The 72,089-nt window shown below is 38.0% G+C and overlaps 2 protein-coding genes and 4 long non-coding RNA genes across 8 annotated transcripts; 3 read left to right on the top strand and 3 right to left on the bottom strand.

Moving 5' to 3' along the window:
• Window positions 1–14,863: 14,863 nt before the first annotated feature.
• Window positions 14,864–15,728, bottom strand: LOC131006907 (uncharacterized). The gene is made up of 2 exons (XR_009095815.1): window positions 15,606–15,728; window positions 14,864–15,100 (listed from the first exon to the last, which is right to left on the bottom strand). It is a non-coding gene; the product is annotated as an uncharacterized LOC131006907 (long non-coding RNA).
• A 9,951-nt stretch (window positions 15,729–25,679) lies between these two features.
• LOC131006906 (uncharacterized) lies at window positions 25,680–26,544 on the bottom strand. Its single transcript, XR_009095814.1, has 2 exons — window positions 26,422–26,544; window positions 25,680–25,916 (listed from the first exon to the last, which is right to left on the bottom strand). It is a non-coding gene; the product is annotated as an uncharacterized LOC131006906 (long non-coding RNA).
• Window positions 26,545–33,232: 6,688 nt separating this feature from the next.
• On the bottom strand, window positions 33,233–42,236 carry LOC131006902 (uncharacterized). Of its 3 annotated transcripts, XR_009095809.1 has the most exons (5): window positions 41,864–42,236; window positions 39,942–40,006; window positions 36,024–37,550; window positions 34,103–34,167; window positions 33,233–33,464 (listed from the first exon to the last, which is right to left on the bottom strand). It is a non-coding gene; the product is annotated as an uncharacterized LOC131006902 (long non-coding RNA). The 3 variants fall into 3 exon arrangements; XR_009095810.1 differs by lacking the exons at window positions 39,942–40,006; window positions 41,864–42,236 and adding an exon at window positions 38,036–38,852; XR_009095808.1 differs by lacking the exons at window positions 33,233–33,464; window positions 34,103–34,167; window positions 36,024–37,550 and adding an exon at window positions 39,072–39,303 and having other exon boundaries at window positions 41,864–42,234.
• Window positions 42,237–43,802: 1,566 nt separating this feature from the next.
• LOC131006883 (uncharacterized) lies at window positions 43,803–46,439 on the top strand. The gene is made up of 3 exons (XR_009095804.1): window positions 43,803–43,865; window positions 45,818–45,879; window positions 46,399–46,439. It is a non-coding gene; the product is annotated as an uncharacterized LOC131006883 (long non-coding RNA).
• Window positions 46,440–47,437: 998 nt separating this feature from the next.
• On the top strand, window positions 47,438–49,556 carry LOC131006882 (stress-response A/B barrel domain-containing protein HS1-like). Its single transcript, XM_057934030.1, has 2 exons — window positions 47,438–47,730; window positions 49,294–49,556. Exons 1-2 carry the CDS (start codon window positions 47,591–47,593, stop codon window positions 49,481–49,483), a joined length of 330 nt encoding a protein of 109 aa, XP_057790013.1. The 5' UTR covers window positions 47,438–47,590; the 3' UTR covers window positions 49,484–49,556.
• A 136-nt stretch (window positions 49,557–49,692) lies between these two features.
• LOC131006881 (uncharacterized) lies at window positions 49,693–51,645 on the top strand. Its single transcript, XM_057934029.1, has 2 exons — window positions 49,693–50,770; window positions 50,922–51,645. The coding sequence occupies exons 1-2, from the start codon at window positions 50,483–50,485 to the stop codon at window positions 51,081–51,083; spliced, it is 450 nt and encodes a 149-aa protein (XP_057790012.1). The 5' UTR covers window positions 49,693–50,482; the 3' UTR covers window positions 51,084–51,645.
• The last annotated feature ends 20,444 nt before the right edge of the window (window positions 51,646–72,089 follow it).

The raw sequence follows: 72,089 nt of genomic DNA, 5'->3' as shown, positions 1-72,089 counted from the left end.
ACAGATTTTCTATTCGAGATGGCTAAAACTACCATGAAGAAGACTGACAACGAGAAGGAAGCTTCAATAGAGAAAGAAGTCAGATATGAACAGACGGTGCATAAGGAATCCTTTGAAAAGAAGCCGGAATATACAAAGGTCTCAGAAATTCTTCACCGGAACGGATGGATGAAGTTTGTCACAAGTGAACCAAAGTACCTACTCGACGACGCTGTCAGAGAATTTTACGAGAATCTCAGATTCAACAACTCCGAAGAACTAATCTCAAAGGTCAGCATCATCGACGGAGCAAAATGCACTGAAGAGACTCTCAACGTCTCCGAAATTGTCAGGGAATTGTTCAATCTCCCAAACAGCGGATATCTCCTCTCCAAATTGACTGATGAAGAAGCAAATGAAACTCTCAAGACTGCACTGAAGGATAAATCTGAATCAACGAAGAGTCAAGTCACTCTTTCTCATCTTCATCCAGAGTTTGCCATGTTGGGCAAAATTATCCAGAAGTGCTGGATAGGTGCTACAGGGACTCCCGACAAAGCTTCTCAACCGCAGAAGAATGTCATGGCTGCTCTTATGAAGAAAGAATGTTACAACTGGGAAGAAGCTTACCTGAAGCTTCTTTACAATGAAGCTCACAACACAAGGCCGGCGACGATGGTCCGACAAGGGAACAGGGTCTCCCAGATCATCATCGAGGGGACAAAGAAGCACAAATATGTGCAATGGCCTAAGATAATCGAATTCACAGACAGCCTACGTCTCTTCAAACTGGCCAGAAGAGATCCCAAACCTTCCTCGAAGGCGAAGGTAATTGACATCTCTTCTCCTCCATCATCTGATTCTGAAGCCCCTGATTCACCTCCTTCAAATCCTCGCACGAATGTGCCACGTCGTGTTCGTACCATTCTCCCCAAGAAACCATCTATACCAACTGAGATGCCTTGGAAACTCTCTCAAAAATCCAAAGGCAAAGCAGTTGTGGAAACTGTACCAGAACCAGCTTCCACCTTTATTTTCAAAGGTACTCAAGAAGCTGTTGAACTTCAGTCTGAAGCTCAACAAATTGCCACCAATCGCCTCCGACGCATAATTGGTGATGTTGATACGTCTTTAGGAGTCTACCGGGACCTTCATAGACTCCTCATGTATACTCTTCTGAAGACAGCGCCATGCCCAAGAATCAACAGTCTTCACTGCCCTAAAGCTCAAGACTCGTTTGAAATGGAAGAGGCTTCCCTGATCATCCTCTTTCAAATTGAACACGTTTGGGATGTAATTCATGATTTTGACAATTTTGCCATGAATTACTTGTCCTCCTCCAAACAATTCAGACGTCTCATGTCACTCAACGACGATGCTGGGACATCAAAGGTGTTTGACGAGCCTCTCATCATAGAGGAAGGTACTGAGGCTCACAGCTCTCCAGTTGATGACACTGCACAACCGGCGGAAGCTGCTGCTGACCCTGCCGCCGATGTACAACCAATGACTGATTCAATCAGTCAACCGGAGTTACCTTCTTCTTATCCGACAATTCCAGCTGAAACAGACCAGGCTAGCATCACTGAAGTTGATGTTCCACTTTCAGCAGAAGAAGAGAGATCAGCTGACAATGCTGATCGTCCATTATCTGAAGAACGAGTTGACGACATCCTCAAGTCTCCTCCGCCTTCATCAACACTCTTGTCGCAGCCCGATTCCCAACGCTAGTGATAGCGGGGTACGAGTATCGATACGACTAATATAATTGAATAAAGAACAATAGAACTAAACTGAACATCGGGCGGAAGCTTACATCAGAACATACTAAGGCAAAGCATTATCATTCGGCTCAAAGGTATATACGTCAACATCGTTATAACTTCTTGAATATTAGAAATTTCAAGAAGAAAAGCAAAGTGGGTACAGCTTATTTTTCATAAGGAAACATAATATCAAGAGTACCACAGCAAAAGGCGTAACAATTATATGTATGAAGACATATAACCGCGAGTATATTGCTTGATTAGAAAGGAATAAGATATCATTTCACTAAGGTTTTATCAACATTAGAAGGAAAGCAAGGTACATCATCCTTAAGACTCTAACATCAAAGGAAAACAACAAAGAAACTTCTTCAACGAAACAGTCCCCACCAGCAGCAGTCCAATCTCGCTCCAAAGCTTAGCCTGCACATTTAGAAATATATGCAGGGCGTGAGTAAAAATACTCAGTGGGCAAACGCTGGAAAAACATCAAAGGCGCTCTTAGAGCTATATGCTTGAAGCTTGCCATAACATCAGCAATACACAGAAATAAGTTTAGCATCAAAGAATCTGTGCATGCAGTTTTCATAATCATAACATCATAAAGAAACGACTGCAGTCAAAATATTCATCATGTATGTACCACGTCTACAGCATCATCATTTTTATCGGTACTGAGAAGTAGGCCTCCCTCTCAAGTACCGTGACCGGCCGACCCAAAGACGGCTCACAGTCACCTCTGTGCACAAAATCCCGCTTGTGGCAGGACCGAATTCGTCTCATCAGTAGAGGATAACATACAAGGTCAACATCAAAATTGGCAAGTCAAACAGTTCTTAAACATCATTTAGCTCAATATTTGATAAACTTATAAATTTCATCATCAATCATTTTAGAAATCTCATACGATAAACGTATACTCAAAATATTGCCCACCTGTAGTCCTTCGCTTAAGCTCGGATAGGAATAGATGACTTGCTTCTTCGTCTCGCTCGGATATTCATAAATCATCAACATCATCACGAAGGTTCATGTGATAAAACAACCTCAGTTAGTACTCAATACTGAAATCCAAACTCGTCTCAACAATAACTTCTCACTCAACGTCTATTTACCCAGTAAAACTAAATCCCTAGGCATACTCGTCTTCTAAGGATTTCCATGACTTACTCTCGATTTAACTCTCAACTCAGACCATACTCATAGCAGTCAAGCACATAGGCATGCATAATCACGTAAGCATACAACTGCACAAATAAACATATCACAAACAAGTAAACAAAGCTTGACTCGGAGACCAGAGCAGAGAAATGCTCGGTGTTCAGGGTGGGAAAACTTGATAAACATGCATTTTTACCTCTTGGTGTGTCATATTTGATGGTTAGTTATGAGGTTTTTGTGTGTTTGATGGTTTATTTTGAGCTTATATTGGTTTTTGGTCAAGAACTTGTCACTCGCTTGTGTTTGAACGTATTTTCAGAAATAAAGAAGCAGAATTTGGAAGATTTGGCTGAAATACAAGTTGTAGTTCATCTCGAGAGGAGTTCGTGAGCGCAAACGGTTCGTCAATCGGAGTTCGAACGAGGGAGAACGAGCCAAAACAAAATCACTGCGCAAGGCCGCGCGAGGTCGCGCGGTCCAGGCGCGCGGCCGCGCGACGAAGACAGAACTGCTGGACAGCGCGCGCGGGCTCGGCGCGCGACCCGGCCGCGCGAGACGCCGTTTTTCCGCCCAAAATTTGTTTTTTTAGTGATTTTGGGTATTTTTAAGAGCTACAAGACCTAGGGCATATAAATACTCCCCAAGAACTTATTCTCTGCAACCTTTTATCAGCTCATATCATATTTTACTTTTCCTGAGAGCTGAGAGAGACAGAGAACGGAACCAGAGCAAGAACTGAAGACTCTCGAATTCTACTACGGTTTCATTGTTGAATGTTTATTTGTGTATTTGAGATTTTGATTTCTAGTCATATGTCTATGTGTGACTAGAATCCCTTTTTCCCAGGTTTTAGGGAGTAAACATGGTTTGAATTTCTGACTGTTTGATTCAATTAATTGGATTGTTATTCATTTCTATGTTCTTATTTTAATTGTTTACTTTATTGATTGGCCACCAATTTAGCATAATCATAGGTTTTAATTTGATATCGGGAGATGATAATTATTACCTGAACTAAGAACATAGAACACATAATTTAATTCTAAAGGGAATTGATATTTGTGAGGGCGTTAATCCTATGAGCTTTTAGGAGTTGCATGTTAGAAGTGCGATCCGGGGACGGTAGCCTTACATGTAATCAACGGTTTGTATGCCACGGGAGTGGGTATGAACTAGCTTAGAGATTGCCTTAGGAATCGTCTTATTAATTGAATTGAACATGTTAATTAGGAGAATCTGTTGAAACCTTTGCCTTGGGAAACTCTCTTTCTTCTGTTACTTCGCATTTTCACAGCTTGATTTCTTTTAGTGTTTCTTTATTTTAATTTAATTTTGTTTTCAAAAATCAAATCTTGAAAATTCATTTTTCCAGATAGAGTAAAGTGATTAAGAATAGGCATTGATAACCATTAGTCCCTGTGGATTCGACCTTGTCACTGCTATACACAGTTGCACCCGTACACTTGCGGCGTGTTAAAGAAAATAGCGAACAAGTTTTTGGCGACGTTGCCGAGGACTGATTTTTATCAGTACTATCTGCAGATTGTTTGAGACTAATCTGGATTTTTTTTTGTTATTTTTATTTATGTTCTTTATTTTTCTTTTGGTTTTTATTTTTGGTTCTGGAGTTTTTCCAGGTAGTGCATGAGCAACTATGGAGATTTTTGACAGCATGGGCACTACATGTTATCAATGGCCAGCCGAGAGGGTATATTTGGAGAATGTTGCTGCCACCACAAATTTTGATTCAGTTACTTTGCTAGCCACTCAAATCGCTGCATTGTCTTCTAAGATAAATGCTTTGAGTATTACTAAGATGGAGTCAGCTGTGAAAAATCCGATGATGATGGAAGAGGCAAATTTTGTCAGCAATTGGAATTTCAGGAATTTTCAGCAGGGTGGATTTCAAAGAGTACAACAGGGAAACAATCAGAGTTGGCAACAGTTCTATCATGGAGGGTGCCCGAATAACGCACTTCAGGCTCCACCAGGCTTCTCTGTCACCAATGGAGTCATCAATGAGGAGAAGAAGCCTAATTTGGAAGAGCTGCTGATGAAATTTATCTCCAAGTCAGATGAGAGGATGGAGAAGCTTGAGTCTACCACTGCTGCTTTAGGGACTCAGATGAAGGTGTTTGAGACTCAGATGGCTCAAATAGTCACTGCTATTAGCAATCTAGATCAGTCGCGCCAATTCTCAAGCAATACCGTGGTGAATCCAAAAGAGCAGTGTATGACCAATGAGCTTGAATGTGATACATCATATGAAGAGCCTCAAGCGATAGAAGAAGAGCAAGAAGTTCGGAAAGTTGAGATGAGCTTGAAGGATGAAAATTTTAAAAGTGTTGAAGAGCGCAATGTCCTAAATGTAGTCGACACTTGCATCGACCAAGGAAAATCATTGAAGGCTTGTCTCTTTAGCTTTTATCTAACTCCATCTTTTGATTTTAATTTTGATTCATCTGATGAACACTTTTTGGAGTGTGGTAGTACTTTTGATTGTTCACAGGATGGCCATAGTTTTCAAGAAAATTTGAAGGTTGGAAAACCACCTTATCATTGGTTCGCAACAGATGATGTACTCAAATTTGATGAAAAGTGGCCACCACCTACACCTGCTAGATCGTCGAGCTAACGACGTTAAAAATAGCGCTTATTGGGAGGCAACCCAATCTTGGTTAGTTCGTTTCTTTTTGTTTAGTTTGTTTGTTTTCGTGCCCCACAATTTCTTTTCAAACTTATTCTCCTTGGTGGTGAATAAGTTTGGGGGGGTGTGCCTTTCTGGGTGCATTTTTTGTTGGTTGTTCTTGTTTGTGTCGTCGTTGAGTTGTTTAGTCTTGCTTTGGTGGTTCTCTCTGTGATGTTACCTTGATGATGATATGAGTTGTGCAGGAATTAGTTGGATAATTGGCTTATGATGATTTCTGCTTTAAAATTGTGATGTTGCATGCGTTTGTGTCGATATTGTTGTGATTGAGCATGATTGATGAATGATAAGCATGGTCTCTTGTTGTTGCAATCAATGAAATAAGCTGTGAGGATTTGAACCTTGACTGTCATTATTTTTACAGTCTTATTTCTGTTTCTTGAGTGATTGTTCGAGCTTGCATGTGTCTCACTAGAACTTGTCTTGGTTTCTCCCTCGAGGCCACATAGTGTGCTTAATAACTTTGAGACGATAGAAGGCCGTCTTTGCTAGCCTATATATCCCATATTTGTCCTATTACTATATATGATCCTAGTTCACCCCTTTGAGCCTTTTATTATCCATTTTATTTGGTTTAGCCGTGGGTGGGAGCTTGGAGATTGTTATTATGGGGTAGTTGGTTTGTGGAGATGTGTGTTTATGGATTATGTACTTTGATCTTGATTGAAAAATCCTAGTACCCTACAAGTCGTTGAGAAAAAAAAAAGAGAAAAAAAGGAAAAGAAAGAGAGAAAAAAAAGAAAAGAAAAGAGAGAAAAGAATTGAAAAAATGGGTACATAAGATGCTTTAAAAAGTCATAATATCATGAAAAATAATTATTGTGTTGTGATGGTTTCTCGTATTGAAAAATCTGGTTTTATGAGGTGGAAGATGGTATGGATTAAGAATGTTATAAGGTTGGTGATCGAGCTACATTGAGGAGTATCTTTTAGTCACACAGCCAAATATATCCCACCTTACCAAAGAGCCTACATTACAACCCTTAATGAAGACCTTTTTGATCTTGGTTATAAGAGCACACATTAAGTGGTGGAGAGGTGAGACGATTGACAAGCTTATGGTTGAGTACTTGTTTAGCTTGAACTGAGCATATACACGTCCTTTTTTATTGATACACTTGAGAGTTGAGAGTTCTTATTTTCTTTATCCTTTTGGTGAGGATTGCAAGTCATTGAGACCATAATTTGAAGTTCGTCATGAGTGTGATATCTTGATGATAGGAGATACAAATGCATGTTAGTTTTTGTTGACAAATCTGAAACCACAATGTTATCCACTTATCTCTACGCTCTTGTTGATTCATTCTTGGTTCATCTTTGTTTTGTCCGAGGACGGACAATAGTTCAAGTTTGGGGGGTTGATAAACATGCATTTTTACCTCTTGGTGTGTCATATTTGATGGTTAGTTATGAGGTTTTTGTGTGTTTGATGGTTTATTTTGAGCTTATATTGGTTTTTGGTCAAGAACTTGTCACTCGCTTGTGTTTGAACGTATTTTCAGAAATAAAGAAGCATAATTTGGAAGATTTGGCTGAAATACAAGTTGTAGATCATCTCGAGAGGAGTTCGTGAGCGCAAACGGTTCGTAAATTGGAGTTCGGACGAGGGAGAACGAGCCAAAACAAAATCACTGCGCAAGGCCGCGCGAGGTCGCGCGGTCCAGGCGCGCGGCCGCGCGACCCAGCCGCGCGACGAAGACAGAACTGCTGGACAGCGCGCGCGGGCTCGGCGCGCGACCCGGCCGCGCGAGACGCCGTTTTTCCGCCCAAAATTTGTTTTTTTAGTGATTTTGGGTATTTTTAAGAGCTACAAGACCTAGGGCATATAAATACTCCCCAAGAACTTATTCTCTGCAACCTTTTATCAGCTTATATCATATTTTACTTTTCCTGAGAGCTGAGAGAGACAGAGAACGGAGCCAGAGCAAGAACTGAAGACTCTCGAATTCTACTACGGTTTCATTGTTGAATGTTTATTTGTGTATTTGAGATTTTGATTTCTAGTCATATGTCTATGTGTGACTAGAATCCCTTTTTCCCAGGTTTTAGGGAGTAAACATGGTTTGAATTTCTGACTGTTTGATTCAATTAATTGGATTGTTATTCATTTCTATGTTCTTATTTTAATTGTTTACTTTATTGATTGGCCACCAATTTAGCATAATCATAGGTTTTAATTTGATATCGGGAGATGATAATTATTACCTGAACTAAGAACATAGAACACATATATTTAATTCTAAAGGGAATTGATATTTGTGAGGGCGTTAATCCTATGAGCTTTTAGGAGTTGCATGTTAGAAGTGCGATCCGGGGACGGTAGCCTTGCATGTAATCAACGGTTTGTATGCCACGGGAGTGGGTATGAACTAGCTTAGAGATTGCCTTAGGAATCGTCTTATTAATTGAATTGAACATGTTAATTAGGAGAATATGTTGAAACCTTTACCTTGGGAAATCTTGTCTCATTTGTTTCTCTATTTCACAGCTTGGTTTATTTTGTTTCCTGTTATTTATTTATTTAGTTTTAAAAACAAAACTGTTATTTTCGTTTGTCCAGATAGAGTAGAATAATTTAGGGTAGGAATTGATTAATTCAGTCTCTGTGGAATACGACCTTGCTTGCTACTGTACACAATTGCACCCGTACACTTGCGGCGTGTTAAATAAAATAGCGAACAAAACTCAGCAGAGCAGAGTAGACTAGCTCGGCAGAGCAGAGAAGAAATACTCGCCAGAGCAGAGGAATGCTCGCCAAAGTAAAGGAATAAAATTTTCGTCAGGGCAGAGAAATGAACTCTTAGTCATAGCAGAGGAATGAAGAACTCTCTGTCGCCAGAGGAATGGCGAACTCGGGTCAAGGCAGAGAAATGGGAAGTCAGAGAAATCAACATCTCAGAGGAATTACTCGTCAGAGAAATCAATCGTCAGAGAAATTAAACATCAGAGGAATCGATCGTCAGAGGAATCGATCGTCAGAGGAATCGATCGTCAGAGGATTCGATCGTCAGAGGAATCGATCATCAGAGGAATCGATCGTCAGAGGATTCGACCGTCAGAGGAATCGATCGTCAGAGGATTCGATCATCAGAGGAATCGATCGTCAGAGGAAATCAAACTCAGAGGAATCGATCTCACTGGCAGGGCAGCGGGGAAAAGAACTCTCTGGCATGCCCGCGGGGAAACGATTTCTCTGGCATACCCGCGGGGAAACGATTTCTCTGGCATGCCAGCGGGGAAACGATTTCTCTGGCATACCCGGGGAATGACTTCTCGGCTGAGTAGAGCAAGACTCAAGACAGAACGATGCAGTCAAGAGCAACTTGAAAACTTCATCAACTTTTCATTCTAAAAAATCATCAGACACTCTCAAACATCGAAAATACTTATCATGCATCATCACAACTCAGTCACGAACTCTTCAACTCTAAAATCATAAAAAACACGTAACTCTTTTCATACGTTCTTACTCAACATCAAAACATCATTCAAGACATAACTTACAGATTTTTCCCAAATTCATATCAAACTGAATTTTGTAAAAATTCAGATCTCAAGACTAAGCTTTGCAAAACACACCTTAATCACTTCAAATCATCACATATAACATATTTCTCACCCCAATTTTAGAAAAGAACCAAAAGATTTTTAAAGGGCATGAACCCTAATTTTCTAGAATGAAGAAAAAGGAAGAGGGGGAGTTTCTCATGCTTCAATCATCCTTCTATACACATATATCACATAATAAGGTCTAGATCTAAAAGATCAGGACACTTACTCAAATAATTTTCAAGAAAAGGAAATCTTCTCTCTATTCTTCAAGCATCAAACTCCACTAATCTTCTTGAATCAAGAGTGGAAAGTGTTTAAGGACTAGATTTAGTGGAGGATTTCATCAAAGTTATGTCTTTAGAAGCTCGAGCTTTGTCTCTCATGGAGGAGAGTAAGGATGGCGTGGGGGAGAGAAAGAGGAAAGTGAAGGGCCGTAAATGATGAGAATGACGGAAAGACAGAGAAACTCTTTGGTTTTAAACAAGAATCTTATTCCTTAAGATAAGAAGCATTAAATGCTCAAATAGTATCTTGTCTCCCCCTTAGCAGCAAGTCTCATCCGCCAATTATCCACATGTGGGAAAAAAAAATTAAAATATTGGTGGTGAGTGTAGGAATGTGTGCGGTGGTGATTCTAATCATGTATGCTAATTTTCGAAAATCACACTGACTCAAATATAAGTGCACACGTAACAAGTAAATCACATAACGTCAAACAAACAACTCACAGAGTTATCACATTAACGGATCATCACTCATCATCACTCTAATCGTCACTCTAGCTTGATCCTCTTCATAGTGACTCTCAATCACTACCTCGACTCTATCTCTCGTTTTTCATCTCAACTCAAAATCAATTATCATCTCCATCTCAACTCGCACATCATTCTCAATTCTATCAACATCTTTATTTTACTCATTTTACCATCCATCGATAACTTCCTCTCGATTTTAATAAGCTAGTCTTTAACTCTCAAAGTTCTCAATGGTATTTCGATGCTACTTCAAGGTAATATCATCAAGGGTTCTCTCCTCTCTTCCTCGACTCTATGTCAAACTCATTATTCCTATTTTTCTTAATAGGACAGTCAAACTCTGATAACTCGGTATCCGGAAATTCTATTCCCGGTGGTCGGAAGTAAAATAAAATCTTAACTCAATTCAATCAGCATCTCTAACTCGATTCGTTTCTCAAATCTCATCACTCTACCTCCATCATTGGTTCGTCCACTTATAACTCTATTTAAAAGAAAATATGTCTTCTCTGGTCATAAAAGAAAATAAATCTCGCATCTCGACATTTCAATAGTGTTAAAACACTATCTCCCAACATAAGGGAAAAGTATGGGGTGTTACAACTCTTGAGCACTGATGAGCCTATTCCACCTGAAGGTCAGGACATCAGTCAAGAGCAAGCAATTCCACAGTCTGTTGAAGAAAGAACAGATCGCCCTGCTTCAACCAGTCAAGCCGAGGCCTCCACATCCAAAACCAATGAAGAGCGTCAGCAAGAGCAGAATTCTCCTGCCGAATCAGATGTTCCAATAGAACACGTCGAGCTTCCTCGCGCAGAAGGACCTGTTCTATTTGATTCGGATGCGGAAACTGATGAGTGCCTCACCGTCTGGAAACATAATCGGCCGCGCAGACATCTATTACGAATCTCTGATGGTGAAGAAAGACCAATGGATGTACTGCTGAACCAGCTTGCTGATCAACGGCTTGAAATCGACTCACTCAAGCACGAGCTCGAACTACATCAAATATATGGTAAAAAGTTCATGAAGAAGCTCAAAGAAGTCGAGAAACAGGCAACAGCAGACATGGTCTATCATGCCGGCTTGATCGATAAGCTCAAACAGCGGATAAAGGCAGAGAAAAAGGCTCTGCTCAGATACAAGGTTGAAATGCTTGATCCAAAGACTGGTATCCCCAAAATTCGGAAGGATCACGTGGAACTCTACACCCTCTTTCTCGAATCAGAGATTGAAAGGAAAACACAATACGTTGGTCTAACTACAAAGATCCAGGAAATGGAACTTGAGTTCCTAAAGACGTTCATGCCGAGAACCGAGGTCAAGGAACTCGTTGAAAAGACAGTACAGCCTATCATGGAACGATTGGCACAGGTGGAAAGGCAACTCCAACGAACCAAAGAATTTCCTGACTCCGCTCTCGTTCAGAAGATGCTCAATGATCTTCAAGAGTTACAAAGCTGACTTCCTCCAGCTGATGCCAAAAAGGGGGGAAGAGGATATATTGAGGCGTATGCAAAGAGAAGCGGAAATGCTCCCCTCTGTTTTCAACAGGGTGGAAAACAGGGCTGAGGAAATCACTGCAAGGGTTGCCCCCACTTTCGCCTCAGTTGAAGCCAGCAGAAAGAGAAGCAGAGAAAGCTCTTCAAGTGAATCAGAACTGAAGAAGAGGAAAACTGTCGACTTCATTTCAACTCTAAAGGAAGGACAAAAGCTTGAACATTATCTCAAGAATGGATTGATTGTATCTCATCTGGAAAAGTTTGAGCGACCAGATAAATGGATACCGTCAGAGTTGAATGATTGGTGGGAGCAAATCAAGGAACGCTACACCAAATGGATGGTGTTTGCAAGTATCCAAGGCGACAAGGAGCGCAGGAATGAAGCCTGGAAGTACTTCCTGATGCATTTGGAAGAACGAGAGCCTGTTCGTCAAATGTTGGAAGCTCAGAAGGAATATGGACAAGGCATTCCTGACCCTCAGAAGAAAGTAGTGACTCCACCAAGATTCAGGAATGGAGTCGACAGAGAAAGGATCAAGAAAGAAGTCAGAACCGTTTGCAGGATTTGGAACTTTCATCCAGACTCCGATAATGCCAGAAAGGTATGGGAAGCAGTCTTCAAACTCTACAATCAGAAACCTTGAGTCAGTTGGTTGTCCTCTGTAATGTTCTTTTTCTGCTTTCAAGTTGTAATTAGACTGATGTTTTATCAGTCTTTCCTTAATGAAAAAGTACAACTTCTTTTTTATCTCAACCTGAAGACAATAACTCTTTGTCCAGGCTCTGATTATGGTTTTTCTGTCTTCTTTTAGTTCTGTTTTTAGAACTGTTTTCGTTCTTGCTCTAAGTACAAGTTTTTAGGTTCTATTGTTAAGGGGGAACTGTTTTCACCCCTTGTTTAGAACTTGTACTGTGAGTTCAGTCTTTTTGTTGTCTAGAACTGCTGTGTGGTTTTGGCATCATCAAAAAGGGGGAAATTGTTGGAAATCTTGTGGAATATCCTAACCCTTGTTTTGATGATACCAAAATTCATAGGACTTATATGTAATAGACTAGAATCGTTTTGAACTCAAGTGTTAGAGTTCGTTTCTAGTTTAGTTGCGGTGTCGAAGACTGAAGAACAAAGACTGAAGACTGAAGACTGCAGTTACCAACTGAAGCATCAGTTGAAGAATCAGTTGAAGACTGATTATTTAATGCGCGCAAAGGACTGATACTAAAGTCAAGTATCAGTTGAACATTCCTCCTAGGACTGATCTTCCAACGTTCAGAGGAAGCCACGTACGCACAAGTACAGCCGCATTAAATGCAGAGATCTCAGAATATCTTATCTCTGCAGAGGTCATTCCTATCTGGTGGTTACTTTTCAGAGATGTCACATCTCCTGTCCATCAAAGAGAGCCGTTTCCACACAGACAAGGAACCTCGAAGATTGAAGCCTCAGCCCAAATTCGAATTGCTCTCCAACGGAAGAAATCTTGAGGACGATTTACGCCAACAGATCTATTCAAGAGTTCTCCTACAAATAGCGCTCGAGGATCACTTCAACCTTCACCGATTCAACGACATAAGCTGAAGCTCTGCCGAAATTGCTACTCAGCCTAAAGCTTAACCGCCCCAAAGATTGAATCGAAGAAGAGAATTCCAAAGCCAAAATCAGTCACTGCTGATTACATACATACTCTTAGACCCTAGGCATATATCTGTTTACCCAGAAGCCAAAGGTCAAACTTGCTTCAAAGAACTTGTTCTTTGTAAGATAGTTGGCACTCGTTTAAACCTCTCCCCCATAAGAGTGTTTGAGTGGTTCGGAGTTCAGGAAGGTACTCTGAACTCTGAGTGAAAAGTCTGAGCACGAGGTGTGCTTAGCAAGGAAATCCTATGCGAGGTGTGTGGGTGCTGAAGAGGGGTTATCTTCAGTTTACGGTTGTGTGCACCAGGCAAGCACACGGGTACGGTTTGCAGTGCACCAGTGAAGTATTTGCGGAGTGGATTGTTGGTCTGATCAACCAGCCGTGGATGTAGGAAAGGGTTTTTCCGAACCACGTAAAAGTCTCTGTGTTATTTACAGCTTTCAGTTTTACATTCTTACTTGTGCTATTTCAATTGATAAAACTGAACACTGACTAACAGCAAAGAGAAACCTTAATCCAACAACCTGCTCCACCGAGGCTATTGCGAAACTAAGTTTATTTTCCGCTGCGTATGATATCAATCTGACTGAACTATCCTCTGATAGTAAGGAAGAGTGATATCATCTCTATCTTTGCAAACACGACTGAAGCCCTTACTTGCATCAGTTAAGTTCCAGCAACTTAACTGATATCTCTTTACTGAAGAGCGTTCAGTATCAGTCGTCAACCCTGTTGGTCAAAACTGATTTCAGTAAAACAAGAGTCTTGTTTGCATGCAAAGTTTCGTTTTAATCTCTGACTGAGATCCCTCTGATTGAGGTCGGTAGATTGTTTAAAAATAGCTTATAGGTGTATTCCCCCCCCCCATACCCCTATTCGAGACCCCCCGGACCTAACATGGCTGAAATGACATGTTAGGTGTACTTGGGCATGGCTTGTTGCATGGGAAAAGCTGCTGTTGCAGCATACCTTTCTCTACCTTTTTCATTTCTTCCTTTTTCCTTCTTTTTCCTTGATTTTGGGTGTTGGCAGACGATAGGGTAGGGTGAGCGTGTGTGATAAACACTCATTTTGCATTATTTTTAGGAGTGTTTAAGTGTTCAAAGTGCTAGAATTATGCTTGGTTGTGATATCAGTTGGTTTAAGTTTCATATTCTTTTGTGATATTACTTTTGGGTATGGTTTTGGTTATTTTGCTTTAGGTTTGAGTGTTTTGAAAGCTACATATGGATGTTGAAGATCCTTAGCAACAAATTACCGCAACTAACACGGTGCAATTGTAGCACAAATTAAGTAACCGAGTATCGTATCCACAGGGACTATTATGACGAATCACTCTAAGTAATCCTAATTACACTCTAGTAATATTCAGGCAATCGAAAGAAGGAAGGTTTAATTAATTTTAAACTAAAACGCAAATAACAATAATTAAAAAAAATGTAGGAAAATTCGAATATTAAAAGACAACTGATCCTAGGGTAGTAAATTCATTAACTAAATCCACATAATAAATCTATTAATCCTATGTACCAGTTTAATCCAGTTATGATGAGAGATCACTTAATTAATCAATTACTCTCGCTAGAGCAGCAACGATCGTAGATTAGTAAATTATCTATCTCCGTTAGGTCTCAAGAAAATCTACTAACTCCCAATAGCTCCTAAGAATAGCTCCCTATGATCCACCTATCTCCGCTAGTGTCACGACCGGTCCTAATTAAGGATAATTAAGCCGGGGAAACCGTGACTAATGGAGGGAGATTAGAAACGGGGTAGAAAGGGAATAATTAAACAAAGAAGAATCACATTTCATAATTTAACAAAAGGAATATTTATAATATAACAGAAGTTTAGTCGTATAGACTCAAATAACTAGTAAGTTCAGATATCTCTGACTTAGCCAAATAAACATAAAACTTCTGAGTACGCAGCGGAATATGATTCTGATTACATGTATGAAGACATGTAACCCTAGAGTTCATTAATACATAATAAGACAAAAGAATCCCGCTCGTCACTTCATCACCATCGGCAGCTGCTCAACCTGCACATTTAGAAATATATGCAGGGCTTGAGTACAAAAGTACTCAGTGGACACGTATGCCTAAGTATAAAATACATGCTTCAAAACTGTAAATTGTCATGCCATAATTAAACAGTACAGCAAGGGAGTTTTTCGCTAAAAGGCCCAAGCTTACTAAATTCATTTGTGATTCTTAAAGTTCGACTGCAGTCTAAGTTCTCTTGTAATCTATCATATCTGGAACTTTGTGCCGGAGAGGTGGCCACCTCTCACGGTCACTTGACCGGCCAACCCGCTAGATGACTCACGGTCACTGGTGTACACTAGCCCTGGCAGGATAGCTATCAACTGCTCAAGACCCGAATTCGATTACATGATAAAAGTCACATCAGATAGATATCATACTGAAATTTAAATATTTTATGGCAAGACAATATTTGAAATAACTTCAATTAATTTAGTCATGAAATAACTTGCTTGAACGTAACATTTAAACTCATTTGATATATATGAAAGTAATGCCCACCTGTTAGAAACTTTTTGTGGTACAGAAGCTCCTCAATAGATTGTCAATCTCGCCCTTGACCTTTATTACGAGAATATATGTACATATATAAGATATTTGCTCGAATAAAAATCCTCAAATGAGAATGTGTATTTAACTATGCATGATCCTTATGCATGATTTATTATTCTGAAATAATAATCAGGGAATTTCTATTGTTAATCCAGGTTATCGGATTTAAACAAAAGCTAAGTCTCGTCTCATGGTTCCGGATAATTAACTAAAATTAATCCGTTCTCTTCAGGGTGTTCTAATCCGTCGATTAAATAAATCCCGCTCCTCGTAGTCGATAGAAAATAATTAAATACTTCAGCTTATTCGCTTTATAAACTCATAATTATCCGGGCTTAATAATGAGAATTTGAAATATTATGAGTTCGAATAATTAAAAGGCTCAACATAAGGTAGCTCAATAATTAATTAAGCAGAAATGGGCCTGGATAGCTAAAATGAAAGGTCCAATTAAAAATAATTCATTGGGCTTAGTAATTAAATCATTCTTGGCCCAAATGATTAAATAATAAATAGTTGGGCTCAAATAAATAAATCATGTAAGGTCCAACTAAATAAAATTTCAGTCCATAATTTAAAATTAGCCCAAGAATAGAATGAATTATTCTGAGCTTAAAATTAAATAAAACTCAGCCCAGCTGAAATATAAATGAGATTAGAATAATAGCCCATCGTAAAATAAGCATCAGCCCAATCTTTAAAATAATTCAAGCCCAATAGAAATAATGGGAATGGCCATTTAAATAAAAGACTGGCCCAATTCGAATTTAAGTGAAAGCCCAATCAATTAAATTGGAAGCTCATTTCCTTTAGAATAAAACAAACCCAAGCTCAAATAATTCGGCCCAAAGAAATAATGTAATAGAGGCCCATCTGAGTAAAATAAATAAGGCCCAACTGAAATGATACAGTAGCCCAAATATGTGAATAATTAAAGGCCCATATAAATAAATTAAGAGGCCCAATCAGTAATCAAAATCGGTCCATATAAATAAATTCTGAAGCCCAATTCCTAATTTAAAATCGGCCCAAAATTAATAAATAACTCAGCCCAACTCAATTAAATAAAGCCCATACAAATCAAAACAACAATTAAATCAAAGCCCAAAGAAAATAAATGAAGAGGCCCAAAACTAAAAATTTTTCGGCCCAACTGAAAAAAAAACAAGGCCCAATTACAATAATAAACAAGAAAGCCCAAATGCCTTCCTCTCACTCTCAAAACTCTCGGTCCTCTCTCTCTTCAAGGAGCCGATGCTCCTTCTTCTTCAAAGCCTACGCTCGGCCACCTCTCAAATCCGGCCGGCTTCCTCCTCCTCGGCCGATCCGCGGCCATCTGCTTCGGTTGGCTTCGACCGGCGACGAGTCTTACCCCGGCGCCGTTCTCTCTCTGTTCTTCAGTTCACCCGTGGAACCCAAAATCGAGCCCTAGAATCTAGAACACCGCTGCTGCTCCTTCGCCCGGAATCCGGCGATTCAGCCGGCGTTAGCCGCATTCATCTCTCCCCTCGTCTCAACCATGAAGGGGAAGCAAAGCCTTAATTTTCCCCTGAAGTTTCAAACCGGGTTTTCTCCCCCAAATCCGATCGGTCTTCCTTCCCCGGCGTCGTCCCTTCTCGGTTCAGCCACGTTGCTGCTGGTCCAGAATCGGCGAGGGTCGTCGTGAAGTCGGGAGTCGTCTGCCTTTCACCGCGCCGCTGCTGTCCTTGGACCGTTGCTGCTGCGCACAAGTCTCAGCTCGTCGCCGGGCAGCTGCTGTTCGGGGCCCTGATGAGGTTGGGCGAGTTCGCCCTGTCCCGACCGTCGTCGTCGTCATCATCGGCAGTTGGGGCTCGGCAGTTGCCTTGGGCAGTCGGCCCTTTTCCTCTTCTAAAGCTAAGTTTTTGTTCTATCCTCTGTTATTGTATTTCGATTCATGTCGCTACATGATGGGAGTTCTCATGGCTTTGGTTCTATGTACAGTGGTAATATCTCAATGTATGAATCATACTATTTCTGTTGAAGGCCATAAATTATGTGTTCGCATATGTGGTTTGCTATGAGCTCTATAGATATGAATACAACAGGAAAGTAACTGATGCTATTTCATATAGAGTATGTAACTTTGCTAAGTTTTTCAAGCTTATGGTCATCTATCATTTGAAACTGATATGATGCTGGTATGGATGTGGGTGCATTGAAGGAATGGAATAGTGTAAATACCTTGAATGTCTTGTTGAATGGCTGTTTCGTTGTTGGATTATATGCAGCAAAATGAACTGAAATAACCAAGTTGCTGTTCATAAATGTAGGTGGAATCCTGAGTGCATTAAAGAGAATTCAAAGAAGGCTTACCTCCTTGAAGTTTGGCAAGAAGAAGAGTACTTTACTCCCCTTGAAACTTGACGGACAGTGAATGAAGTAGGGAGTTTGTTGGCTGGGGTTGATACTAATAATTCATTGGTGAAGACTTGAGTGTAATGGTGGGGGAGGTAGGAGTGTAGTGGTGGTGTTGTATGAATGGGGAGAAAAGCATGGTGGAGCGAAAAAGAAAGTTTGTGTAATGATACTGATGACTTTGTATGTTATTATGAGTTGTGGACATCAATGTATCAATGTGATTGGAATATTGTATATTGTTACTGGTAGTTGTAAAAATATGTTGTGTGCGTGTAATACTGTTTTATCGAAGCAGATTGTAGTATTTTATATATATATATATTGTAATAAACAAATCTCTGTGATTCAGTAACTGAAATAAAATACTGGCTTCGATTCTGCTTGATACTGTATTTACATAAATCTCGATTTCGACATGTGATATCTCGCTAAAATCGATAAGTTATATAATGAATCAAAATTAAATCCGTAGATTTAATTCGTTCGTTGTTCTAATATATAAATTAAATCCGCAGATTTAATTAATTCACGAGTCGGAAATAATCCACAACTTGAGTAAAAATAAAATCTAATTCCATCTCGCTTAAATAAATAACGTGACTTGCTAAGTCAGTTATAACTCTGAAATAATATCATTAACTGCTTTAACAATATAAATTCAGGATCATAAGCTGAATTCATATCAGACTAATATCCGTTTTCATTCACTGATGAACAAAAATACACACTCATTACTGGATTTAAATCATATAAAAGAGCGGGTCACTACATACTACCCCTCTTAACAAAATTTCGTCCCGAAATTTGCATATTTCTTCTAAAATAGTTCGGGGTATTTATCCTTCATTTTGTCTTCAAGCTCCCACGTGGCTTCCTCTTGTCCGTGGTGTCTCCATAAGACTTTCACTGATGTGATTGCCTTATTCCTGAGTTGTTGTACTTTTCGATCTAGAATGGCCTCTGGTCTCTCTTCATAACTCAAGTCTGGGCAAAGGATCATCTCTTCTTGGTGGATTATGTGCTTTGGATCGAAAACGTATTTTCTGAGTTGTGATACGTGGAAAACATTGTGAACGTTTCCAAAACTTGGCGGTAATGCCAACCTATAGGCTACTGGGCCTATTCTCTCCAAAATCTCATAAGGTCCTACAAATCGGGGCCTAAGTTTTCCCTTGACACCAAACCTAGTTATCCCCTTGGTAGGAGATACCTTTAGGAAGACTTTGTCTCCTATTTCAAACTGTAATTCGGTTCGGCGTGCATCAGCGTAAGATTTCTGTCTATCTTGCGCCTCCTTTATTCGCCCTCTGATTTGGCGGACTATCTCAACCATCTCATTTACCATGTCTGGTCCTAAAACTTTTCTCTCACCCACTTCATCCCAATAAAGTGGTGATCTACATTTTCTTCCATACAATGCCTCATATGGTGCCATATCGATAGTCGCCTGGTAACTGTTATTATAGGCAAATTCAATCAACGGCAGCACTACTTCCCAACTTCCACCTCTATCTAACACCACTGTTCTCAACATATCTTCGAGGGTCTGAATTGTCCTCTCAGACTGCCCATCTGTCTGCGGGTGGAAGGCGGTGCTGAAATTTAACCTCGTGCCTAACTCCTTCTGTAAGCTCATCCAAAATCTAGAAGTAAATTTTGAGTCTCGGTCTGAAGTGATCGACACGGGTACACCATGTAAGCGTACAATCTCTCTAACATATAACTGAGCTAGCTTGTCTGATCCGTGTGTGATCGGTATTGGTATAAAATGAGCACATTTTGTGAGTCGATCCACTATTACCCAAATGGCAGTGTTTCCTTTCTTTGTTTTGGGCAAACTGGTCACAAAATCCATTGCTATGTGCTCCCACTTCCATTCTGGGATTTCCAACGGTTGTAGTTTTCCATATGGCCTTTGGTGTAAGGCCTTCACCTGTTGGCATGCTAGGCATTTCTCCACAAATGACGCTATGTCTCTCTTCATTCCTTCCCACCAAAAGTGTTTCTTTAGGTCCTGATACATCTTAGTACTGCCTGGGTGGGCAGTATAAGGGGTATCGTGAGCCTCACTCATGATTTTATCCTTAAGCTCATCATCGTGGGGGATGCATATTCTTCCTTCAAAGAGGATAACATTATCTGATGCTTCTTGATAATTCTTGACGCCTCCTTTTCTTACTGCTTCCCGTAGTTTTTCCATCTTCCCGTCTTTTCTTTGTGCTTCTACGATCATCTTCCTCAAGTTAGGTACTGTTGCCACAACGCTTGCTATCGTCCCTGGTGGTTTAACCACTTCTATGCTCATTTTGCTAAATTCCCTTATGAGCACCGTCTCTCGAGTGATGAGAGCTCCCAATTTAGATTGGGTCTTACGACTCAATGCATCAGCCACTACGTTGGCCTTGCCTGGGTGGTAGTTAATACCGCAGTCATAGTCTTTCACTAGTTCGAGCCATCTCCTCTGTCTCATGTTGAGGTCCTTTTGCTCGAAAAAGTATTTCAGGCTTTTATGATCTGTGAATATCTCACACCTAACTCCATATAGGTGGTGTCTCCAAATCTTCAGCGCATGCACCACTGCAGCTAACTCCAGATCATGAGTCGGGTAATTCAGTTCATGTGGCCTAAGCTGTCGTGACGCATATGCTATCACTCTTCCTTCTTGCATCAGCACGCAACCAAGTCCATTTTTGGACGCGTCTGTGTAGATCATGTATTCCTTATCAGCTGTTGGGACGGCTAACACTGGTGCTGTAGTTAACTTCTCCTTAAGTTCTTGGAAGCTCTTCTCGCACTCCTCTGTCCAAGAAAATTTTATTCCCTTCCTGAGTAGTTGCGTCATTGGCCTTGCAATTTTGGAAAATCCTTCCATAAACCTCCGATAGTAACCTGCCAATCCTAAGAAACTTCTTATCTCATTAGGGTTAGTAGGCGATTTCCATTCGCGCACTGCTTGCACTTTTTCAAGGTCCACTTTAATCCCTTCTGATGATACAATATGTCCTAAAAACGTGACTTCGCTGAGCCAAAACTCACACTTGCTGAATTTGGCATAAAGGCGCTCTGTCCTCAACGTTTCTAGAACAATTCTCAGATGTTCCTCATGGTCTTTATCGTTCTTCGAGTAGATCAGGATGTCATCTATGAATACCAAGACAAATTTGTCTAAATACGGATGGAACACTCGATTCATGAGGTCCATGAACACGGCTGGCGCATTAGTTAGCCCGAATGGCACAACTACAAATTCGTAGTGGCCATACCTAGTTCGAAATGCCGTCTTAGGTACGTCTTCTGGTCGAATCTTCAGCTGGTGATAACCAGACCGCAAATCAATCTTCGAGAACACGCTTGCTCCCTTGAGCTGGTCGAAGAGGTCATCTATCCTTGGTAAAGGATATTTGTTCTTCAGTGTCACTTTGTTCAGTTCCCTATAGTCTATGCACATTCTCAATGTGCCATCCTTTTTCTTCACAAAAAGTACAGGTGCACCCCAAGGTGATACACTTGGCCTAATGAATCCAAGTTCCAAAAGTTCTTGCAGTTGTATTTTGAGTTCTTCCAACTCTTTAGGAGCCATCCGGTATGGTGCCTTCGAAATGGGAGCTGCCCCGGGCTCCAAATCAATGGTAAACTCAATTGGTCTGTCCGGTGGTGGCCCTGGCAGAATCTCTGGAAATACATCTGAAAAGTCCCGTACAATTGCTACATCTTCTATACTCTTTTCAGTACCCAGTTCTCCGTGCAAGTATACGAGGTAAGCTGGGTATCCCTTCTTTATCATTTTCGTTGCTTGTAGGGCGGAGATGATCATCTTTCTTCTTCCCATACTAATTCCGTGGAAATGTGACGGCTCCCTTCCTGGGGGTCGAAACGATATCCGTCTTTCGTTACAAAGGATGGTGGCATAGTTCTCGGCTAGCCAGTCCATTCCTAGGATTATGTCCACATCTCCCATTGGAATAACATACGAGTTGTTCACTACAATCTTGTGTGACCCTATGTTCAGTTCTAGGTTCAAGCACACATGATCTACTGTCGTCATCCCTCCTATAGGTGATGATATACTCAACTCTTGGTCAGCTCTTTCCATTTTAAGTTTTAATGTGTCAACACATGTACTTGAAATGAAAGTATGTGATGCGCCCGTATCAAATAGAAGTACAACAGGAGTATTGAGTAGCATGCCCATACCTGCCAGGTTTCCCTGGTTGTTCTCGGGCTGCTTCTGCCTCATAGCATAGGCTCTAGCATGACGAGGTTTTTCATGTTGTTTCTGTTGTCGCTGCTGTTGTTGGCGGGCCTGTTGCTGATATGGTTGTTGAGGTTGGGGTTGGTACTGTAGCTGTTGGTGCTGTAGTGGCTGCTGATACTGTGGTTGCTGCCTTGGGTATGATTGGGGCAAAGCTTGAATTGCTCGCAGAGGTGGAGCCTGGATAGGTGGGTTTGGCCTTGAACCCGTTCCATGTTGCTTATTCGGGCACCGGTTTGCATAGTGCCCCTTCTGGTTACAGATATAGCAACTATCACTGCCGGCCTTACAGATTCCCACATGATTTTTGTTACATTTGGGACAATGTGGGGCCCTCTGTTGGTCATTTCCCATCTGTTTCGGTGCACTCTGGCCTCCATAGCCCTGTGACTGGAAAACCCGTCCCTGCCATGGCCTCTTCTCACCTTGGTTCGGGTTACTGTTGTCCCATCTCCTCTTTCCTCTAAAATTTTGATTATGATTCTGATCATGTGAAGGTGCTGGCGTAGGTACAGTTGCAGGTCTTTCTCCTGGCATGGCTGCTTCAATGTCTAATGCTCGGTTGAGCGACTCAGTGTAAGACAATCCTCCGTGGCTTGCCAAAGCCATCCTAATTTCGTGCCTCAGACCGGCACAAAACTTTTCAGCCATCTTCTCATCTGTGTCAACTTGTTCCGGTGCATATCTAGACATATCGCAGAACATCCTGTCGTATTGAGTTACCGACATCTTCCCTTGTTTCAGATTGTAAAATTCAGCTTCCTTTTTCTTGCGGTAGCTCTTGGGTATATACTTGTCATATATACCGGCTTTGAATTGTTCCCAGGTCAGATTTTCTAACTGCTCTGCTGTCATTGTTTTCATCCTTGCTTCCCACCAGAAATCAGCTGACCCAGTCAACTGAAAGGACATACAAGTCAGGCGTTCTTGGTCGGTGCAACGCAGGAAGTTGAAAATGCGTTCAATAGCGCGAACCCAAGTTTCAGCTTCTGCCGGGTCTCCTGTCCCGTTGAAAGTAGGTGGGTTCTGTCGCAAAAATAATTCTTCAATCCGTCGTTCTGGCTGAACAGGTGGTTGAACTATTTCGGGTTCTGGTTCTGGCACTGTTTCTGGGTCTCTTCTTTCATTTCGGGGAATCCTGCCCCCTCCTCTTGGTCGTCCTCGTTTTGGCGGCATTCTATTAGGTCAAAACATAAGTTGTCAACGCATTAAAATGTAATAAGGACATACTATCATTTCTATAGTTACTCTTTAACTCATCGAGTTCTGCTTCTGTTAAAACTTAAGCGAACATATAAATAAAACATAGCGGAATGACTTGCCACGAAAGACCAATAAGGTCACCATATATAACATAGGGAAAATTGCCTCAATGAGGACTTTACATCATCATAAAAATCTAGGTTCAAAGATCTATGTAAGTACCACACATGATGAACTGGCTATCCAGCGAAGCCATTACAAAAAGTACTCAATCACAGAACGTCCCAAGGTTTCGCGTCTCCGTCCTAATATTAGTCAAAAGTCTATGCCGACACATGGCATACAAAAGCATCAGAACAATCTATGTTTCTGGAATATTTAAATAACATCATACTAGACATATATATAAACCGGTCTAAGAAGATCGGGTACAAGATCCCTGGGTCGGGGCATAGCTGTCTTCCTCTGGATCCTCTTCCGGATCTTCCTCTGGATCCTCTTCCGGATCTTCCTCTGGGTCCTCATCTGTTTCTCCGCCAGATGGGTGCGACTCACCCCTTCCTTCACCTGCTGCCTGGCCAATGATGGCTGAGCGAATCATCTTCAAGGTGACTCGAAGAGTTGGGCGGTCGTCCATGGCCGGGGCTTTTCCCCTATTGAGGAAATCAATGGTATCGGCTAAGACTCTGTCAACGTCGGCCATAGCGGCTGCTATCTCTGCCTTGCTCAACTGCCTCGATGACAATGGTGGCTCACAGACTAATGGCACTGAACCCGTGCCAGGTGGAAAATCTCTGTAGGCTTGAGGCCTAGAGGGGCCTGCCTCAGCGTCGTGCCTCCTGGGTTGCCCTAAGATAGGGGCTGCTGGTGGAGTCGGCTCCGGAAGTGGGTCCAGTAGTTCGTCGGGCGAAGGTACTCCGACTCGAGCAAGGTCTCCCGGACGTATATACGGCCCTCGAGGAGCATTTCCCCAACGAGTGAATTGTGCCTGGATCTCAGCAGTAAATCCAGAGAAGTCATAATGCAAGTCATAGGACCTGCCAGAACGAGTGATGTAGTGAGCGGAAATCATCCTCGCCCATTCCTGCCATTCTGATGGCAGCAAATCTATTAGCCGCTCCATTCCGTCATAGTCCGATATTCCATGGTCTCTTGCAGCGACCCAGTGTCGATGGAAGCCGGCCAAGAATTGGCCTAAGTCATCACCGTGGCATCGGCGATAAGTAAAATATGAGTTCCTGATAGTATCCGGACTAGCATCTCGACGCAACGGCCGTCGTCTGGTAAAGCGCATCCTTGCCATCTATACATGAAGGTCGCATAATCAAACTCACGAATATCAAAATAGGTGGCAAAAACAATAGGGTTCAAACATATCTATAATAGTAAGGTAATAATTCTACTTGAGGTCTCGAAATTCAAACCACGGTATTATAATCATAATAGCCTAACACTAGACTCGAATATAATTCGTGAAGTCTTAAATATGCTGCAACTAGTACTAACTAGGTTTTTGAAAAGAGATAACTCCGCTATGTTGCAGTTTCCAAACTATGTAGGGTATTCTTATTACTATGAAAAGTGTTCCCACCATACTCTGATTAAGGCAATAGTTGATTCGGTATCCGCCTCGCGTGAATAATCCGAACGAAGATCTATGCCCGTGTCACTATCTCGTGTGTGACACTTTTCTTTACTCCCCATTGTATTTTGTTTGTTGATTTCTCGTCTGGTTCACTAACTTTGTAACTTACTCATCGCCTCAATTTACAGAGAAAAGCAAAAATGTTCTTGCTAAATTCCTTCTATTGTTGTGTTCATAACAGTGATCATGCATCCTTAACGCATCTAAGTTCATTGAGTAACATCTCCATAAAAAGGCATAAGTAAAATCAACATCTGCATCAAGGCGAAATATAAACTTCAACATTCAAAACTTTCTGTTGCATTCCTTTCTGTTGAGCATAGCGATGTGATGAAGTGCTGAGCTTTTGCCGACTGACTCTTTCATACTAGTGATCATACTAGAAAAATTTATTAACTCTAGGGTTCAGAGCAAATGAACTGCTCTGATACCACTCTGTCACGACCGGTCCTAATTAAGGATAATTAAGCCGGGGAAACCGTGACTAATGGAGGGAGATTAGAAACGGGGTAGAAAGGGAATAATTAAACAAAGAAGAATCACATTTCATAATTTAACAAAAGGAATATTTATAATATAACAGAAGTTTAGTCGTATAGACTCAAATAACTAGTAAGTTCAGATATCTCTGACTTAGCCAAATAAACATAAAACTTCTGAGTACGCAGCGGAATATGATTCTGATTACATGTATGAAGACATGTAACCCTAGAGTTCATTAATACATAATAAGACAAAAGAATCCCGCTCGTCACTTCATCACCATCGGCAGCTGCTCAACCTGCACATTTAGAAATATATGCAGGGCTTGAGTACAAAAGTACTCAGTGGACACGTATGCCTAAGTATAAAATACATGCTTCAAAACTGTAAATTGTCATGCCATAATTAAACAGTACAGCAAGGGAGTTTTTCGCTAAAAGGCCCAAGCTTACTAAATTCATTTGTGATTCTTAAAGTTCGACTGCAGTCTAAGTTCTCTTGTAATCTATCATATCTGGAACTTTGTGCCGGAGAGGTGGCCACCTCTCACGGTCACTTGACCGGCCAACCCGCTAGATGACTCACGGTCACTGGTGTACACTAGCCCTGGCAGGATAGCTATCAACTGCTCAAGACCCGAATTCGATTACATGATAAAAGTCACATCAGATAGATATCATACTGAAATTTAAATATTTTATGGCAAGACAATATTTGAAATAACTTCAATTAATTTAGTCATGAAATAACTTGCTTGAACGTAACATTTAAACTCATTTGATATATATGAAAGTAATGCCCACCTGTTAGAAACTTTTTGTGGTACAGAAGCTCCTCAATAGATTGTCAATCTCGCCCTTGACCTTTATTACGAGAATATATGTACATATATAAGATATTTGCTCGAATAAAAATCCTCAAATGAGAATGTGTATTTAACTATGCATGATCCTTATGCATGATTTATTATTCTGAAATAATAATCAGGGAATTTCTATTGTTAATCCAGGTTATCGGATTTAAACAAAAGCTAAGTCTCGTCTCATGGTTCCGGATAATTAACTAAAATTAATCCGTTCTCTTCAGGGTGTTCTAATCCGTCGATTAAATAAATCCCGCTCCTCGTAGTCGATAGAAAATAATTAAATACTTCAGCTTATTCGCTTTATAAACTCATAATTATCCGGGCTTAATAATGAGAATTTGAAATATTATGAGTTCGAATAATTAAAAGGCTCAACATAAGGTAGCTCAATAATTAATTAAGCAGAAATGGGCCTGGATAGCTAAAATGAAAGGTCCAATTAAAAATAATTCATTGGGCTTAGTAATTAAATCATTCTTGGCCCAAATGATTAAATAATAAATAGTTGGGCTCAAATAAATAAATCATGTAAGGTCCAACTAAATAAAATTTCAGTCCATAATTTAAAATTAGCCCAAGAATAGAATGAATTATTCTGAGCTTAAAATTAAATAAAACTCAGCCCAGCTGAAATATAAATGAGATTAGAATAATAGCCCATCGTAAAATAAGCATCAGCCCAATCTTTAAAATAATTCAAGCCCAATAGAAATAATGGGAATGGCCATTTAAATAAAAGACTGGCCCAATTCGAATTTAAGTGAAAGCCCAATCAATTAAATTGGAAGCTCATTTCCTTTAGAATAAAACAAACCCAAGCTCAAATAATTCGGCCCAAAGAAATAATGTAATAGAGGCCCATCTGAGTAAAATAAATAAGGCCCAACTGAAATGATACAGTAGCCCAAATATGTGAATAATTAAAGGCCCATATAAATAAATTAAGAGGCCCAATCAGTAATCAAAATCGGTCCATATAAATAAATTCTGAAGCCCAATTCCTAATTTAAAATCGGCCCAAAATTAATAAATAACTCAGCCCAACTCAATTAAATAAAGCCCATACAAATCAAAACAACAATTAAATCAAAGCCCAAAGAAAATAAATGAAGAGGCCCAAAACTAAAAATTTTTCGGCCCAACTGAAAAAAAAACAAGGCCCAATTACAATAATAAACAAGAAAGCCCAAATGCCTTCCTCTCACTCTCAAAACTCTCGGTCCTCTCTCTCTTCAAGGAGCCGATGCTCCTTCTTCTTCAAAGCCTACGCTCGGCCACCTCTCAAATCCGGCCGGCTTCCTCCTCCTCGGCCGATCCGCGGCCATCTGCTTCGGTTGGCTTCGACCGGCGACGAGTCTTACCCCGGCGCCGTTCTCTCTCTGTTCTTCAGTTCACCCGTGGAACCCAAAATCGAGCCCTAGAATCTAGAACACCGCTGCTGCTCCTTCGCCCGGAATCCGGCGATTCAGCCGGCGTTAGCCGCATTCATCTCTCCCCTCGTCTCAACCATGAAGGGGAAGCAAAGCCTTAATTTTCCCCTGAAGTTTCAAACCGGGTTTTCTCCCCCAAATCCGATCGGTCTTCCTTCCCCGGCGTCGTCCCTTCTCGGTTCAGCCACGTTGCTGCTGGTCCAGAATCGGCGAGGGTCGTCGTGAAGTCGGGAGTCGTCTGCCTTTCACCGCGCCGCTGCTGTCCTTGGACCGTTGCTGCTGCGCACAAGTCTCAGCTCGTCGCCGGGCAGCTGCTGTTCGGGGCCCTGATGAGGTTGGGCGAGTTCGCCCTGTCCCGACCGTCGTCGTCGTCATCATCGGCAGTTGGGGCTCGGCAGTTGCCTTGGGCAGTCGGCCCTTTTCCTCTTCTAAAGCTAAGTTTTTGTTCTATCCTCTGTTATTGTATTTCGATTCATGTCGCTACATGATGGGAGTTCTCATGGCTTTGGTTCTATGTACAGTGGTAATATCTCAATGTATGAATCATACTATTTCTGTTGAAGGCCATAAATTATGTGTTCGCATATGTGGTTTGCTATGAGCTCTATAGATATGAATACAACAGGAAAGTAACTGATGCTATTTCATATAGAGTATGTAACTTTGCTAAGTTTTTCAAGCTTATGGTCATCTATCATTTGAAACTGATATGATGCTGGTATGGATGTGGGTGCATTGAAGGAATGGAATAGTGTAAATACCTTGAATGTCTTGTTGAATGGCTGTTTCGTTGTTGGATTATATGCAGCAAAATGAACTGAAATAACCAAGTTGCTGTTCATAAATGTAGGTGGAATCCTGAGTGCATTAAAGAGAATTCAAAGAAGGCTTACCTCCTTGAAGTTTGGCAAGAAGAAGAGTACTTTACTCCCCTTGAAACTTGACGGACAGTGAATGAAGTAGGGAGTTTGTTGGCTGGGGTTGATACTAATAATTCATTGGTGAAGACTTGAGTGTAATGGTGGGGGAGGTAGGAGTGTAGTGGTGGTGTTGTATGAATGGGGAGAAAAGCATGGTGGAGCGAAAAAGAAAGTTTGTGTAATGATACTGATGACTTTGTATGTTATTATGAGTTGTGGACATCAATGTATCAATGTGATTGGAATATTGTATATTGTTACTGGTAGTTGTAAAAATATGTTGTGTGCGTGTAATACTGTTTTATCGAAGCAGATTGTAGTATTTTATATATATATATATTGTAATAAACAAATCTCTGTGATTCAGTAACTGAAATAAAATACTGGCTTCGATTCTGCTTGATACTGTATTTACATAAATCTCGATTTCGACATGTGATATCTCGCTAAAATCGATAAGTTATATAATGAATCAAAATTAAATCCGTAGATTTAATTCGTTCGTTGTTCTAATATATAAATTAAATCCGCAGATTTAATTAATTCACGAGTCGGAAATAATCCACAACTTGAGTAAAAATAAAATCTAATTCCATCTCGCTTAAATAAATAACGTGACTTGCTAAGTCAGTTATAACTCTGAAATAATATCATTAACTGCTTTAACAATATAAATTCAGGATCATAAGCTGAATTCATATCAGACTAATATCCGTTTTCATTCACTGATGAACAAAAATACACACTCATTACTGGATTTAAATCATATAAAAGAGCGGGTCACTACAGCTAGGTCTCAAGGTTAAAATCATATCATACATTCCTGAATCCACTAAACAGTTATCTCCGCTAGGTCTCAAACCGAATAGCTAAACATGCAAACTATTGATCAGATAATTCACAAGAAATTAAGCACCAGGAATTATGAATCATAAACTGGAAGGCACAAAGGTATTAACAAATAAATCACATAAATTCAATCAACTATTTACAAACCCTAGAATCAGCTAAAGGAAACTAGCCAAACATACTGAAATAAAACATAAACATAATTAAAAAGAAAGCAATTGAAAGAACTGAATTAAATAAAATTGAAAGAATGATCTTGAATCTTCAATCTTGTGGAAATCCAATCCAAGCTCTAAAAACTGGAAAGCAATAAAAATACATATGGATGTTGAAGATCCAAATATCAAGTTACTAGTGTTTCGGATGCAAAAATCGACGAAACGAGCTTGAAGAGCTCGAGAAAAGGAAGAAACGGAGTTGCCGGCGATCAACCGGCGACCCAGCCGGCGACCGCCGGCTGATGAGGAGTTTTTGGACAGCAGCCGGCGACCCAGCCGACGACCGCCGCTCAGCCCGCCGAGAAATCGGCGTGGCTGGCGATCGAGCGGCGCCCGCCGGGTGCCCGCCGCGTGAAGAGCAAATTTCATGAAGAAGCCGGTGCCCGCCGTGCGATCGCCGCGAGCCCGCCTTTTTACGTTTTAATTCGTTTTCAAAGTCCTTTTCGAGCTCAAACTCTGTATTTTACCCTGGTACTATAAATAGGTCTTCTTTTGACCTATTTTGAGGGTTCCTTTTTCAGTTCCCAACTTTAGTTTTTCAATTTTATAGCTTTAGATTTTTATTGCTTTCCAGTTTTTAGAGCTTGGATTGGATTTCCACAAGATTGAAGATTCAAGATCATTCTTTCAACTTTTAATTCAGTTCTTTCAATTGCTTTCTTTTTAATTATGTTTATGTTTTATTTCAGTATGTCTGGCTAGTTTCCTTTAGCTGATTCTAGGGTTTGTAAATAGTTGATTGAATTTATGTGATTTATTTGTTAATACCTTTGTGCCTTCCAGTTTATGATTCATAATTCCTGGTGCTTATTTTCTTGTGAATTATCTGATCAATAGTTTGCATGTTTAGCTATTCGGTTTGAGACCTAGCGGAGATAACTGTTTAGCGGATTCAGGAATGTATGATATGATTTTAACCTTGAGACCTAGCGGAGATAGGTGGATCATAGGGAGCTATTCTTAGGAGCTATTGGGAGTTAGTAGATTTTCTTGAGACCTAACGAAGATAGATAATTTACTAATTTACGATCGTTGCTGCTCTAGCGAGAGTAATTGATTAATTAAGTGATCTCTCATCATAACTGGATTAAACTGGTACATAGGATTAATAGATTTATTATGTGGATTTAGTTAATGAATTTACTACCCTAGGATCAGTTGTCTTTTAATATTCGAATTTCCTACGTCTTTTTAATTATTGTTATTTGCGTTTTAGTTTAAAGTTAATTAAACCTTCCTTCTTTCGTTTGCCTGAATACTACTAGAGTGTAATTAGGATTACTTAGAGTGATTCGTCATAATAGTCCCTGTGGATACGATACTCGGTTACTTAATTTGTGCTACAACTGCACCGTGTTAGTTGCGGTAATTTGTTGCTAATAATTTAGTGATCAGTGTGATGTGATCTAAATAAAACCCTTCAGTGTTGGTTACTCTGTATTTGAAATACTGGTTTCGTGTTTGCTAAAATCGATAAATGCTAAATTAAATCCGTAGATTTAATTCGTTCGTCATTCTAATGCTTAAATTAAATCTGTAGATTTAATTAGCTTCAAAGTTGGAAATAATTCACGACTTAAGTAATAATATGAAATAAACTCCATCTTGATTAATAAATAACACAACTTCGCTAAGTCGGTTATAACTTTGAATAATAATAATTCATTGATTCAAAGATTAACGTCGCGGTCTTAAACACGCGAAGATAAATAAATGCATACTGCTAGTGTAGTGACTCTGTCTCCAAAATACGTAATTCAGAATCATGGTTGAAATCATAAAGTGCTTCATTTACTAGAAGATAAATTAATAAACACGCAAGGCTGGATTTAACTAATAAAAAGAGCGAGTTGTTACAATTTTTCCTAACAATACTTGATATTTTTCTTGAATACAAATAATACTTCGAAAAGTATATTTTTTATAAAACCAAATGATACTTTGTACAAAATTAAATGATACTTCCTTTATCCCAATTTAATATTGCACAAGGTTTGAGAATGGATGTTAAGCAACAGATAAATATAATAAAATAAAAAGAGAAAATAATTTTTTTCAGGATATCTTTAAAAATAATAATATAAAATAGAAATAAAGATATTCATTTTTAAGTGAAAAAAGAGATAATTATGTGGCAATCATAATGTCATTTGGTATGAATTATTTGCAAGTATTTGTTATATATTGATTTTTTATTTTATGAAGTGATCTATTAAAATAAGACGTTCAAATAAGTACAATTAAAATGAGATGGAGGAATACAAATGATACTTTTAATACTATATTTTTAATTAAAAAATAATATATTTTTTAAATACAAATAATATTTTATATATAATATCTTATATAAAAATAGATAATGCATTAAAAATAATGAAAAAGTTTGCCGCAAAGAAAACACTAACGAAAGCAACAAATACTAGTCTCCGTTGAAATTCTTAAACGAAAAAAATAAGCATCTCATTATTTACAATATTATACTACTACCATGAGGACTAATCCATATACCAATAGGCAAATAAGCATTCTTGACCGTTAATAAATGCACTAGCATTTGCACTCGTCCAAGAAAAATATTTTTATATTTTATTATATATAAAATTAATTATCATTTGATTATTATATAAAAAATTTAAATATAATTAAAAATACTATAATTTAAGATACACACACATAATGAATAGTTTATATTTTTCAAAGCTAAATAAACTTGTTCACGAGCTAACGAGTCGAATACTACCAAGCTCAAATTTAATTTATTTATTTATCAAACTTCTCTAAACAAATTTAAACGAGCTTTTTTCGAGTCAAACTCAAAATAATTTATGAGCAGCTTAATTTGTTTGCACCCCTAAACTTAATGGTCAAAATATTTGAATTTTATTGATTTTGTGGGCTTCTTCCAAATAAGCGGGCTTTGCGAAGAGTGGGCCTTTATAAAATTATCAAATTAAAGCCCAACATACAAATATATTAAATACGATTTTATTAAAAAAAGGAAAAAAATCTTAAACCCTTGAAAGCACAGATGAGCAGACTAAGGGCCGAACCTCGTTAAGCTAATTAAAGTACAACATGAACATTATTTAAAATTTATGTAAAACAATACTAATTCTATAAAATAATTCATATATTCACATAATTAAATTTAATTAATATATTGTCACGACCGGCCTTAATTAAGGATAATTAATCCGGGAAAACCATGACTGGGGAAGGGAAAATAAGAAGCGGGTTTAGAAAGGGGTGCATAAAAGAATACTCAAAGAGCTTGAATACGCGTGAAATATTCCTTAAAAAGGGAAAATGCATAGTTCGCATAAAAAGGGTACTCAAAGAACTTGTATACGCGTTATATTCCTTAAAAGGAAAAAGGCATTTTTAGGGGCTTGGCTAAAACATTATCAGAGTTTGCAACGGAAGGTGTAACTGAAATAATCAGTGTTTACAGCGGAATGCATAACTGAGATACATGTATGAAGACATGTATCCTTTCTGAGCCTACTTTAAATTCGACAAAAACTCTACTCAGCAACAACACTTCATCGCCCATCACAGCTCAACCTGCACAAACATAAACATCGAAGGGCTAAGTACAAGAGTACTTAGTGGGCAGTTGCCAAGCATATAACATAACATCATTAACAATTTCACAATATCGCATAAGAGGCATGAGTTTCTTTCATATCCTTTGCTCATTAAACATTTCCAAATTCATAAATAGCATAAGGGCATTCTTCATCATTAACAATCATAAACACGCATCGTGTCGTGGAGAAGGCCTTCCCCAACGAACACGGGCATCGCACCGTGAGAGGGGGCCTCCCTCAGCGGTCACGGCATCGTACTATTGAGGGAGGCCTCCCCCAATAGACGCTGTAACACTGGCATACTGGCATCGCGCCGCGAGAGAGGCCTCTCTCAGCGGACACAGGCATCGCGCCGTGAGGAAGGCCCTCCTCAGCGGACACGGCATCGTACTGTTGAGGGAGGCCTCCCCCAACAGACGCAAGCATCAAATATAAGCATAAACTTATCAGCGTAAAACATTCAAGCGTAAATAAGCGTAATCATTTAACGTGCATCATAATAAAGCTTAACTCATTTAAGCGTAATAAAGCATACCATACTTGAAGATCCAATTTGCATTTTAAAGCATAACACTCGCATAGCATTTTATTTACGCGTACGAAATTGCCCACCTCAATTGTTCTTAAAGCTGGCGTGGAGTCGTTTCTTCTTCGGCTTCACTTTCTGTCGCCCAGACCTTCATTGATGAAGAGTCGATAAGTTCGTGAAGAAATTGTCATAAGACAAAGTCTAATTTTACGTGCCTAGGGTATCTTTTAATGTTTTAGGGTTCTAGCATCCATAATTCATTACATTAAAGACAGTCAAAAATCAATCATACCTCGTCTAATCTCATTCAAACACATAGGCAACACAAACACATAAGGCACATAAGAATCACAATCAAACATCATCAAAACATGCTCTGTTTTTACACTGACTCAACTTCAAAATTTAATCTGTTCTAACTCCGACATCTCCTGGACTCGAGACTCATACCGAAAGAAAGATCTTCGAGTCTAGTTTCATATAAAAAAAAGTAGAGTCGAAAACTCCAAGTGGTTTGAGAGATATGACGTTTTTACCACGATCTACCATGTTCGGCAGTTTTGAACAATCGAAAACTTGGATTTTTTAAAACTAGTAAACGTTGTCAAACTGGGCTCAACTTTGGTGGATATCTAGCTAACACAATAAGGTTAATACCATAAAAATTTGGAAAGCTAGATCACACAGGAAGCTACTGAAATAAATGACTCTTTCATCTGTTCTCTGAAATTCTCGGTAGTAATGTGCAGTTTAGGTTTTGTATTTTAAAGAAGTATCAAACGAAGTTGGAATGGCTTGAAATTTTACCAGGGTACTCAAGACTCATGTAGGGACTTGCTATAAAATTTTCAAAGCTATTAGACTTCGACAAACCGACGATCACAGTAGGTCAGTAGGCCTACGAAATTCATATTTATAAGTCCTTAAAAAAAATAATTTATATAAATCAAGAAATAAGAGTTTAATCCCAAAAATATTCATTAAAAGTCCATCATAATTTAAATAAAGAACGGACCTCATTTAAAATAAATAGTCCCAAACTTGTTACGCACATATACTAAATCTTTCATGAAACATCCTTTAAAATAAACTTTGATACATAGAAAATAATTCAACAACTTGAGCTCTTAAGAGGTTGTTTTGCAACAGACACCAAATCTGCCTCGGATCTCCAAATGAGGCTCCAAAAGATATTCTGGAAACTAGACATTTCAAGGATCATTCTCCAATTTGAATCGAATGAAAAACAATTCAAACGAGCAAGATATGCCCTCTCAAAGATGGGTATTTAACAAGCAAAAATCTGAAAATTTCAGATTTCCAGATTACAACCAAGTCAGTGGGCTTTCTTTAAAAATTCATATCTCCCTTTACAAAACTCCACTGGGAACCCCAAGGGTCAATATGGAAACTAGGGAGAGATCATAACACTCTCCAGTTGGATTTACTCTAAGAACATTCATGGTTTAGAAGATATGACTGTCTAAAGTTCAGTGCACAAAAAGCGTTCAAGTTTGGCAGATTCATAACATAAATCAGAAAACCAACTTTAGGCTTCACCAAAAATTCTAAAACTAAGCAAGTAAGTTCCCAACATGTCATTGAATATTCAGTAGAAAGCTAGGCTTGAGAATCAAAGATTTAAGTCGGGCTTTGCCACCTCAAAGTCGTAGGTTTGTAAAATCTACTGGATGGTACATGGAATAAGAACTAGATTTCAAGAATTTATACCGGTTGTTTCCCTTATTCAAAAATGGTGAGGCCGATGTCAAAAGAAAGATACGGGAGTCTAGAGTGACATATTCAAGTTTCAAAGGTTTTCACCGATTGAAACTTTACTTATGGCCTCCCAAAGATTGTTTACCAAAAATGTATTCCAGATGGGCAGTGATGTTTACAAATTCATAAATAAATCATAAGAGCTTCAAACCTTCTGAAATTTTGCCAAAGTATAGAAAACATATGAAAGATGATACACAATTAATTTGGGAATTTTTTGGGAACCTTTTGGATGGCTGGAATCGCCTTGCAAAACACTGCCGGAGCAGTGTGCTTATGGCAGAACTCGTGGCTGCTCTTCGGTTCCTTAGTGAAGAATGAAGATGATGAAAAGATTGTTGCCTGTATAATGGAATGTTAGATGCATTCTTGCGTGTGGTGGGGAAGGGAGTAGGTGGAAAGTTTGGTGTAGTGGAATTAGTGGAGTGGAAAGGGTGGTGAGAAAAAATGTAGTGGAAGAAAGCAAAAGGTGATGGAGATAGTTGGTGGAGTGGAGAAGTGGAGATTATGCGTGTATAGTGTAGGAAACATTAGGGAGTGGAAAAATAATGATTTGTAAAGTATTGAAGTTACAAGTATTTGTAAAACTAATATTGGGTTCTACTAAATAATGACGCTTCGTTATAACTCTCTACGAATTACATATTTTATAATTCGTTTTATAAGTCGAAAACTAATGACGACTTCAAGTAAATAATAGAAATACTATTTCTATCGCATATAAATTAATAACTTGACTTTGCTAAGTCAGTTATCAAACTGGATAATAAATTATTGAATGGCTCAATAATCCTCGTCGCGTTTTTCTTATACGTTATAAAAGTATAAAGCTAAAATAATAACTCCGTCTCTGATAAAAAAAAAAAATCAGGACCATAAACTGGATTCATTTATAAAAATTGCATTTACTAGTTTTTATCATAAATAAAAGAGCGGGCTACTACATACTACCCCTCTTAACAAAAATTTCGTCCCGAAATTTGCATATCTCTGTTAAAACAATCCGGGTACTTCTCTTTCATTTTGTCTTCAAACTCCCACGTAATTTTTTTTTTATATCTGCGGTGCCTCCATAAGATTTTCACTGATGTGATTGAAACTGATTTCGCAAGTGTCCACGTATTGCTGGCAAGGGGGTGTGGCTGTTCTCAATTGTTGAACCTCGTTGTTTGTTGGGGCATTGCGTGGAGTAGTGACCCTTTTGGCCACAATTGTAACAACCGTTAGTCCCGGCACGACAGACACCCCTATGCATCTTACCACAATTTGGGCAAGGTGAAATTCCTTGTTTTATTCAACCACAGATTTCTTTCCTTGCTTCAACTCGTAGAACTTAACTTCTTTCTTCTTCCTATAGCTTTTCGGAATATATTTATCATATAATCCTGTCTTAAAATCTTCCCAAGTATAACTTGCCCATTGTTCAGGTGTCAGAATTTTTCGTCGTGTTTCCCACCAGAAATCCGCTGATCATGTTAGCTGGAATGAGACGCAAGATAGGCGCTCCTCATCAGTACAATGTAGAAAGTTGAAGATGCGTTCATTTGCACGCACCCAAATCTCAGCTTCAGCTGGTTCACTCGTTCCGTCAAACGTAGGCGGATTTTGCCTTAAAAAGAGTTCTTCGACTCTCCTAGTTGGGGGCGGAGGGATGGGTTATGTCCTCGAGCATCTTGTGGTTCTTCGGGTACAGCGTTACGGTTTCTGCGATTGTTATTGTTTCTCGCAGGGCGTCCTCTCTTAGGCGGCATTCTGATAGCAAGGATGTGCCAATTAGTACACTCTAGCATAATCTAATACAATCCTCAAAAGAATTCTTGTACATGTTAACTTATTCTAACTTGTAAACAAGTCATAACTCCAATGACAACATTGATGTAGTAAGCTCTAAGGGTCCTTGGCATCTCATATCCATGAGTCATATCAATTCTTAAGCATATAATATCATATCATCTAAATTGGATACTTAGGCATAAGTCATGGAGATTCATAGCGGCTATAAAATCATGAGCTTAAAAATTATTCTATATGTATCACTTATCTTGCTGCCTTCACTATAACCACCAAAGATACAGTCGAATTTCTTCTACGTTTGCTTCTATGTTCTGTCGCAGTGGTGATCTCATATCTTAATAGCTCTATGTTCATAGGGATTCATTCCATAGGCATATTTAATCGTACTTGCGTAAATCATTTCATTCAATAACAACATAACAAAGCTATTGACAGTTACTCACTTTGCTATTACGATAATTCTCACTTTTTGTAAACATTAACTCAAGCTTGGAAGAGTTTACCATTCTGCTTCGTTGAGTGTGATGCGATGAAGTGCTGAGCTTTGTTGATTGAACTCTAGACACTTTATTGATCCATTCTAAGTTTGGCTTAAATAAACTCTTAGGCTCAGAGCAAATGAACTGCTCTGATACCACTCTGTCACGACCGGCCTTAATTAAGGATAATTAATCCGGGAAAACCATGACTGGGGAAGGGAAAATAAGAAGCGGGTTTAGAAAGGGGTGCATAAAAGAATACTCAAAGAGCTTGAATACGCGTGAAATATTCCTTAAAAAGGGAAAATGCATAGTTCGCATAAAAAGGGTACTCAAAGAACTTGTATACGCGTTATATTCCTTAAAAGGAAAAAGGCATTTTTAGGGGCTTGGCTAAAACATTATCAGAGTTTGCAACGGAAGGTGTAACTGAAATAATCAGTGTTTACAGCGGAATGCATAACTGAGATACATGTATGAAGACATGTATCCTTTCTGAGCCTACTTTAAATTCGACAAAAACTCTACTCAGCAACAACACTTCATCGCCCATCACAGCTCAACCTGCACAAACATAAACATCGAAGGGCTAAGTACAAGAGTACTTAGTGGGCAGTTGCCAAGCATATAACATAACATCATTAACAATTTCACAATATCGCATAAGAGGCATGAGTTTCTTTCATATCCTTTGCTCATTAAACATTTCCAAATTCATAAATAGCATAAGGGCATTCTTCATCATTAACAATCATAAACACGCATCGTGTCGTGGAGAAGGCCTTCCCCAATGCGAAGTTGTGTTTTGTTGTTGATATTATGTTATCTCTGTCACGACCGGCCTTAATTAAGGATAATTAATCCGGGAAAACCATGACTGGGGAAGGGAAAATAAGAAGCGGGTTTAGAAAGGGGTGCATAAAAGAATACTCAAAGAGCTTGAATACGCGTGAAATATTCCTTAAAAAGGGAAAATGCATAGTTCGCATAAAAAGGGTACTCAAAGAACTTGTATACGCGTTATATTCCTTAAAAGGAAAAAGGCATTTTTAGGGGCTTGGCTAAAACATTATCAGAGTTTGCAACGGAAGGTGTAACTGAAATAATCAGTGTTTACAGCGGAATGCATAACTGAGATACATGTATGAAGACATGTATCCTTTCTGAGCCTACTTTAAATTCGACAAAAACTCTACTCAGCAACAACACTTCATCGCCCATCACAGCTCAACCTGCACAAACATAAACATCGAAGGGCTAAGTACAAGAGTACTTAGTGGGCAGTTGCCAAGCATATAACATAACATCATTAACAATTTCACAATATCGCATAAGAGGCATGAGTTTCTTTCATATCCTTTGCTCATTAAACATTTCCAAATTCATAAATAGCATAAGGGCATTCTTCATCATTAACAATCATAAACACGCATCGTGTCGTGGAGAAGGCCTTCCCCAACGAACACGGGCATCGCACCGTGAGAGGGGGCCTCCCTCAGCGGTCACGGCATCGTACTATTGAGGGAGGCCTCCCCCAATAGACGCTGTAACACTGGCATACTGGCATCGCGCCGCGAGAGAGGCCTCTCTCAGCGGACACAGGCATCGCGCCGTGAGGAAGGCCCTCCTCAGCGGACACGGCATCGTACTGTTGAGGGAGGCCTCCCCCAACAGACGCAAGCATCAAATATAAGCATAAACTTATCAGCGTAAAACATTCAAGCGTAAATAAGCGTAATCATTTAACGTGCATCATAATAAAGCTTAACTCATTTAAGCGTAATAAAGCATACCATACTTGAAGATCCAATTTGCATTTTAAAGCATAACACTCGCATAGCATTTTATTTACGCGTACGAAATTGCCCACCTCAATTGTTCTTAAAGCTGGCGTGGAGTCGTTTCTTCTTCGGCTTCACTTTCTGTCGCCCAGACCTTCATTGATGAAGAGTCGATAAGCTCGTGAAGAAATTGTCATAAGACAAAGTCTAATTTTACGTGCCTAGGGTATCTTTTAATGTTTTAGGGTTCTAGCATCCATAATTCATTACATTAAAGACAGTCAAAAATCAATCATACCTCGTCTAATCTCATTCAAACACATAGGCAACACAAACACATAAGGCACATAAGAATCACAATCAAACATCATCAAAACATGCTCTGTTTTTACACTGACTCAACTTCAAAATTTAATCTGTTCTAACTCCGACATCTCCTGGACTCGAGACTCATACCGAAAGAAAGATCTTCGAGTCTAGTTTCATATAAAAAAAAAGTAGAGTCGAAAACTCCAAGTGGTTTGAGAGATATGACGTTTTTACCACGATCTACCATGTTCGGCAGTTTTGAACAATCGAAAACTTGGATTTTTTAAAACTAGTAAACGTTGTCAAACTGGGCTCAACTTTGGTGGATATCTAGCTAACACAATAAGGTTAATACCATAAAAATTTGGAAAGCTAGATCACACAGGAAGCTACTGAAATAAATGACTCTTTCATCTGTTCTCTGAAATTCTCGGTAGTAATGTGCAGTTTAGGTTTTGTATTTTAAAGAAGTATCAAACGAAGTTGGAATGGCTTGAAATTTTACCAGGGTACTCAAGACTCATGTAGGGACTTGCTATAAAATTTTCAAAGCTATTAGACTTCGACAAACCGACGATCACAGTAGGTCAGTAGGCCTACGAAATTCATATTTATAAGTCCTTAAAAAAAATAATTTATATAAATCAAGAAATAAGAGTTTAATCCCAAAAATATTCATTAAAAGTCCATCATAATTTAAATAAAGAACGGACCTCATTTAAAATAAATAGTCCCAAACTTGTTACGCACATATACTAAATCTTTCATGAAACATCCTTTAAAATAAACTTTGATACATAGAAAATAATTCAACAACTTGAGCTCTTAAGAGGTTGTTTTGCAACAGACACCAAATCTGCCTCGGATCTCCAAATGAGGCTCCAAAAGATATTCTGGAAACTAGACATTTCAAGGATCATTCTCCAATTTGAATCGAATGAAAAACAATTCAAACGAGCAAGATATGCCCTCTCAAAGATGGGTATTTAACAAGCAAAAATCTGAAAATTTCAGATTTCCAGATTACAACCAAGTCAGTGGGCTTTCTTTAAAAATTCATATCTCCCTTTACAAAACTCCACTGGGAACCCCAAGGGTCAATATGGAAACTAGGGAGAGATCATAACACTCTCCAGTTGGATTTACTCTAAGAACATTCATGGTTTAGAAGATATGACTGTCTAAAGTTCAGTGCACAAAAAGCGTTCAAGTTTGGCAGATTCATAACATAAATCAGAAAACCAACTTTAGGCTTCACCAAAAATTCTAAAACTAAGCAAGTAAGTTCCCAACATGTCATTGAATATTCAGTAGAAAGCTAGGCTTGAGAATCAAAGATTTAAGTCGGGCTTTGCCACCTCAAAGTCGTAGGTTTGTAAAATCTACTGGATGGTACATGGAATAAGAACTAGATTTCAAGAATTTATACCGGTTGTTTCCCTTATTCAAAAATGGTGAGGCCGATGTCAAAAGAAAGATACGGGAGTCTAGAGTGACATATTCAAGTTTCAAAGGTTTTCACCGATTGAAACTTTACTTATGGCCTCCCAAAGATTGTTTACCAAAAATGTATTCCAGATGGGCAGTGATGTTTACAAATTCATAAATAAATCATAAGAGCTTCAAACCTTCTGAAATTTTGCCAAAGTATAGAAAACATATGAAAGATGATACACAATTAATTTGGGAATTTTTTGGGAACCTTTTGGATGGCTGGAATCGCCTTGCAAAACACTGCCGGAGCAGTGTGCTTATGGCAGAACTCGTGGCTGCTCTTCGGTTCCTTAGTGAAGAATGAAGATGATGAAAAGATTGTTGCCTGTATAATGGAATGTTAGATGCATTCTTGCGTGTGGTGGGGAAGGGAGTAGGTGGAAAGTTTGGTGTAGTGGAATTAGTGGAGTGGAAAGGGTGGTGAGAAAAAATGTAGTGGAAGAAAGCAAAAGGTGATGGAGATAGTTGGTGGAGTGGAGAAGTGGAGATTATGCGTGTATAGTGTAGGAAACATTAGGGAGTGGAAAAATAATGATTTGTAAAGTATTGAAGTTACAAGTATTTGTAAAACTAATATTGGGTTCTACTAAATAATGACGCTTCGTTATAACTCTCTACGAATTACATATTTTATAATTCGTTTTATAAGTCGAAAACTAATGACGACTTCAAGTAAATAATAGAAATACTATTTCTATCGCATATAAATTAATAACTTGACTTTGCTAAGTCAGTTATCAAACTGGATAATAAATTATTGAATGACTCAATAATCCTCGTCGCGTTTTTCTTATACGTTATAAAAGTATAAAGCTAAAATAATAACTCCGTCTCTGATAAAAAAAAAAAATCAGGACCATAAACTGGATTCATTTATAAAAATTGCATTTACTAGTTTTTATCATAAATAAAAGAGCGGGCTACTACATATATAATGTATAAAAATTATATAAATGTAACACCCCGTACTTTTCCTATGATGTGAGATAGTGTCTTAACACTATTGAGAGAACTGAGATGTCGAGATTGCGAGACTTTTTTTTTTATGATTAGATAAGACAGATTGTCTTTTAAATAGAGATACGAGTGACTAAACCGAGGATAGAGTTAGAATGATGAGATTCGAGAAATGAGCTGAGATAGAGATGCTGATTGAATTGAGTTGAGATTTTAATTTTATTTCCGATTACCGGGAATAGATTTACCAGATACTGAGTTATCAGAGTTTGATTGACCTATTAAAGAGAATAGGTATAATGAGTCTGACCTAGAATCGAGGAAGAAAGAGTGAGAACCTTGATGAAAAGAGTCGGTCCGAGAGATGTCTAGTTTGTTTGTGTTTGCCGACTGCTTTGATGTGACATTATGTGAAATTACGTGACTAATCGATTATGTGATTTTCGTGATGTGTGTCACTGTGACCGAGTTATTATGATTTTTATTCGAGACCTTAGCATTTGGAATTTTGATTAAGTTTCCAAAGCAAGTATGGTTTATTTTTATCGAGAAATCGAATGATGCCGGTTTATGAAAATTTTTCCGGGCATAATTTTTTTTTAAATTATTTTTTTTTCCTACGAAGAGGAATATTATATTATGTGAGTGCACTAATATGAGTGCTATGATCATTATTTTGGTCACATGAATAATTATACTATGGTATTTTATTAATGAGTGACTTTACCATAGTTTTGTGATTTTTATTTAATCACCCTTCTCACACTTTATTTTAATCTCCCATACCATGTGTTATATGTCTCAATTTTGCTAAGTATGGAATTGAGAGAGTAGAGATTGAGAGTATGAGATGAGAGAGTGTAGAGATTAGAGAGAGATTAGAGAGAGAAAGATCATTCATTAATTAGCAAATATTTCATAAGATTTGCAAATCTCCTTTAAAGATTGCAAGATCATTTCCAATCTTGCAAAGCCAAATTCCTCTCTCTCCCTCACTAAAATTTTCGGCCATCTCTCTCTCCCTCACTACAATTTTCGCCCAACACACACATACACTCATCTTCTTCACCTCACACTTCCACCATTTTCCACCATTAGAGCAAACCTTCGAAGCTCCCAATAATACTACCAAACACCTCACATCACTCTAAAACTTTCCATAAACACTATCTATCCTCATTTGATTAAGAGATTCCTTGAAGAAGAGCCTCAAAATTTAGAGTGAGAAAGTGTAAACTTTGGTAAGAACTTGGGTAAGTAACCATGTCTTCCCTAAAATCTTGTTTGAAAGATGTTATGTGAATGTATTCTTGAAAGATGAGCAAGAAAATTACCCCTCCCTTTTCTTTTCCAAATTTTCGAAAAAGTGGGTCTTCACCCCTTTCAAAATTTTTCTTTTTCTTTTCTTGTTTGGGGGTGAAAAATGAGAGTTATGTGATGTATATTGATGTTTGATATATGTTGTGAAATATGTGTCATGAGATGTGAAACTTTGATGGAAGTTAGTTTACCCAAAAATGGTAACTTTTGAGTTAATGAGTTAAATGATGAATTGATGATATAAATGAGTCTATGAGGTGTAGATGATGATGATTGATGGATTAATTTAAGTATATGATGTCAATTGGAGTTTTTGATGTGGGTTAGTTTACTAAAATTAGGGATATGTGTATATATGCCCTTATTGGTGAATTGATGGTTTTGATGTGAGATTGATTGGTTAAAAATGAAAGATCTATGAGTAGATTAAAGATTTGTATGTGTTTGTAAAAATTTCAAAGAGTTAGTTAGTAAAAATTAGGACTTTTTAGTCTATGTGTTATTTAAGTGTTTTTGCTTGGGATATATGTTTTTAAGCATGATAGTAGTGTCTTTGTATTTTTGATTAAGTCTATTGTAGGCTAAATAAAATTTTGGCTTAGTTTAGTTTGTATGATTTTTGAGTTTTTATATGAGGTGAGTTTGATGCTTGATAAAATAAGGTTCAATTTGCTCTATGATCATTATGAGAATTTTATCCATGTTTTGCTAAGAGTTTTATGTTGATACATGGATTTTCATAAAAATGTAATAAATATAGTTTTTATGATAAAAAGAGAGTAAATATGAGAATAATGAGTTATATGATGTAAATGATCATATTTGAGTATTTGAGAAATTTCGAGCATGAAATTGAAAAGGAATTTGTTAGATATGTTCGTTGAAGTGTTTTCTATGAGATTTGAGTGGATGATGAAAGAAAAGAGTCGAGATTGAGTATTACGAGTATTTTGATGTATTTGAATGTTTTTAAGTGCTTTAAGTGCTTAAAATGAGTTTTGATGTGTTTGCTTTGTATAAATGTTGAGTTGAGCATGTTTGCTTGTGTGTATGTTTCGGAGTCGTTTTTCACGACACACTGACCTACTGTTTTCGAGGGGTTCTTGATACCCAAACGCCCTGAAACTTTTATGGTAGGTATATTTGAGAGTCTTGAGCACACAGGTAAAATTTCAAGTCATTTGGACTTCGTTTGCTATTTTTATAAAATGTAATACTAAAACTGCTACATTCTGCCGAATTGTTCGGGGAGTAGCCAATAGAGTCGTCGTTTCCAGTAGCTTTCCTTAGCATTCTGGAACCCAAATTTTTATGGTTGAGACCTGAGTGTCCTAGCTAAGTACCCACAAAATTTCAGACCGTTTTGACAACGTTTACTATTTTTCAAAAATCAAACTTTTCGGTTGCTAAAACCTGCCGAATATGGTAGACTGTCGTAAAACCGTCATATCTCCTAAAATACTTGGAGTTTTTGATCCTACGTTTTTTTAAATGAAACTAGACTCGAAGAGGTTTCTTTTGGTATGCGTTACGACCCCAGGAGAGTTCTGTACAGAGTCTGGTGAGATTTTAAAGTTGAGTCAGTGCAGAGTAAAGCTTGTTTTCGACTTGTCTATGTGTGTTTTTAATATGCTTAAGTGCTTATACTTGTTTATGTGCTTGTTTGCTATGAGTTTGAGTCGAGTTGAGAGTTAAGTCGAAAATTGGACGTGTGAATCCTTAGAAGCCAAGTATACCTAGGGATTGAGTTTTAACGGGTAAATAGACGTTGAGTGAGAAGTTAGAGTAAAGAAGAGATTAGATTTAGAATTTGAGTTTCTGACTAAGGTTTGTTTTATCACATGAACCTTCGATGACGATGACGATGTGATGATGACATATGAAGGCCCGAGCGAGACGAAGAAGTAAGTTGCCTGATTTCTTTCCAGAATAAGCGAAGGACTTCAGGTGGGCAATATTTTGAGTAGACAAATATTATCCGAGCTTTCTAAAATGATTTAATGATATAATGATGTTATGAGATTAACAAATGTTTTGAGATAAATGATATTTGAGAACTGTTTGACTTGCCAATTTTTGATGTTGAGCTTGTGTGTTACCCTCTACTGATGAGACGAATTCGGTCCTGCCACAAGCGGGATTTTGTGCACAGAGGTGACTGTGAGCCGTCTTCGGGTCGGCCGGTCACGGTACTTGAGAGGGAGGCCTACTTCTCAGTACCTTAATTATGATGATGAGTTGTAGATGCGGTACATACATGACGTATACTTTGTCTGCAGACACTTATTTATGATGTTAATTATGAAAACTGCATGCACAGATTCTTTTAATACTAATTTATTTCTGTGTGTTGCTGAGATGTGGCAAGTTTCAAACCTATAGCTCTACGAGCACCTTTCTTGTTTTTCGGCATTTGCCCACTGAGTATTATGTACTCACGCCCTGCATGTATTTCTAAATGTGCAGGCTAAGCTGGGAGTGAGATTGGACTGGTGCTGATGGGGGAGAGTTTCAAATGATGTAAATTAAATTACTATTTTGCCTTTATGATAATAGAGTCTTGATGTTTGAGATACTTAGTTTTCTTTTGGGGATCAAGCAATACACTCACGGTTATGTGTCTTCATACATATAATCGGTTCGCCTTTTGCTGCGATACTCTGCAAATTATGCTTCCTTATGAAAAATGAACTATACGCGTTTTGTTTTTGTTCGTGAAATTCCTAATAATTAAAAAGTTATGAAATTGTTGACGATTTTACCCTTGGGCTAATTTTATGAAGTTTTTCCTTAGCATGCTTTTACGTGAGCTTCCGCATGACGTTCACCTAGTTCTTCTTATCTTTTATTCTTTAAAAATAGTCGTATCGATACTCGTACCCCACTATTACTAGTGTCGGGTTTTCGGGCTGCGACAATAAATTTATAAAAAAGTTGCAAATCACTTTTGTTGCAATTAAAATAAAAATTCATTTTTATTTTCCAAGCGCGAATCTTCGTGCGATTCTAAGAATGTATATATTCTCTTTGGTTGATAAATTTATGATGGAAAAAGACAGGATAACAAAAGTTTCTCTTTTTAAATGTTTGCTTTCTTTTCTCTCATTTTTTTCTCATTTTTTACACAAGGAATTTTCATCTTTTCTCATTTATTCTTTTCACTCCCATAAAGGGTAATATTATATATCCCTCAATCTTTAGTGTAATAATATTTTCCCGCTCCATTAAAGGATAATATTATCCCTCAATTTTTAGTGTAATAATATTATCTGGCCTTCCTTAAAGTGAAAATGAGAAATGTAAAATATTGAAATTCTCATTTGTAGAAAATCAGGTAAAAAATAATGAAATTTGAAAGAACAAAAATTATTATCCCTTATTTTCCATAATAATTCATCAATCAAAGCGAATACATCTTAAATTAAAAGAACGGGATATTACAGCTCACCCTAACTGGACCACAATCAAAACCTTATAAGCATGTAGGGAAGGAAATAATGGTGACAACTAGCTAGAAAACTACTTCTTTCTAACTCCACATGTGGGATTTAAATAATACAACTATTTGAAGCTGTATACTATAATGACAGTTGCAAGTTGCACCATACCCCCAATATAACAAATATTTCTAGCTTCTACGGATATCTGGGAGAGAGAGATGGAGGATTGCAAGAGAGAAGCAAAGCATATATTTCTTGCAAAGTTCAAAGAAGGAGTAACTGAGGAGCAAATTGAAGAATGCATCAAACGGTTAATCAGCCTTGTTGATCTTTTTCCTTCACTCAAGGCCTTCAATTGGTACTACAATCATTCTTATTCTCTTCACTTACGCATGCATAAAATATATAATGAATTTCAACCTTATTGTAAAGATATAATTAGATCTTTTATGAATTGGTGCAATTAATTAGTCCTCTTTAGTTGTATTGGTGAAGTGAAATCACATTATATTAAGTTCTTAATAAAACATACTACTCCCTCCGTTCCGTATATATAAGTTTTTTTTATGTCTTATTTATGTAGGCTTAACTTATATATTTAATAAAATATAGTACTCCCTCCGTTCCGTTCCATATCTCTATTTAATTCTTTAATTTACCCTAACTTTAATTCATCATTAAATAATAAATATGGGCATATTAGAAAGTTTACTTATATATTTTTATTTTCAATTTTTTTTAATACTTGTATAAATTTAATCAACATATATATAAGGGACGAAGGGGGCATGTGTTTTTGTATATCACTATGTGGTGAAACGAGAAATAATACCATCAACAAAAGCAGTAAACGACACCAGATTTACGTGGTTCGGTCGAGAAGACCTTACGTCCACGAGGGTTTGGGGGTTTTTCACTATAATTGAGAGTATTTTACACTTTACAAGTTGTGGCTAGAAAAATGACTATCCCCTAATCTATGCATCAAGGACCCTATTTATAAGCATGAACATAAACTTAAGGCCCTTGGGCCTATTAGACCCCTAAAGTCACATTAGCCCAATGAATCAAGCACAAGCCCCATTATTCTAATCTACATCTTGAAATTGAACCATCAGAGCTGGAAAGCAGAGCCGAGCTGAGCCAAGCCGAGAGTTCAGGGCAATCCTGTATCAAATATCCGAAATAACCACAATAACAATAATAATAATAATAATAATAATCATAACTAGAAATATTCCCGTTATGTTTAGCACAGCGCTGGTGCATATTTCAGTCATCATCACTATGATTGTTCAACAATGTATTAAATGATCTCAAATAGTAAGCTAGGTGAACTTTTGCGACTTAAGTTCATGAATCGGCGTCTCGTGCCAATACTTTCTAACTCGATTTGTCTTTATTAAAGGGGTATTTAGTTGAGCTTATAAACTTGTTAAAAAGGCTTAGTTTATAAATTTTTTGAAAGTGTTTAGATAAAATATGCTTTTTATAAACAACTTATAGGTTATAAAAATACACAATATAAGTTCTCAAAAAATAAGTTTTTAACCCCAATTTATATTTTTATAATTTTATAAATAACAATCATTTTACAAAATAAACCTGCTATAATTTGTTATTTTTCATTATATATCATTCCAATTGCATTTATCTTTAATTTCCTCCTCTCTAACTAGGATTTGTCCATCTATCTAACTCCAAACTTTTTCATATACTCAATTATTCAAATAATTTGACAACTTATAAACGTTTGAGACATTACATTTTATAAGATGTTCAAATATTTTATAAGTTATTGGAGCTTATAAACTCTAAAATAAACCAAACACCCCCTAGGTCGTTTAGTGAGATATTCAAATTGCACTCTCAAATAACAACTACAAAAATTGATCACACTTAATTGTTCATGGTGTTGCAGGGGTAAAGAGATGGGCATTGCAAACTTTCATCAAGGTTTCACTCATGTCTTTGAATCAACATTTGAAAGTGCGGAAGGTCTTGCTGGGTTTATGTCTCATCCGCATCATCACGATTATGCCAATTTCTTGCTGCCTCAACTAGAAAAGTTTGTTGCATTTGATTTCCAACCCACGAAAGTCCAACCTTAAATTAACAAGGGTAGGGTGTGACTATAATATAAGGTTGTACTCTCTTTCCTTATAAAAAATATCAATTTCTAAATGATACGGGTTTTAATAAAATACTCCCTCCAACCTGCTCTAAATGTCACCTTTCTTTTGGGCATGGAGATTAAGAAATGTGTTGTAAAGTGTTATAGTGGCGGTACCCACCTTATTAATGAGTTTTGTAATCCTAATTAACAAAAGAAACTAAGAGAAAGAAAGTAATGCAAAATTTAATTAAAAACTGTTGGAATAAATGCTGCCAAACTTAAAAGCCAAATTTGCGCCAAACATAAATTCTGAAACAGTTGAATAGGTTCAAAATTTTGGTGCCAAAAATTTGGCACCAAAAAACAAGATTGTGCCATAAATTACAAATTCCCTCCAAAGGTTCAAAATGCATTAACTCCTATAAATACACTTCATCTTCCCTATCTATGCAGGCCGATCAAAAATAGCAAAATGACTTCCAAAAAAAACATGACTACACAAGAAAGGCAGTCTGCACTTCTTTTTCTTTTAGAGGGCAGCAAAAATGGCGAAGTGGCAAGGGAAAAGATGAAGGCAGCTTGTGTGAAGTTCTCGAAGAGTCACCGCACCATTAGTCATATTTGGGCTGAAGCAACAAACCAAAAAAATCAAGGTAAAGAAGTTTATTTTCAAAGTGCAAAGATTGGAAACAAAAACAGACCAAAAATGGTGCATATTGACATGGAACTCATCACAAGCTTAGAGCTAATAAAGCGGTCCACGATTAGGAGGTTAGCTCAAGGTATTGGCTGTTCTAAGAGCACTGTGGGCAGGTGGATTGCAAGGGGGCTAATCAAAGCTTACACATCGGCCATAAGACCAGACCTTATTGCTCCGAATAAGTTGCTAAGGCTTAGATTCAGTCTAGAGGCTATAGAGCTTGATAGAATAATGAATGTGCTAAGGTTCAAGAGCATGCATAACACAGTTCATATTGATGAAAAATAGTTCTATATGGCTAAAGGTATGCATCGATTCTACTTAGCTCCAGGAGAGACAGAGCCTCACAGGACTTGCAAGAGCAAGAAGTTCATCACAAAAGTGATGTTTATGTGTGCGGTATGCATGCCAATCTTTAATGAAGATGGTTCAGTGTTGTTTTATGGAAAAATAGGGATATTCCCTTTCACACATCAATTTCCAGCACAAAGAGGAAGCAAGAACATACCAGCAGGCACATGGGAGACCAAGCCAATACAGTCTGCCACTAAGGAGGTAGTGAGAGACTGCTTAGTGAATCAGGTATGGCAGGATGTAAATAAATGCATGAATTGTGGTGCTAAATTAATGGGAGTGTAGATTTTGAATGTAATGCTCTTAATTTTATGAAATGTAATGCTCTTTATTTGGAATGAAATGTAATGCTCTTTCTTTGGAATGAAATGTAATGCAGATTATACCAGCTATAAAAGCCAAATGGCCTGCCAATGTAAGCAAACATATTTACATCCAACAAGACAATGCACGGCCCCATATAAGCAACTCAAACCCGATATTCAGAGAGGCTGCAGACAAGGATGGGTTCCACTTTGAATTGGTACAAAAACCACCCTAACAGCCCAGACACAAATGTGAATGATCTGGGCTGGTTCAGGGTTGTACAATCCTTACAGACAGAGAAATCATGCAACACAGTTGATGATCTAGTGTTGGCTGTTCAGGAGTCTTTTGAAGAACTATCAGCTCATACCTTAAATAATGTTTTCTTATCACTACAGGGGTGTATGATCGAAATTATGAAGGTAAGAGGAGAGAACTGCTACAAGTTGCCACACATGAGAAAATGGGTTTTGATGAGAGCAGGCACACTGCCTTTGAACTTGGAAGTTGATGTAGATTTGGTCAAGCAAGCATTAACACATTTAGGGCACATGGGAACCACTCAGGGCATGGATATACTCCAAGAAACACATGGATTTTGAATGGTTCATGATGCAAATGATGAAGATGCAAGCTTTTTGAAGATGTGAATGCACATTTTCCACTTTTTGAAGATAGCTTTTTTTGTAGTGAAGATGCAATGTAAGCATATTTCCTATGGTTTTTTGTAAATGCAACTATATGTAATTGCATCTCTGGATTTTTAATAGAAATGCAAAGTGTTTATGTTTCCTCAATCGCACATAAACAAAGCAACATCTAGTCAGGCAGCCACACAACCAACGAACCAACAAATACACAAAGGTGAGCATTTATATCTTATCATTTCAGCACACAACCACCGAAGACCACAAAGACTCCAACAGCCAACACAGAGCACACAAGGTACCAAAGGGAAAGATCTAACCATGGGTCAAATATGCAGGAAGAAGGATTTGGAGCATTCTCTGCAACACCTCTGATTTTTTCCATGGAATTCTCTCTACCTCAACGACCTCAGCCATCTCATTCATCCCCTCCGTCTCCAGAACAACTTCTTCCAGATCCGAGAATCCTTGCATACCGTCAGTCTCCAGCACGATCTCAGAACAAGAATCGGCGAAATTCCGCCGTCTCAGACATGGTTTCAGTCGGTTCTATCTCACAACCGCCGACGAATGCAAGAGAGCCCCAAATTTGGACCTCCGACTGGTGTAGGGCAGCTTCCAATCGTCATATGCACGCACGCATGCGTGCACAAACAGCCTCAACTTTGGCTAGAGTTAAATCGACGAGCAAAGCCATGGAGTCACGATTTGTCGATTTTTGCGAAACTATGTCATCACAGATCTCGAATTGAAGGGATATCGGGTAGGGGTTGGTCACCGCATCAGAGAAAGACTCCGAAGACATCACAGCGGCGCGAAGGAACGGCGGAGATTTGGAGATGAAGAGTTGCAGAGAGAACCAACTAAGAGAGAGAAAGTCAGAGTTCTAAATGAGGAGGCGGGGTTATAAAACCCTAATTAGGATATGGGATTTTATTTTCATTTCTTAAGGTTAAATGGGCTTTCTAATTGTAGTTCAAAACCTAATTTTATTTCTATAAATGGAATAGGTCAGTTGGAGTGGGACAGCCCAAAATAGCAAATGGGACATTTAGAGTGGGACGGAGAGAGTAATTGAATGTGTTGTAAGTGGAATAAGGGTCCCACTTTGTTGTTAGTAAAAAACTTACTAAAAATAGACTGGATATATTTTATGAGGACAGATGAAAATAACAGATTATATACATTTACGACGACGAGGGGAGTATTTAAGTTGATCAAATAAGATTTATCATTTTCTTGATTCATTTTATTATTTATAATCTTAACAATGTCTTCTCTACCACACCTACATTTATTATTTTTCTTTTGGTTGCGATTATGGAAAATTTTATTGCGATTAAGCTAGCGAGATGTGATATTGTCTTCATACCTAGCGTTTGGCCTTGTAGGACATTGACAATCGTCCAAGACCCAAAAATTAAGTATTGACATTACATGTGACAAAGTATTTATTTTTTCATTAAAATATATTAGCGTGTAATCTAGCGAGATTTCATGGAAATTATTTTACATCGTGATTTTTTATTATTTTACATTGTATTTATAATTATAGCTTGTGGGCATTCTTTGTATGAATTATTTTTTAATTAATTAGATTTGATCAATTTAAATTAGGGGTACAATTTAAACGATATTCCCTTGTCCACAAAAATTGTAGTGTGGTTTGGGGACACGAGTTTTAATAAATGGTTGAAAGATGTGTATAAACTGAAAAAGTTGACCCACCGAAGTTGATTGGACAAAGGGACCCACCAAAAAGTTTACCCATCGAAGTAAAATGGTCATTTTGGCACTTATGGCACTAATAGTGCCATAAGTGTCATACGTGCAGCACAAATACAGAAACAACAACAATAGAATGAATAAATCATGATGTGAAGAAGATGAAGCACATGAAATAAACAAACAAACAAAAACCCGAAATAAATCATCTAAACCCTAAATGGATAATCTTAACCCTAAATGGAATATCTAAACCCAATGGGGAAGTGTTTAAAATGGTCCTTCTGACACTTATGGCACTATTAATGCCATAAAGGCCATACGCGCAGCACAAATACAGAAACAACATCAATAGAATGAAGAAATCACGATGTGAAGAAGATGAACCACATGAAATAAACCAACAAACAAAAAGCAAATAAAATCTCGTATCAAAACTCGCCGGATCACTACAAATTCGTCGAAAGCGGCGAGAGAGAGAGATGAGAGATGAGAATCGCCTCTCTTCATCGACGGGGGCGAGAGAGAGAGAGAGAGAGAGAGAGAGAGAGAGAGAGAGAGAGAGAGAGAGAGAGAGAGAGAGGAAGATAGGAGAATCACGCGTACGGTGGCTACGAAATTGGAATCAGTGTGAGAGAGGGCAAGAATTGGCTCTTCATCGACGACGAGAGAGAGAGAGAGAGGGTTGGACTGAATCTAAAGAAGATGGTTGGGCTGGGTCACGCAAGTAAAAAGGGTATAATAGGCATACCGCCTAATTAATGGCCAGAATTTGATCTTTTAAGATTAGGGGCCAAAAATTGATTTTCATTCCTCATTATGGCCATCCGGGTGGATTGTTTCTAAACTATAAGGAGTAGTTTTCATAAAAGGAAAGATTATTTCATGGATGGATGGAAGTAGTAATAAAATTGTAATTTTTGTGGACGGGTGAAGTATTAATTTCAACCACTTCACGACAATTAAATGTTCATTTTTTTATTAGGAGAATAAAAATACCCCTTCTATATAAGTTATTATTATTATTATTATTATTATTATTATTATTATTATTATTATTATTATTATTATTATTATTATTATTATTATTATTATTAAAAAGTTAACTTGGAATTAGAGGCTTCGGAAAAATAAGAATTTAACTTCTAACCGTCAAACTCTGAGCATCATCATCATCTGGTGCTTGAAAGATCAAGTTCGAAAGATCATAACTGACTAGTAAGCATCATCTCATTTAGAGATAGTCAGACCAAAATTGACTTTTGAATATTATCTCGTTTAGAGCTTGAAAGACCCGAATTGACTACTAAGCATTATTTTAACACCTTACCTTTTCTTAATGATATTATCTTAGTATTAATCCGATAATTAGTAATAATAATGGTATGAAGGTTATATTAACCTAAGTCAAGAGTTTGGATAACACAAGAACTTAGAGTTTTTCTCATTAAGTTATACACATGAAGATGAGCAATTTTTTCCAGCACAAGGTTCTAGGAATATTATTAGTATTCTTCGAGAAGAGTTGTGATTTAATCGAGAGGAAAGTATCAGAATGAGATTCTGAACTAACCTAAAGAGATTGAGAATAGTTTACCAGTTGAGATGAGTAATAGTTTCTTTATACTATTTGACTAGTCTATAGAGAGATACTCCAGTCAGTGGCAATGAGAGCACATCTTAAAATAAGAAACAAGAGCAATTTTTAATGTATGAATTTTATGTAGAACACGTATGAATTCGCTGTATAAAGGTATGAATTGTGAAAAATAATTTTTTGCTACCTTTGGGATTCGAACTCAGGACCATAAATCTATCAAACAAGATTACGAATCAACCGTAGATCTTGATGATCTAAGGGTTGAAATGATTCTTATTTTATATCTTAAGAAATGTTCTTATTTTAGCCCTTCCCTATATATATATATATATGGAGTGGTTATAGAGAGAACTAATATATATATATATATATATATATATATATGTATATATATTAGATTTGATAGTTCTCACGTTCTCACAAATAATGTAGTTCTCTCTAGAACCACTCCATATATATATATATATATATATATATATATATATATATATATATATATACACACACACACACACACATAGAGTCAAGGGAAGGCAATTGTCACCCCTTGATTTTTGATTTGAAATACCTATATTACCACTTATTATTTATTTATTTATAAATATGTCTTTAATATTTGTGTTTGGTATTTAAGACATGAAACATATATAATTCATTGATTGTTTGATATCCTAGATTTTAGTTAAGATTAAAACTTGTCATGCTATCTTAAGGTGGATGTGAGATTTGTTTTCCAAAGATGAATAGTAAACTTAAGACCTTTACATTAAACGAGTCTTTCCTCTAATGTATTTATGGTAACAAACGCTTAGTTAACTCAAAATAAGTAAGCAGTATAAGCTTTATCCTACCTACCAAATGCTTTAGTTGTGTTTCTAAATTTCTAATGATGCTATTGTATATGAGTTTCAAATCACGACGAATCATCGCGGTCAAATATAGATTGAGTTTCATAGATAATTTGTATATATATTTAGTTTCGGTTGATATAATTTTTTTTTGCCACACCTTGATAGAAATTCTGCGTCCGCCACTGTGTATATATATATAGGGGCGGGGCTACCGTGAGAGCACATCTTAAAATAAGAAATAAGAAATAAGAGCAATTTTTAATGTATGAATTTTATGTAGAACACATATGAATTCGTTGTATAAAGGTATGAATTGTGAAAAATAAATTTCTGCTACATTTGGGATTCGAACTCAGGACCATAAATTCATCCAACATGATTACGAATCAACCGTAGATCTTGATGATCTAAGGGCTGAAAATGATTCTTATTTTATATCTTAAGAAATGCTCTTGTTTTAGCCCTCCCCTATATATATATATATATATGTATATATATATATATATATATATATATCAAAATCTCAAAATATTTAAAATCTCAATATAAGCTAACCCTATATATATATATAGAGCTCGGTTTCGGTAGTACCATGTCTTTAGGTAGTATTATTAAATTGAGATTTATATAAAAGAGAAAGGAAAAATAGAATCATTGAAGGCACAATAAAGAAGACTAAGGGCCAAAGACTTGAAAAAGAGCTCGTCAAACAAAAGATACAAAAAATCAAGCAAAATGCGCAGGACAACCTAGTAAAAGGTCCAACGAGGCTGCAGCACATCATAGAAAACACCTAATAATAAGGAAAACCCATGTTGGTGTGAAAGTCGTCCAACTCCATTTCATCCGACCAACGTCCAGTGGCGATATTATTCATAGCTCGCATATTAGCACTGTTGTTATGATCAACAATGAAGTCCCTCGGCTTATAACCCATTTCCTACGCATTTTGGAGGCGACCTTTGATGCTATCTTCTAGGACCTGTGGCACGCGCGGACGCTCCATACCCTTTGGAGGACGACCCCGTCCACGCTTAAGCGGCACTTGCTCAACGAGCATTTGCATCCCCTGACTCACCTGTTCCTCTAACCTGCTAATAAGTTAGCAATATCCTCCTGAGCAGAGTGAGTGAGGCTCTTTTCCGTCTCTTTCTAAGTGTTCTTGGTGGACGTCGCCAACCACCAAATAATTCATGCGGAATTACCAAAATAAATTAGTATAATGGTAAGCAGGGTCGATCCCACAGAGAGCAGTTAAAAATCATTCAAATTCCTAAATCTATAAAAACGGTGATGCCACCACGCCTTAATTTTGAGAAGAATTAATTAAAACTAAGAATGCAACAAATCAAATAGAAATAACTCTTGAAATAAATCAATAGAAAGGTAATTCAGCTCAAATAAATCCACACTAATTTAATCTCTGATCCTCGACGCAATAATCAATTAATCCCTATTAACCAACGAGTTATAGGATACCGTGTTACGCACTGACATACCCCAATTCCTACTTACTATGTCGATAGACAGCTAGATACGCTAGTCTTGTCTATTTCCCTTATTAAAATATAACCTAGCTGGATACGTCAGTCTTAGATTTAATATTCTAATAGCATTAAGGTGAAGGAACCCCATTTATATCAATTATCCTAGATACGCTAGTAATAATTAATATACCAATTAATTCCTACTACGAACATGGTAGTTTTGTCACTAATCAGCCCTATTCCAACAATTACGGATTGGAGGTGCTAATTGACTATAATCCAATTAAACCTAAGTTGATCAGGCTTAAATAAAATCAGAATTATCATTGAACCTAGGAATTAATCGGAATCAATAGGAATCAATTTTAAACCAATTAGGTCTCACAGATAATTGAATTAGAGTTTCATTATTCTCGCCGAATTAAAAGTTTAGCTACTCATGCTTAAATTAAGAACAAGCAAAGAAATAAAAGTAAACATAGAACAAGAGAATAAATTAAATTGCGAAGAAAATAAAATCACCACTCTGGAATGAAAAGAGAAATCGTCTGTACTGAAAACTAAAGCAAAAGGATGAACGTAATCAAAGTTAAACTAATAAGTCTAAGTCTAAAGTTGCGGCTGCCAAGGGAAAGATGATCTCCATGAAAGACGAAAATTAGGGCAAGGAATTATATATCTGAAAGAAAAACTAAGCCCTATTTATAGACTTCAAATCCTTCTTGATCACTATGGAAGTTGCCATGCAAAGTAGAACTCTAAAGGCAATAAAATCGTGCAAGATAAGGCAACTTCCAGCTGGCGTACTCAGCAAGTAATCTCCACTCTGGCGGAAATCGCGGCTCTCGCCAGAGGAACGGCTGTCGTCAGAGAAACGGACCTTGCCAGAGAAATGGCTATCGCCAGGGGAACGGGTCGCGCCAGAGAAATGGCGGTTTCTCTGTCGCGCCAGAGAAATGGTGATTTCTCTGGTGATTGGTTTCTCTGCTCTGGAGAGTTGACTTCGCTGCTCTGGACTTTGATTTCGCTGCACTTATGATTCCTTTGGCATGCATGATTCCTCTGGCTTTGATTCCTCTGGCTTCGATTCCTCTGCTCTGGCTGGTGATTTCGCTGCTCTGGTGATTGGTTCTGCTGCTCTGGAGATTGGTTTCTCTGACGCGGGGCTTCGGCTGACTTCTCTGGTCTGGTCTGGAGTGCGGGCTTTGGCGACAGAGCTATGCTGCTCTGCTCTGGCTACAGAGTTATGCTAAAAACACCCTCTTTAGCCCCGAAGTCTCCAAAATTGTATTCTTCCATCTAAAAAACCTAAATCTCCTGCAAAGCATCAAACAAGCCATAAAACGCACCAATTTCCAGAAGATTCTCTTAAAATAAAGCTCATATAAACCCCAAAATTTAGCACAATTAAGCATAAATCAGTTCTCAATCGCTTGGGACCCCATCGTATCAGATGTACCACACATAGGCTTAGGAGCAGACATCTTTGAATCAGACACCCACATCCTTCAACCGCACAATATGACCTTCGTCCTCCATCCTTGCCTCCACAGTAACGGCCTGGAGAAGGTCTGATCCTAAGGTCGCATGTTGCTCCCCATGAGTCTGCTAAAGGATAGCCACCACCCTCTCCCCAGTTATCAACTCAGGGCCGAAAAGCGATGTCGGGGCAGCAGCAGCATCCTGACCAGTTTGAAGTGGCCCCATCTATTGTTCGGTCTTAGCAGCTGGCAGCTCCTCTCCACACACAGGGGTCACCACCCGTCGATCCTCAAAGCCTGACTTAGCTTTGCAGTTGTTAATCGGGATAACACGTCTAGCCTTTGCCTTTTCCTTTCCTTTAACATCATTCTTCTTTTCCAAATCACACGTTTCTTGACCTCAAATTTGTTTATGGCATTTATCAATCGAATGCCCGGTGATCTTGCACTTAAAAAATATAGAGGCAGTTGTTCAAAACCAAGCTCCATAGAGAACGAGCTGTCCTCGCAATCTATAAGAAGCGCATCAGGCAGAGGCACATAAAGGTTGATCTCAATTAATATGCGAGCATAATGTCCCATGTCCCCTTGTGCCAAGGCTTCATTGACCTTAATAGGGGTGCCTAACGATCTCCCAATTCCCATAATAATGTCTAATGTCCAAAATTCCACGGGTAAGTAATATATGCACGTCCATACTTGGAATAACGAAGATAATTCTTTGTAGGGATCGAAATCACGCACCCATTCTCTCAGTCTCATCGTGCCATGAGAAAGATCCCAAACAAATTATTTTTTAGCCAAAGACTTATTGGACTGAGATGAAAATTTCAGAGTGTAAAAGCTTTTACCTATGGGAATTAATTGCCAATAATCTGTCGTATTCTAAGTTTTTTGAAGCTCCTGTTTGAGATCAGCAAGGATCAGTGACTTTTCTTATTTTCTGAGAATAAGCCTCTCAATTAATACGTGTTGAAACTCTCGAACACGATGCTGGAAAAACTCTAATGGAATCGTTAAGGAGAGAACGTAAGCCCTTCTTCTCTGGCTGAAGCATCGTAAAACGGTGAACCAGGACGTCGAGTTTTCTCTCCACCCGATGAGGGTTGAGAACAGCCGCAAAGGAAGGAGGAACAACCTCTTGTGAGAGGGCATGAATAAGGTCAGGATTGACCTCTGTAATAGTCGGCGCCGTAGTTGACTTGAGAATGGTAAAGGTAGTGCGGCTAGGGTTGCCGCGACTGGGAGAGACCCTATCCAACCCTCAGTCTGTGTGCGGTGGAGAATGATCAAAAACCAGGTTTTCATCCAAGCAAAAACCTACGGCAGACTTACCCGAAGAAACCGAAGGTGTATTCAGGGAAGTCCTCTGTAGGTTGAAATTAGTTGACACCGGAGGTAGGTTTAGCATGGACATGTCGCTTGCGACAGGGCCGCCGGAAGCGTGCAGCGGAGACACCATCAGTGTAGGCAGCAACCATCAAACCTAGAGTTAGGGTTTTCGAGAGAGATCGTGCTTCCAGTAATTTTTTTAGCATATCAACAATACTATTCATGAAATTTATTATAAAATTATTTATAATAATTTAATTGTATTACGATATTTTCGTTAAAAGGTCAATAGTTTGTGATTAAACTCATGTCTTTAGGTCGTATGTAATACCAAATATAGACTATTAGATCACATAAACCGGATGATCCAAAAGTTGCCACGTTTTTTCCACGCGGATCCCGCATAGATCTTGAAAGGTTGACCCGTTTACAATTTTTTTAAAAAAAATTTAACTTGCAAGAAGTAGTGGCTGTTGGGAACTCAATGAAATATCCTAATCCTTGTTTTGATGAAACCAAAATCAATAGGTTTCTTGTGTAATAGACTAGAACTGCTCGAACTCAAGTGTTAGAGTTCTTTTTCTAGGTTAGTTGCTGTTCTGAAGACTGAAGTTTCCGACTGAAGCATCAGTTGAAGAATCAGTTTTGAACTGATTACTTAATGCGTGCCACGTGGAATCAGCGGACTGATACTAAAGTCAAGTATCAGTTAAACATTCTTCATCGGACTAAATCTCCAAATGTTCAAAGGAAGCCACGCACTCCAGAAGTACAGTCGCATTAAATGCAGAGATCTCAGGATCGTCCTTTCTCTGCAGAAGTCATTCCTCTTTGGTGATTACTTTTTCAGAGATGTTGCATCTCCTTCTCTTCAACATAGTCATTCTCACCAAACAAGGAACCTCGAAGATTGAAGCCTCACCCCAAGTTCAAATTACTCTCTAACGGAAGAAATCTTGAAGACCTTCTCCGCCAACGGATCTATTCAAGACTTCTCCTATAAATAGCGCTCGAGGATCACTTCAATCTTCACCGATTCAACAACATAAGCTGAAACTCTGCCAAAATTGTTTCTCAGCCAAAGCCCAGCCTCTCCAAAGTTTGAATCGAAGAAGAGAATCCCAAAGCCAAAAATCAGTCACTGCTGATTACATAAATTCTCTTAGACCTTAGGCAAACCTTTGTTTACCCAAAGCCTAGGTCAGACTAACTCCAAAGAACCTGTTCTTTGAAGTTTAGTTGGCAAGTTTTCAAACCTCCCTTCGACCGAATGAATCGAGTGTTTGAGTTGTAAAAGAGTTCAGGAAGGTACTCTGTCTCCGTGAGATCCTAGTGCACAGTGCGTGCTAGGAGTGAGAAATCCAACAAGGTGTGTTGGTACTGAAGATTGGATCTTCAGTTGTTTAGGTTTGCTGTGCACCCGTAAGCACGAGCTTCGATTTTCAGTGCACCCGTAAGCACTTGCAGAGTGAAGTTGTTGGTCTGATCAACCGACTGTGGATGTAAGAAGTGTTTTTCGAACCACGTAAAAATCTCTGTGTCATTTACAGCTTTCAGTATTTACTTTCTTACTTGTGCTCTTCTTTTCATAAACTGAAAACTGATTAATTACAAAGAGAAACTTAAGACTAACAACAAAGGCTATTGCGAAACAAAAGTTTTCCGCTACGTGTGTTATCAGTCTGACTGATCTATCTTCTGATAGTCAGTAAGATTTATAACATCTTTGTTTATCAAACTCGACTGAAGCCTTACGTGCATCAGTTAAGTTCTTTGGACTTAACTGATAACTCCTTACTGAAGAGTATTCAGTATCAGTCGTCAACCCTATTTTGGTCAAAACTCTTTTCTGTAAACAGGTGTCTGAGTTTATGTTTAAAGTTTCGTTTTGATTTCTGTGTTGAAATCGAAAAATAGCCCATAGGTGTATTCCCCCCCCCCCCCCACATACACCTATTCGAGACCCTCCGGACCTAACAGTGGCATAATTATACAAATGTAAATAATTGCCTTTGTAGTAAAAATTAATTACACACTCTCATTCTCTCGTGTTCATCGGGATTCAAATAGTTTCTCACCCACCTTCATCGCGATTTCGATTTCTTCTATATTTATCTACAATGACTCGATGAATTAAAAAACCAGCAAAGAAGAAATCCTCCAGGGATGAAAATGGTTAGTTAATACTCCCTCTGTCCACCAAAAATATGCCACAATTTCCTTTTTCGTCCGTCCACAAAAAATATGCCACATCCATTTTTAGTAGTAGGGTCCACACAACTCACTCACATTTAAAGTGGGACCTTTACTCCACTACCAACTTTACTCACATTTTATTAAAACTCGTGCCGAAAGTAAAGTGACATATTTTTGGTGGACGGAGGGAGTACAATTTTTTCTTCTACGTTTTTGCATTTCAAATTTTATGTATATAAATCACACAAAAACTCTAGATGAACTTATTTCAGAGTTTAAAGAACACTAACTTTGTTATTTATCTGATCGAAAACCCCTAATTTTATTATTTATGAACTTGAAGAAAAGAACACTAGATTTCAACGCTTTGTTATGCAATATATGAGTTTCATATATTATTTATGCATTTTATAGAGATGCAGTCCTGATTTTTTTATTAAAATGAAATAAACACATCAATAAATTGTCCTACTTACATAAAAAGATCTTTAATCGTGAATAGATGTGGATCTGTGTTGGAATGAGTGGGGCTTTTAATGCTTTAAATATTCATTTCCTTAAAGATAGTATAAATGTCACGATCACATTTTGCTAAGGGTAGCAAATTCGGGAAACTGTGACTAGGGGAGGGGATTTAGGAGCGGGATTAGAAAAGGGGCATGTTTAACTTCTTAATGACTCAACTTTATATAAAGAAAGATAATTGAACTTAACTAAATATTAAAGAAGACCACGAGGGGGGCCATGCATAATTATCCAAAAGATACTCAACAAGTTCGAGTACAATGTTAATAATACATAACGGGGGTTGACATAGCTAAGCATAATCAGTGTTCGCAGTGGAAAATAGTAATTCGAGTATGTGTGTGAAGACAAATACTCTACTCTGAGATTCACATTCTAGATTGACAAAAGCTTCGCTTGCACACTGCATCTCCGATCACGGCTCAACCTGCACATTTATAAATACATACAGGGCTAAGTACGAGAGTACTTAGTGGGCATTTGCCAAAATTTACATACATGCATATCATTTTATTGTCAAGCCTTTCATAAGTAGTAAAATACGAGGGTTTTCTTTTAAAGACTCGTATTTACTAAATAATTATAATTTCTTTCATAAATAGCCCGCGCAGGCATTTTATATCATTAATGACCATATCAGTAACTCGTGCCGAGAGGGAGGCCTCCCTCTATGGACACTGTGATCGGCCAACCCGCTAGATGACTCACGATCATGAAGGTGTACACTAATTCTGATGAGATTTGCGGTCTCATACATAATCCGAATTCGATTAACATCAAATAGGTTATTAATAATAAAACATAAAGCATTTAGGCATTGACAATTATTTAAATTCTTCATTTCATGAAGCATAAAATGTAAGCAATTCTATAATATGATTTTAGTTTATACGTAAGAAAGCCCACATGTTCACGTCGTCTTAACAACATGTCCTCGTCGCCTCCCTAGCCCGTTCTCCAATTAAAGTGCGCGACCTTCATCGAAAAAAAGGTTCGATAAGACTGAGAAGGAACAATCGGGATTTATAAGGAGAACGACGTATTTTAAGGGGTTTTAGGGTTTTGCATCTCATTAACAAGTTTTAAACTCCATAACACATCTTAAAAAAACTGATTTAATACCCATATCCATGGATAGGTTCAGTACAGGCTTAGGTTTGCTCAACTCGAAGCTTATTGGTGTTTTAAGAGGATTTTTCGAATTTCATATTTTTTACAGCTTCACTGTGAATATCAGTCCACTTTGAACGCTTGCTATTTTATGCTCGGTTGGAGTTAGGAGTCGAAAGCTATAGGAGTCTATTTTCATTTAAAAGAAACGGTGCTCAATTTCGAGTACCGAGTTTCAAGTTATTAACGATTTACAGACGCTTACCAAAACTGACAGCAGGTCTGAGAAATTGGAAATTCTGATTTTATGACAGATTCATTGTGCGTTTCAGCCTACCTTGGCGGCTCGCCATTTCCTGCTCAGTTGGAAATAGGAGTCGTACCTTCTATCGTTAGAAAGCTACACGAGTCTACTTTCATTTAAAAAAAACGGTGCTTGATTTCGATTACCGAGTCTCAAGTTATTAACAATTTACAGACGACTACCAAAAACTGACAGCAGATTAAGATTCGAAAATGATGCAAGTGTTGGGAACTTAATTGAAATATCCTAATCCTTGTTTTAATGATACCAAAATCCATAGGCCTTAATTGTAATAGACTAGAACTGTTTGAACTCAAGTGTTAGAGTTCGTTTCTAGTTAAGTTTGTTGTTCTGAAGAGTGAAGACTGAAGGACGAAGGACGAAGGACTGAAGACTGAAGTTACCAACTGAAGTATCAGTTCGGAACTGATTACTTAATGCGTGCCACGTGGATTCAGCGGTATCAGTTAAACATTCTTCCTCGGACTGAACCTCCAACGTTCAAAGGAAGCCACGTACTCCAAAAGTACAGTCGCATTAAATGCAGAAATCTCAGGATCATCCTTCTCTGCAGAGGTCATTCCTATTTGGTGGCTACTTTATCAGAGACGTCACATCTCCTGCTCTTCAACATAGCCGTTCTCACCAAACAAGGAACCTCGAAGATTGAAGCCTCAGCCCAAATTCGAAAAGCTCTCCAACGGAAGAAATCTTGAAGACGTTCTCCGCCAACGGATCTATTCAAGACCTCTCCCATAAATAGCGCTCGAGGATCACTTCAATCTTCACCGATTCAACGACATAAGCTGAAACTCTGCCAAAATTGTTTCTCAGTCAAAGCTTAACCTCCCCAAAGCTTGAATCGAAGAAGAGAATACCAAAGCCAAAAATTAGTCATTGCTGATTACATATATTCTCTTAGACCTTAGGCAAACCCTTGTTTATCCAAAGCCTAGGTCAAAACTAACTCCAAAGAACTTGTTCTTTGAAGTTTAGTTGGAAAGATTTCAAACCTCCCTTCGAGATACAGAATCGAGTGTTTGAGTAGAAAAAGGAGTTCAGGAAGGTACTCTGACTCCGTGAGATCCTAGTGCAGGTTCGTGCTAGGAGTGAGAAATCCAGCGCGAGTGAAGTGTTGGTACTGAAGATTGGATCTTCAGTGGATTCGGTTGTGTGCACCTGGCTAAGCACACGGTTAGGTTTGCAGTGCACCAGTTAAGCACTTGCGGAGTAAAGTTGTTGGTCTGATCAACCGACCGTGGATGTAGGAAGGGTTTTCCGAACCACGGAAAAATCTCTGTGTTATTTACAGCTTTCAGTTTTACATTCTTACTTGTGCTCTTTCAATTGATAAACTGAATACTGATTAAATGCAAAGAGAAACCTACGACTAACAATGTGCTCAACCAAGGCTATTACGAAACAAAGTTATTTCCGCTGCGTATGTTATCAGTCTGACTGAACTATCATTTGATAGTCAAGAAGACTTGTAACATCTCTGTTTTAGCAAACTCGACTAAAGCCTTAACGTGCATCAGTTAAGTTCCAGTCTGATAACTCTTTACTGAAGAGTATTTCAGTATCAGTCGTAAACTTGGTTTGGTCAAAACTCCTTTTAGTTAACAGGCGTCTAAGTTTGCGTGTAAAGTTTTATTTTGATCTCTATCTTGAGATTCCTCTGATTTTGAGGAAAAATAGCCCATAGGTGTATTCCCCCCCCCTCCCATACACCTATTCGAGACCCTCCGGATCTAACAACTTGTTCTATAGGTTTCCACGTTTCGTGAGCTTCTAACATGCTATTACTCAACACCCGATCCTAACCAACAATCTCCCGTCAAAACTTGACATAGTATATCTTTACTCTCATCTATCAAATCCCACTAATCATATTTCCACATGAGTAGCAACAATGAAGATGTCAAGCAATAAAACATAATTTAATTATACTAGTCAAATTAGCATGCTTCATAACGCAATGTGGAAACTCTATTTAGTCTAACACCATTCTTAAACATACTACATGTACTGCTATGTAAACAACCACATACATATGCATATAAATGTGAGTCTGTACAAAAGAAGAAGAAAAAATGACAAGAAGTTCCCATCTTCCCCTTTTTCTTTTGTTTTCTCAAAATACTAAAGCATGCATTCAATCCCACATATATATAATTACTTTGAGAACTTTAAAAAAACAAGCTCACTGTTTCTTTTCCTTAATCAATCGTGTATACCAATATATATACACTAGAGTCTCTTTTGAAAAACATGTTCCACATTTTCCCTTTTCTTCTCTTTAAAAAAAAAAAAAAACAAACTGGTACAACCCCTTATTTTTTGTGTACATGAGGACAATGAATAAGACATATAATATTAATGAACAAGACGTATTTCTAACGAACAAGATGTATATACTGATGAAAAACAAAATTTAAAAAATTGGTAATGAATAAAACATATATACTGATGAACAAGACAGTATATACTGATGAATAACAAAATTTAAAATATTATGCTTCCTCCCGGATTCGAACCCTGTGAAAAAAAATCACCCTCCAGATACAATATCAACCATAGGATTGATAAAATAAACGCATCAGATCATGCCCTAGATCTCACTAAAATTAGGGGGTCTCATTGGAGCAGCCCCCTATATATATATATATATATATATATAGGGGGCTGCTCCAATGAGACCCCCTAATTTTAGTGAGATCTAGGGCATGATCTGATGCGTATATATATATATATATATATATATATATATATAGGGAATGGATCAATGAAGAATGCTAAATGTAGAAGGAAATAACGAAGGCTGAATAACTTAATACATTTACTGAATAAATCACGCGAGCGCATGAACGAAAAATATACGTGTTTATTCAGTAAAATAACTATTCGTGCGGTCGCATGATTTATTCGGTAAGTTTATTGACTTATTCAGAACGAAATATAGTTACTTCTTGTAGTGACCCGCTCTTTTATATATTTTAAATCCAGTAATGAGTGTTTATTTTTGTTCATCAGTGAATGAAAACGGTTATTATTCTGATATGAATTCAGCTTATGATCCTGAATTTATATTGTTAAAGCAGTCAATGATATTATTTCAGAGTTATAACTGACTTAGCAAAGTCACGTTATTTATTTAAGCGAGATGGAATTTGATTTTATTTTTACTCAGATCGTGAATTATTTCCGACTCAGGAAGTTAATTAAATCTGCGGATTTAATTTAGATATCAGAACAACGAACGAATTAAATCTACGGATTTAATTTAGATTCATTTTATAATTTATCGATTTTAGTGAGAAATCACATGTCGAAAAATGAGATTTTTTTTATAATCAGTATCAAGCAGATACGAGCATGCGATCCATTTAACAGTTACAGAATCACCGAGACATAGAAAATACATCATTAATCATTCTCTACATTTTTTTTTCTTTCTTTTCCTTTCCACTACTTTTGCTTCCCACTTATTTACACCACTACATTTTGTCAAGCACTTCATTTTGTCACCATTACATTTTGTCAAACCACCACAACAACTTCTCCACTTAACCTACATCAGCTCACGCAAACCAAATTCACTTCTTTAATAATTCAGTAGCAAACTTCCTTCATATCACCCATTCTACACTAAAAACTTCACCAAAAGAAAAGAAAGATTTCATTTACTGCTGCCGATTTCAAAGGAGGTAAGCTTTGGCTTAAACTTCTCCATTTTCTTCCATGATTTAACCTGCAATTATTGAAACAACAATACCAATTTTCAGCTTCAATTCATTCAACTCAGCAACAACAATCAACCAACATTTATACTTCAAAGGTATTAATTCTATACCAAATATCCATCCAGTTTGCATATCATCCAATAAGTATATTCAGTTTCTAAAGAATTCAGAGTACATATAAATGGTATAGTCATTTCATCCATATAGAAACAACAAACTTCACTTATACAAGATTATAGAAAGACCAAAGCTCACTGGACTAATGGACAATAGCTTTAGAGATTTCGTTACCTTCCACGAGAATCAGGAAATGCATTAAGAACCTCCATATAGACAGTAGCAAAGAGAACCACAACAACATTTTATTTGTGTAGTAAAAGAAGAATGACTAGAGAACTTAGCTTAAGGAATAGGGCCGACTGCTCTGCTTTGAATCGGAAGACGGCGCGATGACGGAGCTTTCATTGACGTCTGAATCGGGACTGTCGGAACTCTGCGACTCACGGCGACGGCGACTCCGGGAAAGGAGGCTGCCGGACTCTTGCTGTTAACAGCAGCGGCTGGCGGCGGCACTCCCAAGCGGCGACGTCCGGCGATAGAACTCCAGGCCGCGACCGGCGAAACAGCAGCTGTAGTTGGAGGCGTGGCTCGAACCTTCGACTCCGGAGATAGCAGCAAAGGCGGACCCCTGCTCGGCGGAAATCGCACAGCAGCGGCTGGCTCGCCGGATTCCAGTTACAGCAGCGGCGACGATTTCTGAATTGGGAAGTTAGGGCTTTCCTTTCGTCTTCTCCAGACGCCGATTTTGATGGTGGGAATCTAGGGCACGATTTGGGTTCCGTCAAAGGAGAGAGACGGGCGCGACCGGCGATGTTGGAATCGCCGGATTTCGGACGAATATACAGCCGCGACGATGAATTCGAGAGTTAGGGCTCGACCAAATCTTCGTTGGAATGGTGGAATGAGGAAGAAGCGAGACGAGAAAGAGATAGGTGCGGCCACGCCGAACCTCGGCTCGACGGCAGCCGACGCCGGTCGGAGCTGCGGCGGCAGGCGCCTCGGCTGAGCAGAGGGAGAATAGAGAGAGAACTTGATGTTTAGTGAGAAGAGAGGACGTTGCGTTTTGTTAGAAAAGAGAGAACGAGAGTGTGGGAGGTGGCTCTCATTTATGGTGGGCGAAAAATTGGGCCTTAGGCTTATATTTATTTATTTTGGGCTTTTTTTTTATTGTAATTGGGCGATTTAATTGTTCAAGATTGGGCCGATTTAATATGAATTGGGCCTCTGATTTTATTTATATGGGCCGCTTTTAATTACTGATTGGGCCTCTGAATTTATTTATAGGGCCTTAGTTATTCACATATTTGGGCTGCCTGTATCATTTCAGTTGGGCCTTAGTTATTTTATTTCAGTGGGCCTTATTTATTTACTCAGATGGGACTTTTATTACATTATTTCATTGGAGCCTGAATTTATTTAAATTAAAGCCATCTATTTGTATTTTAATTGGGCCTGTTATATTATTTTCGTTGGGCCTCGTTTGATTTATTTAATTGAGCCCAGCTAATCAAACTATTTATTTATTGAGACAAGATTTATTTTAATTACTTGAGCCGATGAATTATTTCAATTGGGCCTCTCATGTTAATTATTCAAGCCCACTTCTACTTAATTAATTATTAGGCTGCCTTATGTTGAGCCTATTAATTATTTAATCTTATAACATTACTTGTTCCTATTTATTAAGCCCGATTAATTATGAGGTTATAAAGCGAATAAGTTGAAGTATTTATTTTCTATTAACTACGAGGAACGGGGTTTATTTAATTGGCGGATTAGAACACCCTAAGAGAACGGATAAATTTTTGATAATTATCCGGCTTCATGAGACGAGACTTAGTTTTTGTTTAAATCCGATAGCCTGGATTAACAATAGAAATTCCCTGATTATTATTTCAGAATAATAATTCATGCATAAGGATCATGCATAGTTAATTACGCATTCTCATTAATTGAGGATTTTATTCGAGCAGTATCTTATTTATATTCTCGTAATAAAGGTCAAGCACGAGATTAATAATCAGTCAAGGAGCTACTGTACCACAGAAAGTTTCTATCAGGTGGGCATTACTTTCGTATATATCAAATGAGCTTAAATGTTACGTTCAAGCAAGTTATTTCATGACAAAATCTTTGAGTTGAAGTTATTTCAAGTATTGTCTTGCCATAAAATGTTTCAATTTCAGTATGATATCTATCTGATGTGGCTTTGCCAAGTTATATAATCGAATTCGGGTCCTGAGCAGTTGATAGCTATCCTGCCAGGGCTAGTGTACACCAGTGACCGTGAGTCATCTAGCGGGTTGGCCGGTCAAGTGACCGTGAGAGGTGGCCACCTCTCCGGCACACAGTCCCAGATATGATAGATTACAAGATAACTTAGACTGCAGTCGAACTTTAAGAATCACAAATGAATTTAGTAAGCTTGGGCCTTTTAGCGAAAAACTCCCTTGCTGTACTGTTTATGATGGCATGACAATTTACAGTTTTGAAGCATGTATTTTTATACTTAGGCATACGTGCCCACTGAGTACTTTTGTACTCAAGCCCTGCATATATTTCTAAATGTGCAGGTTGAGCAGCTGCCGATGGTGATGAAGTGACGAGCGGGATTCTTTTGTCTTATTATGTATTAATGAACTCTAGGGTTACATGTCTTCATACATGTAATCAGAACCTTATTCCGCTGCGTACTCAGAAGTTTTATGTTTATTTGGCTAAGTCAGAGATATCTGAACTTACTAGTTATTTGAGTCTATACGACTAAACTTCTGTTATATTATAAATATTCCTTTTGTTAAATGATGAAATGTGATCCTTTCTTGTTTGATTATTCCCCTTTCTACCCCGCTTCTAATCTCCCTCCATTAGTCACGGTTTCCCCGGCTTAATTATCCTTAATTAGGTCTGGTCGTGACAGAGTGGTATCAGAGCAGTTTATTTGCTCTGAACCCTAGAGTTAACCAATTTTTCTAGTATGATCACTGCTATGAAAGAGTCAGTCGACCAAAGCTCATCACTTCATCACATCGTCATGCTCAGCAAGAAATAAGGTGGTAATGATTTTAAAACATTGAGAAGTTCACGTTCTATATGAATGTATTGATGCTTACATTCAAGTTTTATGCTTTATTGATTGATTAGATATCTCAATGAACTTAGATGCGTTAAGAATGCATGATCACTGTTACTAGAAGAACAATAGAAGCTAGAAACTCAGTTATATTTCACTATAGCCATGGTGAAGAGCTAAGAAAGAGGAAGAGAATCCAATGAAAGCAGTGCAAGCAGAGTGCCACGCACGAATCACTGAAGCAGGCATAGTTCTTCATTCAGATTGTTCACGCAAAACGGAACACCTAATCGACTATTGCCTTCGATGATAGTTTAAGTACAATATTGATTATAAGTGATGAGTGCGACTGATGTAATCAGTTAGCTAATTCCTAATAAGCTGAGACTCGCTTCTAGCCTCGATTATCACTAGCTATGGCTTGAGGATAACCTTCATGATTTATGTATGAACTTCAGAGTTAGACTTACGAGGGGTCAAAATGCTTTGTATATGATGTTATAATATTACGATTAAAGCTATCAGCTTATAGTTTCAGATATTCGGAACCATTCTACTTACAGTACCTATCGCAATAGATAAGGACATGATTGAGAATCCCTATTGATTACGATCACTTACTACGAATTAGAAAGACGAGATGTGATATGGGTACTAGTAGTTACCAACCATTATGATTGATCATAAAAGTTTACGCAAGTGTGTAAGACGAGAGAAGTTCTCGAAGATGGTTTAGAGTTTAATAATAGCTAGAAGCGCCGACAGTGGATCAATGCTGAAACAAAAGAATTAAGATTCTAATGAGACCCTAAGGATATACTCAAGATAAATATATATACCTTAACCTATCGAGGACATCGCCTCAGTTAGAACGTCTTGGATTATGCATTTAGTCTGGTAGCCGCAATGAGAGCATTGACTAAGGTCATTCTATGACTTAGCATTACACATGGAGACACATACCCTATAAAGGTGCTCAGATGAGCAAAAGCTATTTCCTTATTGAATGCGTGATGATTCAAAGGTTTTTTTGCAATAAAATGAAAGAATGCTTCAAATTATATGGTTGCATTTCAAGCGCTATGTGAAGAAACACTAAGTACTAGA

Source organism: Salvia miltiorrhiza, chromosome 1 (genome assembly GCF_028751815.1).
Source record: "Salvia miltiorrhiza cultivar Shanhuang (shh) chromosome 1, IMPLAD_Smil_shh, whole genome shotgun sequence".
Taxonomy (NCBI): domain Eukaryota; kingdom Viridiplantae; phylum Streptophyta; class Magnoliopsida; order Lamiales; family Lamiaceae; genus Salvia; species Salvia miltiorrhiza.
The sequence above is the reverse complement of the archived record's forward strand: the minus strand, read 5'-3'. Positions and strand labels throughout refer to the sequence as shown.

Coding starts and splice junctions, on each gene's coding strand:
- LOC131006881 (XM_057934029.1), top strand. CDS start 50,483: ATGGCTAAAGGTATGCATCGATTCTACTTAGCTCCAGGAGAGACAGAG. Junction 50,771..50,921: donor GAGACTGCTTAGTGAATCAG/GTATGGCAGGAT, acceptor AATGTAATGCAG/ATTATACCAGCTATAAAAGC.
- LOC131006882 (XM_057934030.1), top strand. CDS start 47,591: ATGGAGGATTGCAAGAGAGAAGCAAAGCATATATTTCTTGCAAAGTTC. Junction 47,731..49,293: donor TCACTCAAGGCCTTCAATTG/GTACTACAATCA, acceptor ATGGTGTTGCAG/GGGTAAAGAGATGGGCATTG.